The 72,089-nt window shown below is 44.5% G+C and overlaps 1 long non-coding RNA gene across 1 annotated transcript; it reads left to right on the plus strand.

Moving 5' to 3' along the window:
• Window positions 1-16,401: 16,401 nt before the first annotated feature.
• LOC147961033 (uncharacterized) lies at window positions 16,402-18,894 on the plus strand. Its single transcript, XR_015609919.1, has 3 exons — window positions 16,402-16,713; window positions 18,269-18,364; window positions 18,665-18,894. It is a non-coding gene; the product is annotated as an uncharacterized LOC147961033 (long non-coding RNA).
• The last annotated feature ends 53,195 nt before the right edge of the window (window positions 18,895-72,089 follow it).

Here is a 72,089-nt window from a genome sequence, read left to right on the forward strand (position 1 = left end):
TGATTGCAGACATTCTACAGGTGTGAGGAGGGATACGAGGAGGAGGCGGATCATGTTATCCACAAGGAGTGCAAGCGCCTACTTCAGAACTTACGGCATGAGGTTCGGGTGCAGGCTGTTCGAGACTACTACGCCGGGCGTGGTATCAAGAAGCCCAAGCAGGAGTGCCGCGATAAGTTCTTGAGTAAGGAGAAGTACATGAAGGTAATTCTTAAGGCCTTGTACTTACTTCCATCATTTAGTAATTCATAGCCTTAGCGCTCAAGTTTCTATTTGCTAACTTAGGCCCCTCCGAGATGGTGTGCGGATCGGATGGATTGTTGGGAGGTGTTGGTCAATGCGTGGTGCTCAGAAGAATGGCTGGCCACCCACAAAGAGGCCAAGGACAAACGTGCCCAAATGGAAGGTGTGCCACACCACCAAGGCAGCTCCAACTTATTTCAGTACGGGCGGAACTGGGTATGTGGTTTGCTTCATGATTCATGCAATTCATTCATCATACTAGCTTTAGCCCTTTAATTACTAATTTACTTTGTTTCTCTCTTTCAGGCACGCTACAATAAGGCGGATAAGGTGCCAGAGGTGTACGACCTGTATGCCATGGCCCACACTGGCCCTTACAAGAAAGTCAAGGCATTCTCTGCGTCTGACCTCGATGATCCAAAGAACTTCACCAACATCTCCGCCCACGACAAGCTCGTGCAATATAGAGATCAGGGGAAGGCGAGGAAAGGGGAGGACTTTAACCTGAGCCAGGGTCCCATTGATACAGAGCTGCTGATGATATCTGGTGGCGGGAGGTCCCATGGCTCCATAGCCATGGGAGATGGACTTATCCGTTGTCCTAGCACTCTCCCGGAGATCAAGGCGCGCCAGTCGAGCTCCGCTCCTGAGATAAGGCCTCGTGAACGGCCAGTCCAACTCGCCTTCAAGGTTAGTTGTACGTACTCAGCTATCTTTCTCCATTACATTGTGTGCGCTTCCATCAATGATTACAAATGGTCATGTGAGTGGTGTTGCAGGCTGCTATACAGAGTGAGAGAGATAGAACGGAGAAACTTCTGGCGGAGGCGGCGGAGAGGCAGCGAGAGTTGGAGGAGAGGACGACAAAGATGTTGGAGGAGGAGAGGGCACGGAATGACATGCAGGCAAGGGCCATGTACGAGCTCCTTGTGGTAAGTTTCTTCTACAGATTACTTGCTAGTCTTAACATTTGAGTCTCATTACAAACTAGTATGACTCTGTTGTGAAAACCAAATGTGCAGTCTGTGTGCGAGAAGTCCGGTCAGACAGCTCCGCCGATGCCAGTGATTGCTCCTGGGAGCACGGTGAGTTTAATTTGAATGGACATTACTTGCTAGTCTTAACATTTGAGTGTCATAATGCTAACGAGACATTGGAAATGATCTTTGGTGCAGCTTAACTCCAGAAACGCATCGCACGATCCTTCTCCAGCTACCGGCGAGAGCCAGCCCGCTCCTTCTCCAGCTACCGGCGCGAGCCAGCCCGGTCCTACACCTCCGTGATCACGGTAAGTTTCTCTAGTGTTTTGCTTAACAAATGCATAAAGACCTAGACTTAGCTTTATTTCCTCCAATATGCTTACCATAATGACCTAGAGTTAGCTTCTTTTCCTCCAAAATGACTTAATAAGCTTACTGACCTCATAAACCATCCATTCTACCTAAGTTAGCTCTAAAACGATATGTACTTAGCTTACTTATGTCAAAAATTGCATAATTAACTTAGTTAGCTCATAAATGATCCATTTTACCTAGGTTAGCTCCAAAATGACCCATCTTACCTAGGTTAGCTTATAAATGATCCAGTTTATCCAAGTTAGCTCTAAAATGACCCAATTTACCTACAGTAGATCCTAAACGATCCATTTCACCTAAGTTAGCTAAAAACGATCCATTTCACCTAAATTAGCTCTTAAATGATCCATTTCACCTAAGTTTGCTCAAAAAAGATCCATTTCACCTTAGTTAGCTCAAAAACACCTTAGTTAGCTCATAAATGATCCATTTCACCTAAGTTAGCTCATAAATGATCCATTTCACCTAAGTTAGCTAAAAAACGATCCATTTCACCTTAGTTAGCTCAAAAACGATCCATTTCACCTTAGTTAGCCCATAAATAATCCATTTCAACTAAGTTAGCTCATAAATGATCCATTTCACCTAAGTTAGCTCAAAAACAATCCATTTCACCTTAGTTAGCTCAAAAAGATCCATTTCACCTTAGTTAGCTCATAAACGACCCATTTCAAGTAAGTTAGCTCATAAATGATCCATTTCACCTAAGTTAGCTCATAAATGATCCATTTCACCTTAGTTAGCTCAAAAACTATTCATTTCACCTTAGTTAGCTAAAAACAATCCATTTCACCTTAGTTAGCTCATAAATGATCCATTTCGACTAAGTTAGCTCATAAATAATCCATTTCACCTAAGTTAGCTCAAAAACAATCCATTTCACCTTAGTTAGCTCAAAAAGATCCATTTCACCTTAGTTAGCTCATAAACGACCCATTTCAAGTAAGTTAGCTCATAAATGATCCATTTCACCTAAGTTAGCTCATAAATGATCCATTTCACCTTAGTTAGCTCAAAAACTATTCATTTCACCTTAGTTAGCTCAAAAACGATGCCCTTCACCTTAGTTAGCTCATGAATGACCCATTTCAACTAAGTTAGCTCATATATGATCCATTTCAACTAAGTTAGCTCATAAATGACATATACTTCTTGTTCTAGTCTTCTTCTTGTTCTAGTCACCTATTTCTAACTTTCTTATTTACCATTTTGCAGATTTCATTCACTTCATGGAACCTAGCTTGCTATGATGGAGTGCTTGCTTTTCCTTTCATGAAACTTTGCATTGTATCTAGCTTGCTATGATGGAACTTCCTATTGTAATATGTATATGGATGGAACTTGCTTAGGTATGAACAATGTGTATGGATGAAACTTATGCGGTATGTGATATGAAACTTATGTGCTGGATATCTGATATGGAAATATATCTATATATGTCATATATATTTGCTCTGAAAATTGTTGGATTCAAAAAAACAGAAAAAAGAGCCAATATGCAGGCTCTTTGCCGTCTGCCACCGACGGCAAAGAGCTCTTTGCCATCAGCAGCGGACGGCAAAGAGGCCACGTGGAAGGCAGCTGTGCTTCCTGGGAGGCTGACCAATTTGGTCAGTTTGCCTACAGTGGCTGACGGCAAAGGCTTTGCCGTCCGCGGCGGACGGCAAAGAGCAAAAACTTTGCCTACAGCGGCGGACGGCAAAGGCCTGCCGTGTAGTGACGTCGTCTGACATCACACGGCGGACGGCAAAGGCCTTCCGAAGTTTGCCGTCAGCGGCGGACAGCAAAGGCCTGCCGTTAGCCAACTAACGGAGTAACAGCGCACTTATTGTCGTCTGCACTCTTTGCCGTCCGCTGCTGATGGCAAAGGCTCCTTTGCCGTCAGCCGCCCGAAGCAGACGGCAAAGTACCTCTTTGCCGAACCTTACTTTGCCGTCACCTTTTGCCGTCCGCGGCGGACGGCAAAGACCTTTGCCGTCAGCCATCCATGCCTTTGCCGTCCGCCATGGCTGACGGCAAAGTAGCTGATTCCTATAGTGATTGCGCCACATCACTCCTTAGCCTTGGTACGATTTCTGGATCGATCACCTTCTGAGAGATTGCATTGAGGAATGCATATAGCTTCACAATGGCTAATCGGACGTTTTCCGGTAGAAGCCCCCTCAATGCAACTGGAAGCAGTTGCGTCATAATCACGTGGCAGTTATGAGACTTTAGGTTCTGAAACTTTTTCTCTGGCATATTTATTATTCCCTTTATATTCGACGAGAAGCCAGTCGTGACCTTCATACTGAGTAGGCATTCAAAGAAGATTTCTTTCTCTTCTTTCATAAGAGCGTAGCTGGCAGGACCTTTATACTGCTTCGGAGGCAATGCCGTCTTTTTCGTGCAAACGTTGCAGGTCCTCTCGTGCCTCAGCAGCTTCACCCGTGGCAGCATCATTGGGCACATCGTCTGGTTCCTCTTGATCTTCACCAGCTCCCCCCGTTGCAGCATCACCGTATTCAGGGGGCACATAGTTGTCATCGTACCCTTCTTCTTCGCCGTCTTCCATCATAACCCCTATTTCTCCGTGCCTCGTGCAAACATTATAGTGTGGCATGAAACCCTTGTAAAGCAGGTGGGAGTGAAGGATTTTCCGGTTAGAGTAAGACCTCGTATTCCCACATTCAGTGCATGGACAACACATAAAACCATTCTGCTTGTTTGCCTCAGCCGCATAGAGAAACTCATGCACGCCCTTAATGTACTCGCGGGTGTGTCTGTCACCGTACATCCATTGCCGGTTCATCTGCGTGCATTATATATAATTAAGTGTCCAAATTAATAGAAGTTCATCATCACATTAAAACCAAAGTGCATACATAGTTCTCATCTAACAATATATAGCTCTCCAGAGCATCTAATTAATTAAACCATACATTGAAACTATGTAAAACATTTCAATGCGAAAACAAATGCGGTCATAATCGCAATCAAGGTAACAATTGATCCAATGGCATAATGATACCAAGCCTCGGTATGAATGGCATATTTTCTAATCTTTCTAATCTTCAAGCGCATTGCATCCATCTTGATCTTGTGATCATCGACGACATCTGCAACATGCAACTCCAATATCATCTTCTCCTCCTTAATTTTTTTATTTTTTCCTTCAACAAATTGTTTTCTTCTTCAACTAAATTTAACCTCTCGACAATAGGGTCGGTTGGTATTTCCGATTCACATACATCCTAGATAAATAAAATCTATGTCACGTTGGTCGGCATAATTTTCATAAACAATAAATGAACCAATAGCTATAAAGATAATATACATACCAAATCCGAATCATAGACAGGACGAGGGCCGACGGGGGCGGATACCAAAACCATCGCACTATATAAGATGCAATAATAAATGTAAGAAAATGATACAAGTATCTATCTAAACATACAAGTAAGAATATTTTTCCTTTCAGAAAGAAGATAAGAACAAGAGGCTCACCATGGTGGTGTCGGTGATGAGATCGGCGCGGGTGATCGACGGCGGTGAAGACGGGGACGGGGCGTGACGGACCGTTAAATCTAGACAAATCTCGAGGAAAATGGAGCTTGGAGGTCGAGCTTCGAGAGGAGAAAGCTTAAGTAGTGTGGCTCGGGCATTCCATCGAACACCTCATGTGCATAGGAGGTGAGCTAGAGCACCACAAAGCCCTCTCCTCCTCGGCCCGAAAAAACAGAGCACTGTGCTCTGCTCTTGCGCGAGGGGGTATATATAGGCACCTCATTGGTCCCAGTTGATGACATGAATCGGGACTAAAGGGAAGCCTTTGGTCCCGGTTCAAGCCACCAACCGGGACCAATGGTGGTGGGCCAGGAGCGAGGCCCATTGGTGCCGGTTCGTCCCACCAACCGGGACCAAAAGGTCCAGACGAACCGGGACCAATGGCCCACGTGGCCCGGCCGGCCCCCTGGGCTCACGAACCGGGACCAATGCCCACATTGGTCCCGGTTCTAGACTGAACCGGGACTAATGGGTTGAGCCGGCCTGAACCATAGCCCTGTTTTCTACTAGTGGCGTGAAGAGCATAGATCATGTACGATGTTAGATGCGGATAGTTATTGCACATGTTTTGCCAATGGCTTGGCAAATATAGAGCTACCCATTCATGGTTCATTTTCACATAGGCCAAGAAAATTCTTTTTATAGAATAGACCATCATGTGAACATTGATTCTTTATCTAATGGCAGTTGATGGCCGCATGCATCTTTCGGATGCAGAGGCCGAGGGCAATCCTCCTTTTCAAAAAAAAAATTCTAATGACACTTGACAAGTTTTTTTTTGCGAATACACAAGTTTGCATATCATTCCACACACTTGACAAGTTGCATAGACTTGTGTGCAATTTGATTGGTTTAAGTTAACCTTGTCTTAATCCGATGTTTAAAATTTTGAATGTTGCACATAATAGCATGCAGTTTGCATGTGGTAGGCATGCAGAAAGTTTGGCAGGAATATTAGGCAAGGCACTCTAAATCATCTAAGAAAACATAACAGATGATTGCTATGGACAAGAAAACCAACACGATCATGCTGGGTACTATAATTATCAATACAAGGCCCAAAACGACGGGGAGAGGTTCCCCATGTGAATTTATATTTCCACACCGTCCCTTAGAGGAATTTACATGATGTGGCAGGTGTTCTCTGCACAAAAAGTATCTCTCACGAGTCTTTCGTCCCATCGTGACAGATGAACTCTTCCACACAAGTCAGCAGGCTTGCTCCCTTCGGGGCGATGATCCATCGTGACCAAGGCCTCGGTAGCCAAGGATCGTTCCAAATATCCACTCTAGAACCATCACTAATTCTTCCACTGCTAGGAAATTGATATCAAATAGACATCAGTATGAGAAGGAATGACTTATAACTACGTAGGCAGTAATCGAACTTGAAAATATCTGTAATAAAGGTGATGGATTTGATGCCATGAAGAGCATAGATCATGTACGATATTAGATGCAGATAGTTATCACTACTAGGGAAAACCCTAGTAGTAGCGCGGGTTTTGAGGCTATCAGCAGCACGTGCAGCCGCGCTACCAATAAGGTGCTACAGCTAACTGTTAGTAGTAGCGCTGTCTGTACCCGCGCTACTACTAGACTATATCAGCAACGCTTTTCCGGAAAACGCTACTATTAGTTACCTGTAGCGATTTCCTAGCCCCGCGCTACTGCTATATCTTTCATTATTTCCACCCCGTTTCAGCTTCAATAAACTGCAATTTCCAGATACTAGGTACTACTAGATATCAATTTCATAAAGCATTATATAGGTACTAGGTAGTATTCCCTCGGTTCCAAATTACTCGTCGTGGTTTTAGTTCAAATTTGAACTAAAACCACGACGAGTAATTTGGAACCGAGGGAGTACTAGATAACAATTTCATATATACTCAACATGCATCCTCAAGAAAGACTAGGTGATATCGACGACGATCATCATATGAAGTTCTACATGATATCGACGACAATCATCATATGTATTTCTAGATGATATAGCCACACACACACATATATAGTTCTAGATGATATCGACGACGATCATCATCCTCAAGCCTGGGCGGTGAGTGTTCCTGATAGTAATTAGGATGGCCTGTCCAACATAAAGATTCTTGCAAACGAGGAATCTCTTCCACCCAACTGAGTTTAAGAGTGTGCGACCGTCTGTGTCCATGCGGTAAGTACAGGTGGTGATGGAGCCCCTTGCGATAAGGCGTAGTCCAGCTGAGCCTTCTTCATCAGGCTCGATACCACAACTTACAGATAAGTTCTTTGGCAATTTCTGAATAAGAAAAACATATCAATTAATAAATAGCCTCGCACATACTCTTGCAAATATATTTCTATTAAGTCTAGATTTCTACACTATCAAAAGACACAGTAGTACACACTTGTACTAATTAATCATGAATTCTACTAATAAGTATATATGGATTATCTACACTATTAATAGTTCCTTGGATTCTACACTAATAAGCATGTGATCAGACTCTACACTAAATCATATCATCGATTAGATTCCACAAAGCATATCATTGGACTCTACACTAAGCATATCATCAGATTCACTAAGCACATCATCTGATAATTTGCATTTGTAAGTATAACAATAAAGCACATATATATCATCAAATTACTACAGTCAGTATAACATACCATTTCATGCCGATCGACCATGGTACTTGTCAGGCGGGTCACGAATGGCACCCCGACAAAGTCATCACGTGGCGGAATTATGTCCCATAGGTTGCACACCTCCTCCTCGCTCAGCCTCATTCTTTGAGCTACGATGTCTTCATGAAGTGGGTTCTCATCATCTTCATCGAGTGGGTCCTCATTATCTTCATCATCTTCATCATCTTCGTCATCTTCATCATCTTTCACCAGGTTGAGATAAATGATAGCCAGCTTGGGTATTTCTGCTCTGAAGGAGAAGCTGATCAACTCACCACTAGTAAGATGCATGTGGGCGAGGAAACGGGCCCATCCATCTCCTCCAATCTGCGACATATTGCGTCCTTTCTCGACCTCCATAATGTACGGCCCCCCAGGAGCCTCAAATGTCACAGTGTCTCTTGTCAGCTTGTTGAATTTCAACCTCACATTGCATGAGACGATCTGTGTAAAAAAAGCAAAATGACACAATGCAGTAATGCCAACACTAAAAATAAAATAGCTGTTACATTTCATCTAATTTCTTACCGCCGCATGACGAAAACTCGGCTGGAAGTAGATGCCAAACAGCTTGCCAGTTGCAAGGCTGTTGGCGCACCTTGACTTGCACAGTCGACATAGTGGTGGTGGTGGTGGCGCCATTTTCCTAAAGCAATATGAGCCAAGGATTAACGATCCACTTCGCAGGAAAGAAAAACAGTAGCATGTGATATTTTTGGTTCTTCCGCGAGAAGCAATTTTATGGACAATTATAATCCTAAGATCTAGTAACATATTAAATGACAAGGTACCACCTACCAAAGCATTTCGGTGACACCTATTGCCGAAAAAACTTTTCACAAATATCTACCAAATAAGGGTACCACCTACCAAGACATTTCATCTAATTTGGCACCTACATTTTTCCAAAAAATAACTTATTACAAAAAAACAAAAGCATCTACCTATCCATGTACAGAAAAAATAACAATAAAATGGTGCATACTAAATCAACTAGCCTACTAAATCCACTAGCATACTAAATCAACTAAATCAAAATGTTCTAAATCAACTAAATCAACTAGCCTACTAAATCAACTAGCCTACTAAATCAACTAAATCAAAATGTTCTAAATCAACTAGCCTACTAAATCAACTAAATCAAAATGTTCTAAATCAAGTAAATCAACTAGCCTACTAAATCAAAATGTTGCATATGAACTAGCCTACTAAATCAAAATGTAGCAGGGAGGAGGGAGAAGGAGGGGCGACTCGAGGAGGGAGAAGAGAGTAGGACGGAGGAGGAAGGCAGAGCGAGGAGGGGCCGACCGGCGGCGAGTCGAGGGAGGACGGAGGAGGAGGGCGGTACCGAGTCCAGCGAGGAGGAGGAGTTGACGGCAGCACAGAGGGAAGAGGGGTAGGCGACGGCGGCCGGCGGGGGAGGACCGGCGCAGGGGGGGGGGGGGGTTGAGGAGGAGTGAGTGTGAGTGTGAGTGTGGATCGGATAGAGGAGAGCGTGGGGGGTGGGAGATAGCTAGTTTTAATAGCAATGCTCTAAACGCAAAGGCGCTACTATCAAACTACCTAGCAGTAGCGCGGTCCGAATTAATGCGCTGTTCTTTGCGGCGGGGTCATGGGAATTATAGCAGTAGCGCAGCTTAGAGGAGGCGCGCTACTGCTACGTTTATTTCAGCAGCGAGTACTGCCGGAGCGCGGTACTGCTACATTGCAGCAGCGCCTTATTTTAAAACTCGCTGCTGATAAGACCCTGTGTATAAGCTTTTCCCTAGTAGTAACAAATAGATCCTTTTGTCTCCATATTGCTTTGTGTAATCAGTCTCTTCAGGAGCAACCAAGCAATCAGGTGAACTAATTACTTGGTTAATATCCATTTTCTTTCCAAGAAAACCCTGTTCGACCAAGTATTACAATGAGATAGATTTATTTATTCTGTTGCAAATTGAAGCGAGCTAGATACAGCTCGAGTTTGACTTCTTATCCTTTCATCTACAAGGTTTCATGCATGTACTCTATAGATAGGAAGCATACTTTCTTTTGTTCTTGATTACTAAAGTAGTACTTTCCGGATAGTATATGACACTCTCATATTTATCTAGCATACTATTAAGGCCCTGTTCGGTTCAAAGGGAGGAAAACCATAGGATTGGGATGAAATGATGGGAAAGGAAAGGAAACAAGGTGTCAAACACAGGAATACATAGACCATGTAGGAACAACGGCACATGTGTTCAGAATGCAGGAAAAATGAAGTACATGAATCTAGATAAGTTGGTCCCACGTGATGATTTTTTCTACGTAAAAAATGCTAACATGCCGGTTGAGTTTAGGTTAATGGGCCCCAGCATGCACAGATCCATCTTGATCTGAACTTCATGTGGATCCCAACGTGTGTAGTTGAGGGGCTCTGCCTCGGGCCAACGCACAAAAAATGAGCTGGGAGTGGATGCATGGTTTTCCTCAAAAGTACTGGCCCAGAAAAACTTTTCAAAGGATTGGAAAGCATACCTGTGTCTCGAACGCAACTACAATAAAAATTCCATGTGGGAAACGATTCCTTTGAAGTTTCCTTCGCTTTTATGGTGAAGCGAATAGCCCCTAAGTGCAGAGGACATACGGTAATTAGTGCAATCACCTGTGCTTTGCTGCTGAGTTTTCTCCTTGTCGGCTTATTTTGCCTGCTGTTATCTTATTATGTTGAACTTAGTTTGATCTCAGTGAAACTGAAACCGACTAAGCAAGCTTTTTGCGAAATATGTAATTTCGATTGAATACCTGCTCTCACAAAAATTGTAGCAGAAATATTGTGAGAAAAGGACACCAAATTTAACTATCGTCTTCCGTAGCAGTTTCAATCATCTTAGTCTCAGGGCCATGCTTCTTCACAATCTCAGCACTATAGTTTGCTACATTTTCTATCACAGCACCTGCGTTGCCGTTTGCAGCTCCGATGTTGGAGATTCCAGCTCCTCGCATACAAAGTTGATGACTTTGTCAGCATACACCCAGAGTTCGTGTTGCTACCTCTCTCCTGATACCTATCACTCCCATCCAATGGCTAGGCCATTGAGATAGGGAGCCAAAAATTGAAAGAGAACAACAACAGATCTATCATCACTAGTTCTTCCAATGCTAGGAAATCGATATCAAATGGACATCAGGTCAACAAGGAATGGCTTATAGATATGCAGGTGGTAGTCAAACTAATAAAGGTGATGGATTTGATGGCGTGAAGAGCATAGATCATGTACGATGTTAGATGCAGAGAGTTATTGCACATGTTTCGCCAATGGCTTGGCAAATATAGAGCTACCCATTCATGGTTCATTTTCACATAGGCCAAGAAAATTCTTTTTATAGAATAGACCATCATGTGAACATTGATTCTTTATCTAATGGCAGTTGATGGCCGCATGCATCTTTCGGATGCAGAGGCCGAGGGCAATCCTCCTTTTCAAAAAAAAAATCTAATGACACTTGACAAGTTTTTTTTTTTTGCGAATACACAAGTTTGCATATCATTCCACACACTTGACAAGTTGCATAGACTTGTGTGCAATTTGATTGGTTTAAGTTAACCTTGTCTTAATCCGATGTTTAAAATTCTGAATGTTGCACATAATAGCATGCAGTTTGCATGTGGTAGGCATGCAGAAAGTTTGGCAGGAATATTAGGCAAGGCACTCTAAATCATCTAAGAAAACATAACAGATGATTGCTATGGACAAGAAAACCAACACGATCATGCTGGGTACTATAATTATCAATACAAGGCCCAAAACGACGGGGAGAGGTTCCCCATGTGAATTTATATTTCCACACCGTCCCTTAGAGGAATTTGCATGATGTGGCAGGTGTTCTCTGCACAAAAAGTATCTCTCACGAGTCTTTCGTCCCATTCACCAGTAATCGAGAAGATGAACTCTTCCACACAAGTCAGCAGGCTTGCTCCCTTCGGGGCGATGATCCATCGTGACCAAGGCCTTGGTAGCCAAGGATCGTTCCAAATATCCACTCTGGAGCCATCACTAATTCTTCCACCGCTAGGAAATTGATATCAAATAGACATCAGTACGAGAAGGAATGACTTATAACTACGTAGGCAGTAGTCGAACTTGAAAATATCTGTAATAAAGGTGATGGATTTGATGCCATGAAGGGCATAGATCATGTACGATATTAGATGCAGATAGTAATTCCACACGTTTTGCCAATGGCTTGGCAAATATAGAGCCACCCATTCATGGTTCATTTCTACATAGGCCAAGAAACTTCTTTTTAGAGAATCGATCATAATGTGAGAATTGGTTCTTTATCTAGTTGCACTTGAGAAATTGCATAGACTTGTGTCCAACTTGATTGGTTTAAGACAACCATGTCTGAACCCCACGTAAAAAACGTGTCAATTCGATGTTATTATTTTGGCTAGCATTGTTGTGCAGTGAAGGAAATTCATAGCTGGAATCTAGATTTAGAGATTGAAGAACACTAGTACTTCCACGTCAACCTTTAATAGATCCGCGCCTCAGCGAAAGCAATGCCGGATGGTGACGTCAAAACCAATTGAAATCTCTCAAGGAATGTCATTAGCAACCGTTGCCTTTTTTTTGTTCGTGTGTACATTCAACGACGTCTGATGGACATATTAGAAACCGATAAACTTACACTCAGTGGATGCCTACCACAACATACTAATAGAGAACCATATCCATCATTACCGATAAAGGCTTTTGCCCCGTTTTATAAATAAAGCAACAACCAAGCACAAAGTATCAGGTAACAACAGAACACACCACACACCAACACGACGCCACCGCAGGCAAGGTCCAACACTCACACACACACACAAACACAAACAGACCCAAGTTCCGATGTGGGCACAACACAACAAGCCCAACACAGGCTCACGATGAAACACGCCTAGACGGTGGTGGCGGAGGCGAGAAGACGATGATCTAATCTGGTTTCGGTGGTGGCGGGGGAAGCGGTGGAGCCAACCGGAGAGCCATCGCGCGAAGCTGGGTGATGATGGAGGTGATGGCGTCTCTTAACCTGGGACGGCTAAGCGGCCGCCAAAGCTGCAAGTAACCAGACCATTTGAACAAAGCATCAGTAGCACGACGAAGAGGAATACGCGGAATCACAAGTTTATTCCTAACAGTCCACAGCGTCCAGGCAAGGACCCCAATGGTCAGTCACCTAATGTGGCGCAACGCGGTTGGGATCGCCAGGAGTTCGGCAAAGAGAGCGGGGAAGTTATTATGGTCCCAGCTTCCACCCACAATCTCGCGGAAACAACTTCATAGGAACTGCGCGGACACGCTGGTGAAGAAGATATGGTTCGAATCTTCTTCAGGCCCACAGAGCGGGCAACACCCATCACCAGGGCCATTGCGCTTCAGAACCTCTACGCCTGATGGGAGACGGCCGCGAATCCATTGCCACAAGAAGATCCTAATTTCAGGGGGAGGCGAATCTCCCAAATGGAGGAGAGCGCCTCATGGACAAGCAAGGGGGCGATGGCCAGGTAGAGGGATTTGGTGGAGAATGGACCAGAAGGCTCTAGGCGCCATCTGGTGCGGTCATCGTCCATCGTGAGATCAGGCTCGTGGAGTGCAATACAGTCGAGAAACTCCTGCCAATCCGCGTTCTCAGCCGGGCCAAAAGGTCTCCGAAACGCAAGTTTCCCTAAGTCAATAAGGGCGGTCGCCACGGAGATCTGCGGGGCAACCGCGATGGAGAACAGGTCCGAAAAGCGGGCCGCAAGGGGCATGTCACCAGTCCATCGATCAAACCAGAATAGCGTGGCGGTGCCGGAACCAATCTCGATCGAGGTCCCGATCCGGAGGACAGGGAGGAGCTGAATGATGGATTGCTAGAACTGGGAGCCCCCAGATCGCTGGCAGAAGGCGAGGGGCTGGCCGTGGAGGTATTTCTGCTGAATGATGCGAAGCCACAGGCCACCATCTCCGTTGGCAATCAGCCAGAGCCACCGAGTCAGAAGGGCAATGTTCATGCGTTTGGAGGACATGATCCAGAGTCCGCGCTGGTCGCGAGGTTTGCAGATCTCAGACCACGTGACCATGTGGTACTTCTGCTTATCACCCTCGTCGGCCCAGAAGAAATGCCCCTGAACGGTGGCAATCTCGTGATGTAGGGTCTCCGGAAGGCTGTAGAAACTCATGATGAATAATAGTAGGCTGGAGAGGGACGAGTTAATGAGCACCGTACGGCCGCTTTCGAGAGCCACCGACCCTGCCAGGGCTCGATACGGTGCTGAAGCTTCCCCACCATGGGGCGCAGCTTGGCAACCGTAAGCCTGGAGTCGCTAATGGGTATCCCCACATATGTCGTGGGGAAGCACCCGAGCTGGCAGTTAAGCCGATCCGCTATGCTCTGTCGCTCGTCTTGGGCGTAGCCCAAGACCATCACCTCACTCTTGTCGAAGTTGATCCTAAGGTCGGACATCTGCTGGAAGCACAGTAGGAGGAACTTGAGGTTCGAAATATCACTCTCCGAACCCTCCACCATGATAATGGTGTTGTCCGCATATTGGAGAAGGGAAATCCCGTTCCCTCCAACTAGATGCGGTACTATCCCCTTAATGTGACCTGCCGCCTTGGCCTTATCCAGGATGGCCGCCAGCGCATCGACAACCATGTTAAACAAGAACGGGGAGAAGGGGTCGCCCTGGCGCACCGCACAAAATGTGGGGAAGAATGGGTCGATCTCCCCATTAATGTTCACCATGGTGTGACCCGAGGATACCATCTGCATCACCTTGGTCACCCACCTATTGTCGAAGCCCTTAAGGAGTGGACATTCCCGAAGGAAGGCCCAACTGACCGTGTCATAAGCCTTGTAGAAATCCAGTTTCAAGAAGACTGCCTTGAGGTGTTTGGAGTGCACCTCATGGAGAGCTTCATGGAATACCAAGACTCCATCAAGGATATATCGGCCTTGAATGAAGGCCGACTGGTCAGGGTGAGTGATCCGGTCGGCAATAGGGGCCACCCTAATGGCGTACCCCTTCGCGAGGATGCGGAAGATGACATTAATCACCGTAATCGGTCGAAATTGTCGGATGTCCGAGGCTCCAGTCACTTTGGGGATGAGAGTGATTACCCCATAGTTCAGCCGGTCACCATATCCATCATTTGAATGGTACATTGCTATGGTAGAGGAAACGGTTCTCCTCGCCTCTCTTTTGCTGCAACTAGATACTACCGCAGTTGTGTTTACTAGAGCTTCAGTTGAGCCTCATGTTCTTGCTTTAAGTTTTGCAGTTGACAGACATCTATATTCAGTGGGTTCCTTCAATTCTACCTTCTCACCAGCCTCTCTTCTATTTGTGTTTGTTTCTTTTTTGCTTTGCAAATGTTTTTAGTCAACGAAATAAATTGCAGACATCTGACTGCTTTTATTGCAACTTCGATGTTGCCTCAAGCCCCTCAACTGGTATAGTTATCAGCTCTCAGCTAGTTTAATACCCATGTCACTACACACGTGAATATCTATAGACGGACATGATTTTTTTGTGTTGCAGGTCAGTGCTGAAACTTAACTTCTGTGTAAACAGACCATTCCGAACCGATGTTATGTAACTATGCATAGTTACCGAATCACATTTCAATAAAATAATAAAATCTAGTGACAAACATAGCAAACGATCTAGTAAGGTCACTATTGTAGTGCACCACATGGTTTGTTGTCGCTTCAAATAACAACCTATAGTCTTCAGACTTTAGTGATTCTCGAAAACTTCATGCTACAACTCTAATAACAAACTCATGTATCGAATAGGCAACTGACTATTTGTCCCTTGCATGATCTAACAATTTTTTTGGAAGCCAACCAATTCACTGAATAACTAGCAACAAATAGATCTCTTTGTCTCCATGTTGCTTTGCGTAATCAGCCTCTTCACAGTACAGCACGTCGGATGATCGGAGGCATTGTGGTGGAGGCGTTTTCTAAAACACCTTGTTATATGTTGTCCGGAGGCATTTTTAGGGATTTCCTCAATAGACCAGAGTATTTGAGGCGATTTAGACTAACGCCTCCAAAGCATGCAACAGCTGCAAAATTTCAGAACGTCGTATTTCCGGCGAACATACACAGGCGCATTGGAAGAATGCCGTGGTTGGACATCTTTTGGCGGCATTCTGCAGAAGGCCTGCCTGTAAGGCATTCCGAGGCAAGGTATGCAGGTTCGCTGCGGGGCTGTCGCAGCAACGGCGGCGTGTGAAGGGACTTGGACGGCGAATACTTGACAAGCACAGCTGCAAGCTGGCCCGTACTGCGGCCGATACGGTGACGGCAGGCTGGTGGCCGAGCTGCTGCGGTCATGCATGAGAAAGGCGCCGACTCGCTGACCCTTTCATCTAACAAGGTTTCACGATGTACTCTGTATATACAAAGCTTCTTTTGACCTTTCTTTTGTTCTTGACTATTGAAGAAGTCGTACTTTCTGGATAGTGGAGTATATGACACGCTGCTAAAAATCAGTCGACCGAAGTCTCAGTCGACTGCTCAGCCGTCCGATCTTGAGCAGCGTGTAGATTCGCGCTGGGGCTGGTTTGTCCTTGTTTCGGCCTGTGTAAGGCGTGGACCGGCCTGTTTTCATTTTTATCCTGTCGAACCGCGATCCCGCGCGAGTGTTTGCTTTTTTCGTGGGCTGGGCTGTGTTTCCATGCGGGCTTTTGTTTGTTGTTTTTTGCTGTTTTGTTTTTTGAGCCGCATTAAAGAGAGGAAAGGAAAGCGGCCACCCCCATGGTGATTAAGAAGAGGTGAACGGGCAGTCAGAGCTCATTCCACGTCGTCTCTCTTCATTCCCCAATCTCGAATCAGAAGACGAACCAGAGGACGAGAGAGGGGAATGGCCGGCGCTGTTGATGGAGTGAGTTCCCCCCTAATTTTTCTTCTCCATCCTTCTTTTTGTCTTGTTTTTGCTGATGCTACACCGTAGATCTGTAGGGGATTGGGGGATAGTTTTGTTTGTGGATCAAGTGTAGATTAGTAGATTCAAGTCTACAATGGACTCCAGGATTATAGGCATTTTTTTGTATCCTTACTTGTTCAAGCAATCAACAGATTGGAGGATTGATTTTGGAGGTGGTAGTTTGTACGAACAAGTTCAAGTTGTATTTTTGTAGTGTCTCAAAAGGGGCGGCCAGACTGAGCGGCTGCTAGGCCTTTTTGTTTGGTGGTGCAGACCTAACGCCAAGTTAACCTCACTTTTTAGACTTTTTAATTTCACTTTTTTTGTTAGCTTCGTAGTCTGAAAATAGATTTTAGTCCAGGGGCTTGTTGTGAGTCAGCAACATGAGGTCCTCGCCCAAACTAAGTGCATGTCTGCTGCACTGTAGGAATTTGTTATTGTGCCCATGTATCCAGTAGAGTAGATAGGATTTTTGTATGTCCATAATTCCCCTCAAGATGAGGTACTGTTCTTTTTTTTATTAAGTACCTGAGTACTAGTTTGAAGCAGAGAATTGCTTTCATAGTTTATACTTTTTTTATGGTTTGCAATGTCGGTGTGGCGGATGTGAGTACGAAACAGGTTTCTTTTTTGTTACAGCTAGATTCACTTATCTAATTCAGACTTTTTTGCTTTTTTTCCTTTATTTTTGACTATGCAGTAAAGTTTAGTTTTACAACTAGTAGTACAAATTTTGTCTTTTAGTAGCCCAAGAGACTGAGATGAAGTGTTCTATCCTTTTGGATTATACTGGAAGTAGGGTTGTCAACACCACTTTCTTCTTTATGCTTGTAGGTAGTAGGTTTTATCAACATCTTCTGTACAGAGAGTACATTTCATTTTTCTACACCATTTTTGTACATCCGTTGGTGACAATAGAGATGATGTGTTAGGCTCTCTTTGCTAATCAGTAGTATGTTTTTGAAATTTTTTCTATCGAAACAAGAGAAGATTTTAACACTGATTTACTAAATGTATCAGTAGGAGTAGGTATGTTCATTTGTTTTTGATAGCCCCTATATAATCAGTAGCATGTTTTTCTGAAACTTTTTCTATGCAAATAGTACATATTACTGCTGAAATCTATCACTAGGGAGTGGGCTTGTGTTTAATTTTTATTTTTGCTGATCCTTTTTTTAATTAAAAAGGAATGGTTAATGAAAGTAAGTTTCCAGCAACAGTATGTTTTTTTTAGGTTCTTTTTCTTTTTCCGCCGAAACCCCGTATGAATCAGTATGATGTTCATTCTTTTTGTATATGAAATCAAGATAATATGGTCTTTTTGATGGATCCCCACATTGCAAATGTAAATATTTTCTTTCTTGGTCATCAGTGGCGACGCCAATGATATCTCATAATTATCTCGAAATCTTTCTCTTCGGAAGGATACATGTTTTTTGCTATAAAAATAATTTTTAGCTAAATATGTATGCTCTCACTAGCACAAATTTATCGCTTTTTTTATGTGGCACAGGAGATGGTGTGCAGAGTTTGTTTGAGCCCTTGCTACCGCGAGAGCGGGACAAGCGGGATGAGCATGTATGTTTGGAAGGAGTTCAAAAACGCAGGGGTAACTCCGCAACCTATATATTTATATATATTTTTGTTGTTTCCATTGTTTTGATCTTTATTTTTTTAGGTTATACTTATCATCACAGAATATATTTTTGTTGAAGGTTGATATTTTTGTTTTTCTCCCAGAGTTTTGAACTAGATGGGCGTTTATGTCATGTGTATTAACATATGCTAGTTCTAGACTGATATTTTAGGTTGTTGCATCTTTTTACTTTTATATCAGTGCTCAATTCATCTTTTAGGCAATTTTGATGATCGTTTTTGTTGTTGTTCTTTTTTTGTTCAACACAAACAGGTTGTGCCATGCAACGAAAGAGTTCGTTTCAACAACCTAACAGGAGATACACTGAAGTTTAAGGCAAACAAAAGGACATACATCGTCAAGTGTCACAAGGGGCCAGAGAGAGCGCAATGTGTTGGGCAACAAGAAGGGGAAGGACTTCGTAGTATAACTGGCAGTGTTGATGTCTTGCTCGGGATCAAGATTGTTTGGCTAGGCACTCTTTGACCAGGGGGAACGAAAAACAGTACATCTATGATATGTCAAGACTCGACATACGCTTTTTTTACGCTATGTTGAACTCTTTGTTAGTTAACTTGTATGTCAAGATCCAATGTTATGTGTTTATGTTTTAATTCCCAATCTATGTTTTGTTATGCTTTTCGTGGGAAAACTATGTGTATTTTTCTATCCATGTTTGAAATCTTTTATTTCTTTCTTTCCCCAATGATGAAGCACCTATATTTTAGTATGTATTTATATCTTCTTTTTTTATATATCGTTTTATGTGAATTTATTGTGTTTTGTAGTTTCATTAGTTTTTCTAAACGCCCCCACGAACAAGAGAAACAAATCACAGATGATGTTTAGAAACAAAAATAACAATGCATATATGTGATGTTCATTTTTTAGAGGTTTTGTAGTTTTGTTAGTTTTTTTTTCTTATTTTTTTAAAAAATTATATACATTTTTTTCCTTTTTCTTCTTGCATTTTTTGTTTTCCCAAGGATTAAAAAATCAATTTGTTTTTTTGTATCTAATTCTAACAGCGGAGCTCATTTTCTGAAAAAAGGGAGCATATTAAAGGAGAGAAGAGCAACTGAGGGACCTTTGTTTTGTCGGAGGTGGCGGCGTCGAGAGAGAGAGAGGGGCCCAGTTCCATGTCCCACAACAAGCACACAACTGCATGTCTTCTAACTTGGTCACAGCTAGGGGGTGGGACCTTTGTTTTGTCAGAGGGAGTGGTGTCGAGAAAGAGCGGCCCAGGTGCATGGTCAATTGTATGCAGACAAATGCAGGTCTTTTTCTAGCATGGTCGCAATTGCATGTCTTACAACTTGGTCGCAACTTGACTTTCATTTTTTGTTGCACGGGGAGAGGGGCCAGTTGCAATCGCACGTCTCTCTAACTTAGTCACAATGAGTGACCTTTGTTTTTGTCGGAGAGGGCGGCGTCGAGAGAGATGGGGCTAGTTGCATGCCCCACACTAGGCACGCAACTGCATCTCTTCTAACTTTGGTCGCAACTGGGGGGCATTTGTTTTATCAGAGGGGGTGACATCGAGAGAGAGGGGGGCCAGTTGAATGTTCCACACTAGGCACACAACTGCATCTCGATGTCGGATGGGGCGACATCAGTAGAAGAAGGGACAGTTGCATGCCGCCTCACACTAGGCACGCAACTGCATTTCTTCTAGCTTGGTTGCAACTGCATGTTTTATAACTTCCTGCAACTCGACTCCTAATTTTTTGTATGGATATAGATGCTAGTTGCATGTCCCACACTAGGCACGCAACTGCATGTCTTCTAACTTGGTCACAACTGGGGGCCTTTGTTTTGTCGGAGGGGTGACACTGAGAGATATGGGGCCCAGTTGCATGTCCCACGCTAGGCGTGCAACTACATGTCTTCTAGATTCACAACTGCATGTCTTATAACTTGGTTGCAACTCAATTTCTAATTTCGTTGTACGGGGAGAGGCGCCAGTTGCATGTCCTACACTAGACATGCAACGACATGTCTTCTAACTTTGTCGCAACTAAGGACCTTCGTTTTGTCGGACGGGACGGTGGCGAGAGAGGGGGAGATGGGGCCAGTTGCATGCCCCACACTAGGCATGCAACTGCATGTCTTCTAGCTTGGTCGCAACTGCATGTCTTATAACTTCCTTGCAACTCGACTTACATTGTTTTTGTATGGATATAGACGCTAGTTGCATGTCCCACACTAGGCATGCAACTGCATGTCTTCTAACTTGGCCGCAAGTGGAGGGGGGCTTTGTTTTATCGGAGGGGCGACGTCGAGAGATATGGGGCCCAGTTGCATGTCCCACGCCGGGCATGGAACTGCATGTCTTCTACCTTGGTTGCAACTGCATGTCTTGTACCTTGGTTGCAACTGCATGTCTTATAACTTGGTTGCAACTCGACTTCCATTTTTGTTGTACGGGGAGAGGCGTTAGTTGCATGTCCCACAGTAGGCATGCAACTGCATGTCTTCTAACTTGGTCGCAACTGGGAAACTTTGTTTTCTCATAGAGGGCGACATCAACAGAGAGAGAGAGGGAGGGAGAGAGAGAGAGAGGCCCAGTTGCATGGCCCACACCAGGCATGCAACTGCATGTCGTTAAGCATGGTCGCAACTGCATGTCTTATAAGTTGGCTGCAACTCGACCTTTTTTGTCTTTTGTCGTATGAGGTGAGGGGCCAGTTGCATGTCGTAGAATAGGCACGCAACTGCATGTCTTTTTCTAACCTGGTTGCATTTTTGTAAGCGCCTTTGTTTTGTCAGAGGTGGCGGCAACAAGAGAGTGGGGGCCCCAATTGTAGTCATGCAATTGCATGTCTTCCAACATGGTCGCAACTGCATGTCTTCAAACTTGGTTGCATCCCATCTTTTTTTTTTCAGATGACGAGAGGGACCAGTTTGCATGTCCCACGGTTAGGCACACAACTGCATACCTTCTAACTTGGTTGCAATTGGGAACTTCGTTTGTCAGAGGGGCGACATCAATTGAGGGCGGCGGGGGGGGGGGGGGGCACTTGCATGCTCAAATGTAGTCATGCAACCGCATGTCTTCTAACTTTGGTCGCAACTCGTCTTTTTCTTCTGTCGGGCAAGGAGAGGGGCCAGTTGCATGTCTTCCAATATGGTTGCAACTTGACTTTTGTTTTTTGTCGGATGAGGAGAGGAGCCAGTTGCATGTCCTGCGCTAGGCACGCAACTGCATGTCTTCTAACTTGGTTGCAACTGTAAGTGGCTTCCATTGTTTTGTCGGAGGGGGTGATAGCAAGAGACAGGGGGGAGGAGCACTTGCATGCTTAAATGTAGTCATGTAATTGCATATATTCCAACCTGGTCGCAATTACGTGTCTTCTAACTTGGTTGCAACACGACCTTTTTGTTTTTTTGTCAGATGATGTGAGGGCCCAGTTGCATGTCGCAGAATAGGCACGCAATTGCATGTCTTCTAACCTGGTTGCATTTTGTAAGCGCCTTTGTTTTGCCCGAGGGGGCGGCGGCAAGAGAGAAGCATGTCCCACTATAGCTATGCAACTGATCTCACAACTAGCTTTGTTATTTTCTCACAGCGGGGAGTGGACAGTTTTAATATATTTTGGTCTTTTTATTATTTTTTAAATGTCATATACAAAAATTTGCATTGAAAAGATTTTGTTTTCCCAAGAAACAATTTGTTTTGTGAAAAAAGCAGAAACAGACACTTCTGCCTAGACCCAGGGACACATAGAATGTTTGTTGTGGTGGAATGGAGAGTATCTATAGACGGTGTGCTGCTCTCTTTTTTCTGTTTGAAGTCTCTGGAATGTGGACCCAGGCTCAACATCTTTCTAGAGGCCACCCTAACGGTACTGTTTGAACGGAGGGACGAGCAGAGACAGAGAACGAGCGAGGAAGGAAGCCGCATCACGGGGGCAGGCACATCGAAGCTTTCCGCGGCGGAAGTCGTTGGTGACGAGATGCTCAGCAACGCGGGTGCCCCTCGAGACTCTAGTATGTGAATTTATTTTCAATTTTCAATTTTTCATTTTCAATTTTGTACTTTTTTCTTTCTATTTACTTTTGTATTTTGGATTTGTGTTATTTGTTTCTTTTCTAAATTAGTGATGTTTTGGATATTTATCTAAAAAATAATGCCACTCAATTTTGCGCACACGTCAACCACACATTTTTTCTTAATCTATTTTTCTTCTTTTTTTGTCAAAAATATGTGCTCAAAGAAATACAAACACACTACAGTTTTTTAGAACAACTACACTTTTTGTATGCATTATGTTCGTTTGAGACACACTACAGTGCAAATCGGCTGCGAGAGGTGACACAAGCACCCATATATTTGACAACCCAAATACAAACAAAGAAAAAAAACCAATCTATAAGAAAAACAACAGAAAACAATAGAAGGCTGCCCACGTACAAGCAAGAAAAAAACTAACAAGAGATAAGCAAATGGGAAGAATAAAACAAAGGACAAAAGCAGCCCACCTAGAAGCAGCCCCGTACAGGTTAAACAAGCCCAAAGAAAAACAAACGAACTACAAGGAAATCGATCGGGGCATCTGCAGGACGCTGACATCAGCCGACTTAGACTTTGCGAAGTCTAAGTCAACTGATTTCTAGACAGACCCTACTATTTATCTAAGGACCTACAGTAACTAGTGCAATCACACATTCTTTGCTGTGGTTTATTTTTTTTCTAATCTTGCCCGTTGTGCTCTGATTATGTTGAACTTGGTTTGACCTTAGTGAAAGTGAAACTGACTAAGAAAGCTTATTGCAAGATATGCAATTTCTACTGAGTAGCTCTCACAAAAATTGTAGTAGAAATACGGTGAGAAAAGGATACTACATTTAACTAAGGCCTTCTGTCACACTTACAATCATGTTATTCTCAGGGCGATGGTTCTTCACCATCTCAGCACGCTGATTCGCTACATTTGCTGTCGCAGCACCGTCGTCGCTGATGGCAGCTCCTGTGTTGTCAATTCTTGCTCCAGGCATACGCGATAGTTCCAATAGCTAGGAAACACCCATCATTTGTGTTGCTACAGCTCTCCCGATACCTATCACTCCCATCCAATGGCTAGGTTGTTGTGATAGCGAGCAAAAAATTAAAAGAGAACAACAACAAATCTATCATCGCTAGTTCTTCCAATGCTAGGAAATTTATATCAAATAGACTGGCTTATGAATAAGTAGGTGGTAGTTGAACTTGATTTTTTTTGTAATGAAGGTGATGGATTTGATGCTGTGAAGAGCATATAGATCATGTAAGATATTAGATGCGGAGAGTTATTGCACATGTTTTGCCAATGGCTTTGCAAATATAGAGCTGCGTATTCATGGTTCATTTCTACATAGGCCAAGAAACTTCTTTTTATAGAACGATCATCATGTGAGCATTGATTCTTTATCTAATGGCACTTGAGCAGTTGCATAGACTTGCGTGCAACTTGATTGGTTTAAAATGAACATGTCTCAACCCCACGTAAGAAACATATCAATCCGATGATATTATTTTGGTGCATTGCTATGCGGTGAAGTGAATTCATAGCTGGAATCTAGATTCAGAGACCGGAATAAAATCTTGACTCTCAATACTCTAAAAAACCAGAATAGATGATTCATATGGATTGAAAAACCAACCGAATCCTGCTGAGGACTAGTACTTAACACCACAGCCTTGAGTGTCCAACCTATCTGAAAACCAGTTCTAAACTTACTCTTCACTTTCACTTTACCAGGTAAAGATAGTACAGTACAGGAATAGTCAGTCAAAGGAACATAGATCCTCATGACTACCAACAAGAGTCCATATAGAAGCACTAGTAGAAAACAAGGCTTTGGTCACAACTCAATGTACATATTAGTCCCGGTTCGAGCGGCTAGGGCGTCGGGAAGGCATTACTCCCAGTTTAAATGAGACCTTTAGTCCCAGTTTGAGACATTATCCGGGACTAAAGGGTGCGATCCCCTTTAGTCCCGGTTTGTATCTCAAACCGGGACTAAAGATTAGACCTTTAGTCCCGGTTTGAGTCATGAACCGGGACTAAAGGGTGCGATGCCCTTTAGTCTTGGTTTGTGTCTCAAACCGGGACTAAAGGGGTTCGTCTCTCAAACTCTACCCCCCTCCGTGTATCGCCATTTTAGTTTCGAAAAAAACAAAAGAAAATGATAAAAACTAAAAAAAATCCTTTGGGATGTAGTTATATTACTACATCTACTAGTTAGGAAAATTAAAAAACTTAAATTTAGACATGTTTTGCAAAAAAGTGTTATGAAAAAGTAAAACGGCTATAACTTTTGCATACGATGTCGGAAAAAAACTTATATCAAAATGTTCAGCACGAAAATCCGCATCCGATGTCAGAGATTCCATCTCCTGGCGTACATAGTTGATGACTTCATCAGCATACACCCAGAGACCAGAGGCGCTTTAGCTGTTTCACAGGAATGCAGCAGCAGATACTCACGTGTTGTGATAGAGCTAGCAGACTGAGGGCAATTCCTGTCCAAATAAAAGCGCCAGCTCACGCATTGGTATAAACGCCACACAGAAATGCGCATTACAAAGTGGAACAAAGGGAGTATGTGGTAGTAGAACTAATAAAGGTGATGAATTTGATGGAGTGAAGAGCATAGATCATGTACGATGTTAGATGCGGAGAGTTATTGCACATGTTTTGCCAATGGCTTGGCAAATATAGAGCTACCCATTCATGGTTCATTTTTACATAGTTCAAGAAAAATTCAATGGCTTGGCACATGTTTTTACAAAAATGAGCAGGATTGAACAAAAAAAGAACAAAAACACCAATGAATGAACGCACCACGCTGCCGAACTGGGCCAGCCCATTTGTGCTCGATAGCATGTAGCCTCACCTAGGGATGTCTTGGAAATCCCAACTCCTATTTGGCACATTACAATGTTATTTTGCAACTTGGCGCACACCCCCGTCTGTCCTGGCTTTGGCCCATTTATGTTTTCTGTTTTCCTAACCTTCGAAAAATACAAGTGCGTTGAGGGAGATTAAACTCCAATACCCCACCTCCACGTTTAGTCCCAGATGCGATAACAAAGCACAACTTATTGTTTTTTGTGAATAAAATCTTGCATTACTCAAAATTTAGGATTACAATCACGTCCAACAATTTCCAAGACCTCATTCGGACCAGAGCGTAACCAAACCGCAGTTCGGCATTGCAACCTACCAAAATTAGTCATGAAATGACTAGCACTATTACCGCTCTGACGAATGTGAGTAATGCAAGATTCTCTCTCTCTCTCCCATACTATGATGATCTCTCTGATCAAGAAAGCATACTTAGACATGTTGTGTTCATTTCCCTTGATCATTGTGTCTGCCTCCATACAATCAGATTCTATATCAACTAGCGGGGTAACCGACGCATTTGCGCGGCTAGATTTATTTTTATTTGTACATTTATGTTGTTTGTTTAGTTATTAGATTAGTCCTGAAATTTGAATATGCTTTTGGTACATACTTATGAAAATATGAAACATATAGCCAAAATTTAGCATGGTGAAACTTATTTGTCATTGTAGAATAGTCAACCCTTAAGCTCGTTCTCTGCCTCCTTGATGGTATGCATATATCTGTCAAGATCCTCGCTGCAAGACCATCACCTTGTTGGATGTTGAGTTGTCTGACACCATAGATAACATCAAGGTGAAGATCTAGGACAAGGAGGGCATCCACCAAACCAGCAAACCCCGATCCTTACTGGTAAGAAGCTTGAGCAGGGCCGCACCTCGGCGGGGGACAACATCCAGAAGGAGTCCGCACTTTACTTGGTGCCCTGCCTGTGCGGTGCACATTGTTGTGTAGCAGCTTTGGATGAACAATTATGAATGAATAAGTGAGTCCTTATACAGTGTGAATTTCGTTGTTCGTGCCCGCTCTTATGCTCTTCTTTCGTCAGGAAGAACTGTGCCATGAATAGCAGACAACATTTGTTAATACTTGTATTGGTTTCTCTTGAAAATGTGTAATCTGCATTTCTTCCTGGTACTGCTAGCTTCAAATTCATTTATTTCCAACACTTTATTTTTTAAACCATAATTTATCAAATGGTTGAGCAGATTTTTTGGCAACCGGGTTGAGTGCTAATTCTTGTATTATGCTGCTTAAAGTTTGGAAGTTTCACCATTTCCCCTCAATTTGGAGTTCCAATTGATCATGCTATTGGATTCATCTTGACATGGACCACTTATCCATGAGACGAAGCAAGACCAACACCAACAAAATGTAGGCCATAGTTGCAAAAGTCACACCCCTAGTCAATTATTAGTTGTCGCCGGTGACGCCGCAATATCTCAATGATGTTGCCGCTCTTGACCTCATGCCACTCCTATGTGTTGTCCTCGCCCGTGATGCTCTCTTGTGTATTTTGTGGTCCAGCAGATGCAGATGCAGATGCAGGTGCAGTGCCATCCTCGGATGCAGGATCCATGGAGGATGCAATGATCGGTGTCGAGTTCATCACCGTCAAGCTCCTAGCACGTGAAGAAATACAGTAACGACTCTACCAAGATGTGTACAATACGAATAAATAAAACCACAAGACAATTCGCGCCACACTTGTTGGTAACACTTTTCCGAGACCTATCACTCCATCGAATGTCTAGGCTGCCGACATAACAATCGAAAAAGTGGAAGAGAACAACAATTAATCTAACATCCGTGGTTCTCCCGGCGTTGCAAATTTAACATATCAAATAGACCTAGGGAAGGGAAGGGAGGTTGTGCAAATAAGTAGGCGGTAGTCGAGGTTGAAAATTCTATAATAAAGGTGAGATATTTGATGGCATAAAGAGCAGGGATCACATACATTATTAGGCACAAAGAGTTATTCTGTTGCATGTTAAATATATGAATAATTTGAAACCACAACGAAAGTTCTCTTAGGTTGGCAGCTAGCTTCTCCCTTTACGAAGCGTACATGCATGCTGTGAGGAGAAGAGGACCCATAATAGGGTTCGAGTTTTTGATTTTGCTCTCTCATATGCCTCTTGTGACATGCATACAATAAAGCTGTGGATACAAACTAAGTTGACTACAATGTCAAATGAAGGAAATGAAAGAAGAGTATTTGTGGATAAAGATGCCAACATGACAACAATAAAGAGACGTCAATTATGTGGAACTTCCCATACACCAGTCAAGCGACAATAAAGAAACATAACAATCCGAGTATAACAGAGTACTAGACTCACATATCTTCTGAATTGCAACATAAAAAAATGTACTTATGCTATTTGAGTTGAATTTGCAGCTAAAAACAACTCAAGTTGCGGCAGTTCAAAATATTGTTTATATTAATGATCTGGTAGAAATCAACTCAACACTTTTATTCAGTTATTCCTCTTTTTTAAGCAAGCAACTAAGAAAATCATTGTTCTAACTGATCTGCTTATGTCTAATGCTTTTTTATAATATATTGTAAAGAAGTTCAGCAACTGCATCTTCATGAGCAATTTTCAAGTAGCTGGGTAGTACACCATTATATATATATATATAAACACTATTCTGATCACGGGATCAGAATATTATTCTGATCACAACATGAACTTCCTGAGTTACACGCCTGAACTTCCCTCTGTAGGAACCCGACCTTCGGTCTATCTTCGCAACCGTGTCTTCCCACGCGAATTATTCTGGTTAGTCGTATTCTATATGATGTAAGTGTAATCTACAAACGGTTTTTAGCAACTAAATGCCCGTTTTAAATAGAAATCTCGCTCGTGACGGATTTTGCTCTCGGGTCATAATGAAATTGCTTTTTTTTGCAAATTTATTGTCTGAATTGTTCGACCTGAACTTCCTCCTGTGCTAGGTTGAACTTCTGCCAACATTGCCCAAATGGGGTTTGGGATATACTGTTGGAAAGCTATGGACACCAGTATCATGACCCAAATTAAATTTATGGCAAAATGTAATGAGAGCAGTTTTGAAAACCGTTTTTTTGTCATAAAAAAAACGTGAATTGTATTTTCGACCGCATTTCTAAACCATTTATCAGAATGAGGCAAATAATATGGCGTTGGAAAGCTGCTGCAAAACCGCTTCTTCCATATATTGAAAGTTTTCTCTAATTCCCAATGGTTAAAGAGTAATTTGGAAAAAAGTAAAATTTTACAAACCGAACAGCCGAGTTCATATTTTCGATGCCATTTCTAAACGGCTAATCCAATTGAGGAAAACGATATGGCGTTGAAAAACTTATGAAAATGCGCTACTTTTTCATGTTGAAAGTTTTTTTTCTAATTTTGAATGGTTTAAGAGTAATTTAGAACATAGTACAAGTATCACCGAGTTCGTATTTTCGAGCTCATTTTTTAACCGTACGTCCGAATGCAGCAAATGATATGGCGTTGGAAATCTAGAGCAAGTGTGAAAATTGTTCGTATATATTGTTTCTCCTAGTTCTTTACGGTTTTAAGTCAATTTCGAAAGTGGCTAAAACATATTTTCGCTGTATTTTCTACAAACTTTATCAGAATGGGGCAAATAATATACTGTTGAAAATGGTTCTCTCTGATTCCTAGCCGTTTTCAAGTAATTGCGAATATGGCGACACCATTCATTCTGCCTTTACCGCGAAATAGATTCTTTGAAAATGCACTGCGTGAAGAACATGAACTTCTCGACACGTGTACTTGAACTTCACTATGTTTTTACGTTCTTTTTTGGCTCGTAGCTCTCCATCCACTCACCGGAATTGAGAAAGTGATATACCGATGAAAAGCTGCTGTAAACACACAACTTTCCCGTGTTGATCATTTTTTTCATACTCGACACAGTTTTAAAAGTTTTTCATCTGAAATTCATTCAGTGTAGTAGTTGAACTTCCGCGGCAGTTCTGTTTTGAACTTCACTCTGTTTTTGACGTGTTGTTTTTTCCCGTAACTCCCAAACTACTTACCGGAATTGAGCAAATGATATACAGATGGAAAGCTGTTGAAAACACACAACTTTTTCGTGTTGATTAGTTTTTCATACTCGCGGCGGTTCAAAATAATTTTTTGAATGCATAAAAATGTGTTTTAACGGTATACGTAAAGCTTTTAAACCATTCATCCAAATATAGCATAGCATATGCCGTTGGAAAGCTTATGAATAGGAGCATCTTTTTCATGTAGACACACATTACAATTGTTTGTCGTTTGAGAGTGGTTTTAAAAATGGCAAAAACAACGTCGTTTTTTTTGCCTATTTTTAACATGTAATTGAAGGTCGGACGTCTCACACTGGAGATATCGAACTGCACCGGGAGGAGCACGTGAACTTCTTGCAACAAACACTCAGGCTTTTAGTTTTTTATTCGTTTTATTCTCATCTGAAACGCCTTCCGTGTAGTAGTTGAACTTCTTGTTGTTTTCACTTTGAACTTCTACCACGTATTTTTGTTCGTAATTTCTCACCGGTTCATTGGAGTTGCACAAATGATATACCTTTTTAGAAACCTAATGAAAGATACAACTTCATCTATTACAATTAAAATTTGTTTTGGACAATATACACGGATTTTTTTACCGTTTATTTTGAAGTTGAGTATACGATATACCCTTGGAAAGTCGTTGAATAGGAGAAACATTTTTCACATACAATATTTTTATTTGAAATTTGTAATGGATTAATATAATTATTTGAAAACATCAAAAAGCGATATTTTTTGTGTGTTTTGAACATGTAAATACACGGCGAACCCCCCTCACAATATTTTTTTGAACTTTCTTCGGCCGAGGACTTGAACTTCTAGCAACAAAAATATTCTGAACCTCTTTCTATATTTATAGAAATGGGAAAGTTTGGAGTTTTTTAGTAAATGTCGAACTTCTTCGTTATTTCCAACCGAACTTCTGGGTTTATTCGTTAGTAACGGGAAAAAATCGACTTTTTTGTAATAAATATCGAACTGCTTTTTTTTGAAATTGAACTTCTTGGTTTATTATTTAGTCACGAAAAAAATTGGGTTCTTCATATACATTGAACTATTCTCTTTTTTTTAAGTTGAACTTTGTGGTTTTTTCAATTTGGACTTCTTGGTGTTATTCATTTGTAATGGGAAAAAAATCCTAGTTTTGTAACAAATATCATACAACTTCTTGGTTATTACGAACTGAACTTCTTGGTTTATTCATTAGTACCGAGAAAATTCAAGTTTTTCTAATAAATATTGCACTTCTCTATTTTTGGAAATTGAACTTCTTGGTTTATGTATCGAGGAAAATCTGAGTTTTTTTTAAAATTGAACTTCTTGGTTTTTTCAATTTGGACTTGTTGATGTTATTCATTAGTAACGAAAAAAATCCTAGTTTTGTGATAAATGTCGTACAATTTCTTTGTTATTTCAAACTGAACTTCTTGGTTATTTAAATTTGAACTTCTAGAGTCTTTTATTTAGAAATGGTGAAAATCCTTCTTTATTTAATTTTGAACCCGTCCATTATTTATATTTGAACTTGTGGAATTTTTTATTTAGAAAAAAGTGAAAATCCTTTTTTATGAATTTTAAAGTGCTCTATTTTTGTTTGAACTTCTCACTTTTCACTATTTTAGTAAAAGAAAAACTCTTGAGTTTTTTAAACATCAAACTACTCTGTTATTTTAATTTGAACTTCTCAACCTTTTTATTTTGAACTTATGTGTATTTTATTTTTAGAAATGAGAGAAATAAAACCGATATATTTTTTCCTATAAGGAATTTCACGAGTTTATTTTTAAGTTGAACATGTACACTTTTTTTCTTTTTCTTACATATCTAGGTTTTCCATACAACTTTTGTTCATGAAATTCCTTTTTCTTTTCAAGAGAGGGGTTCTATTAAGAAAAGAGGTGAGAGGCAAGTAGTAGAAAATTTTGGATTTATTTTAACATTTTTTAGCTTCCATATATGAACAATTTGAACTTGTCACAATTTTTCCTACGAACATTATTGGGTATATGTTTTTTTGTTTTTATGAACACAATTTGATTTTTCAGCCACACATGACAAAATAACTAACTGGATAATGGGGAGAGATAGCAATGTGAAGCATCGTATGCGCCGAACTGTTGTTTCCCTTGAAGGAAATATTCCCTAGAGGCAATAATAAAGTTGTTATTTATATTTCCTTATATCATGATAAATGTTTATTATTCATGCAAGAATTGTATTAACCGAAAACTTAATATATGTGTGAATACATAGACAAACAGAGTGTCACTAGTTTGCCTCTACTTGACTAGCTCGTTGAATCAATGATGGTTATGTTTCCTAACCATAGACATGAGTTGTCAGTTGATTAACGGGATCACATCATTAGACAATGATGTGATTGACTTGACCCATCCGTTAGCTTAGCATGATGATCGTTTCGTTTGTTGCTTTCGCTTTCTCCATAACTATACATGTTCCTATGACTATGAGATCATGCAACTCCCGAATACCGGAGGAACACTTTGTGTGCTACCAAACGTCACAACGTAAATGGGTGATTATAAAGGTGCTCTACAGGTGTCTCCGATGGTGTTTGTTGAGTTGACATGGATCAAGATTAGGATTTGTCACTCCGATTGTCGGAGAGGTATCTCTGGGCCCCTTTTGGTAATGCACATCACTATAAGCCTTGCAAGTAATGTGATTAATGAGTTACTTACAGGATGTTGCATTACAGAACGAGTAAAAAGACTTGCTGGTAACTAGATTGAACTAGGTATTGAGATACTGATGATCAAACCTCGGGCAAGTAACATACCGATGATAAGGGGAACAATGCATACCATTATGTGGTTTGACCGATAAAGATCTTCATAGAATAAGTATGAACCAATATGAGCATCCAGGTTCCACTATTGGTTATTGACCGGAGATGAGTCTCGGTCATGTCTACATAGTTCTCGAACCCGTAGGGTCCGCATGCTTAATGTTCGGTGACGATCGGTATTACGAGTTTATGTGTTTTGATGTACCGAAGGTACTTCGGAGTCCCGGATTTGATCACGGACATGACGAGGAGTCTCGAAATGGTCGAGACATAAAGATCGATATATTGGAAGCCTATATTTGGACATCGGGATGGTTCTGAGTGGTTCAGGCATTTTTCCGGAGTACCGGGAGGTTACCGGAACCCCCTGGGGAGTATATGGGCCTTATTGGGCCTTAGTGGAATAGAGGAGAGGGAAGGGAAAAGTGGGAGGCGCACCCCCCAAGCCCAGTACGAATTGGGAGGGGGTCGGCCCCCCTTTCCTTCCTCCCTCCCTCCTCCTTCCTTCCTCTCTTACTCCTACTTGGAAGGGCTTCTACTTCCACTAGGAAAGGGGGGAATCCTACTCTTGGAGGGAGTAGGACTCCCCCAGGGCGCGCCATAGAGAGGGCCGGCCCTCCCCCTCCTCCACTCCTTTATATACGGGGGAGGGGGCACCCCATGGACGCACAAGTTGATTAGTTGATCAGTTGATCTTTTAGCCGTGTGCGGTGCCCCCCTCCACCATAATCCACCTTGGTTATATCATAGTGGTGCTTAGGCGAAGCCCTGTTCTGGTAGCATCATCATCACCATCGTGCTGACGAAACTCTCCCTCGAAGCTCTACTGGATCGTGAGTTCGCGGGACGTCACCGAGCTGAACGTGTGCAGATTGCCGAGGTGACGTATGTTTGGTACTAGGGATCAGTTGATCGTGAAGACGTACGACTACATCAACCGCGTTGTCATAACGCTTCCGCTTATGGTCTACGAGGGTACATGGACGACACTCTTCCCTCTCGTTGCTATGCATCACCATGATCTTGTGTGTGCATACGATTTTTTTGAAATTACCGCGTTCCGCAACGGTGGCATCCGAGCCAGGTTTATGTGTAGATGTTATATGCACGAGTAGAACACAAAGGATTTGTGGGCGTGGGTATATACATATTACTTGCCGTCACTAGTTGATTCTTGATTCAGCGGCATTGTTGGATGAAGCGGCCCAGACCGACATTACACGTACGCTTACGCGAGACTGGTTCTACCGACGTGCTTCGCACACAGGTGGCTAGTGGGTGTCTGTTTCTCTAGCTTTAGTTGAATCGGATTCAATGAACAGGATTCTTTCTGACGATCAAAAAGCAATCACTATACCGCATTGTGTTTTTTGATGCGTAGGTAAGAACGGTTCTTGCTCAGCCCGTAGCAGGCACGTAAAACTTGAAACAACAAAGTAGAGGACGTCTAACTTGTTTTTGCAGGGCATGTTGTGATGTGATATGGTCAATACATGATGCTAAATTTTATTGTATGAGATGATCATGTTTTGTAACACAGTTATCGGCAACTGGCAGGAGCCATATGGTTGTCGCTTTATTGTATGAAATGCAATCGCCATGTAATTGCTTTACTTTATCACTAAGCGGTAGCGATAATCATAGAGGCAATAGTTGGCGAGACAACAATAATGCTTTGATGGAGATCAAGGTGTCAAGCCGGTGACGATGGTGATCATGACGGTGCTTTGGAGATGGAGATCAAAGGCACAAGATGATGATGGCCATATCATATCACTTATATTGATTGCATGTGATGTTTATCCTTTATGCATCTTATTTTGCTTAGTTCGGCGGTAGCATAATAAGATGATCTCTCACTAATTTCAAGGTATAAGTGTTCTCCCTGAGTATGCACCGTTGCTACAGTTCGTCGTGTCGAGACACCACATGATGATCGGGTGTGATAAGCTCTACGTTCACATACAACGGGTGCAAGCCAGTTTTGCACACGCAGAATACTCGGGTTAAACTTGACGAGCCTAGCATATGCAGATATTGCCTTAGAACACTGAGACCGAAAGGTCGAGCATGAATCATATAGTAGATATGATCAACATAGTGATGTTCACCATTGAAAACTACTCCATCTCACGTGATGATCGGACATGGTTTAGTTGATATGGATCACGTGGTGACTTAGATGATTAGAGAGATGTCTATCTAAGTGGGAGTTCTTAAGTAATTTGATTAATTGAACTTTAATTTATCATGAACTTAGTACCTGATAGTATTTTTCCTGTCTATGTTATTGTAGATAGATGGCCCGTGTTGTTGTTCTGTTGAATTTTAATGCGTTCCTAAAGAAAGCTAAGTTGAAAGATGATGGTAGCAACAACACGGACTGGGTCCATAACTTGAGGATTATCCTCATTGCTGCACAGAAGAATTACGTCCTGGAAGCACCGCTAGCTGACAAACCCACTGCAGGAACAACGCCAGATGTTATGAACACCTGGGAGAGCAAAGCTGATGACTACTCGATAGTTCAGTGTGCCATGCTTTACGGCTTAGAACTGGGACTTCAACGATGTTTTGAATGTCATGGAGCATATGAAATGTTCCAGGAGTTGAAGTTAATATTTCAAGCAAATGCCCGGATTGAGAGATATGAAGTCTCCAATAAGTTCTACAGCTGCAAGATGGAGGAGAATAGTTATGTGAGTGAACATATACTTAGAATGTCTGGGTACCACAACCACTTGACTCAACTAGGAGTTAATCTTCCTGATGATAGTGTCATTGATAGAGTTCTTCAATCACCGCCACCAAGCTACAAGAGCTTCGTGATGAACTATAATATGCAAGGGATGGATAAGACGATTCCCAAGCTCTTCGCAGTGCTAAAGGCTGCGGAGGTAGAAATCAAGAAGGAGCATCAAGTGTTGATGGTCGACAAGACCACCAGTTTCAAGAAAAAGGGTAAAAGGAAGAAGGGGAACTTCAAGAAGAACAGCAAGCCAGTTGCTGCTCATGTGAAGAAACCCAAGTCTAGACCTAAGCCTGAGACTGAGTGCTTCTACTGCAAAAGGAACTGGTCACTAGAAGCGGAACTGCCCCAAGTGTTTGGCGGAGAAGAAGGATGGCAAAGTGAAAGGTATATTTGATAGACATGTTATTGATGTGTACCTTACTAATGCTCGCAATAGTGCCTGGGTATTTGATACCGGTTCAGTTGCTAACATTTGCAACTCGAAACAGGGGCTACGGATTAAGAGAATATTGGCTAAGGACGAGGTGACGATGCGCATGGGAAATGGTTCCAAATTCTTCGCCGTCGGCACCTCTACATCTACCGTCGGGATTAGTTTTAGACCTGAATAATTGTTATTTGGTGCCAGCGTTGAGCATGAACATTATATCTCGATCTTGTTTGATGCGAAACGGTTATTCATTTAAATCAGAAAATAATGGTTGTTCTATTTATATGAATAATATCTTTTATGGTCATGCACCCTTGATGAGTGGTCTATTTTTACTAAATCTTGATAGTAGTGATACACATGTTCATAGTATTGAAGCCAAAAGATGCAGAGTTGATAATGATAGTGCAACTTATTTGTGGCACTGCCGTTTAGGTCATATTGGTCTAAAGCGCATGAAGAAACTCCATTCTGATGGACTTTTGGAATAACTTGATTATGAATCACTTGGTACTTGCGAACCATGCCTCATGGGCAAGATGACTAAAACTCCGTTGTCCGGAACAATGGAGCGAGCAACAGAGTTATTGGAAATCATACATACTGATGTGTGTGGTCCAATGAACATTGAAGCTCGCGGCGGATTGACACGTGTTCAATGTATCTATAATTTTTGATTATTCCATGCTATTATATTATCAACTTTGGATGTTTACGGGCTTTATTATACACTTTTATATTATTTTTGGGACTAACCTATTAACCCAGAGCCCAGTGCCAGTTTCTGTTTTTTCCTTGTTTTAGAGTATCGCAGAAAAGGAAAATCAAATGGAGTTCAATTGACCTGAAACTTCATGGAACTTATTTTTGGACCAGAAGAAGCCCACGGAGAATCGGAGTTGGACCAGGAGAGTCCCGGGCTGCCCACGAGGGTGGGGGCATGCCCACCCCCCTGGGCGCGCCCCCTGCCTCGTGGATAGCCCGGAGGTCCACTGATGACCCACAAGTATAGGGGATCTATCGTAGTCCTTTCGATAAGTAAGAGTGTCGAACCCAATGAGGAGCAGAAGGAAATGATAAGCGGTTTCCAGCAAGGTATTCTCTGCAAGTACTGAAATAAGTGGTAACAGATAGTTTTGTGATAGGATAATTTGTAACGAGCAACAAGTAACGAAAGTAAATAAAGTGCAGCAAAGTGGCCCAATCCTTTTGTTGCAAAAGACAAGCCTGGACAAACTCTTATATAGAGAAAAGCGCTCCCGAGGACACATGGGAATATCGTCAAGCTAGTTTTCATCACGCTCATATGATTCGCATTCGGTACTTTGATAATTTGGTATGTGGGTGGACCGGTGCTTGGGTACTGTCCTTACTTGGACAAGCATCCCACTTATGATTAATCTCTATTTCAAGCATCCACAACTACAACAAAAGTATTAAGGTAAACCTAACCATAGCATGAAACATATGGATCCAAATCAGCCCCTTACGAAGCAACACATAAACTAGGGTTTAAGCTTCTATCACTCTAGGAACCCATCATCTACTTATTACTTCCCAATGCCTTCCTCTAGGCCCAAATAATGGTGAAGTGTCATTGTAGTCGACGTTCACATAACACCACTAGAGGAGAGACAACATACATCTCATCAAAATATCGAACGAATACCAAATTCACATAACTACCAATAGCAATATTTCTCCCATGTCCTCAGGAACAAACGTAACTACTCACAAAGCATAAAAATGTTCATAATTAGAGGGGTATTAATATGCATATAGGATCTGAACATATGATCTTCCACCAATTAAACCAACTAGCATGAACTACAAGGAGTAATTAACACTACTAGCAACCTACTAGCACCAACCCCGGACTTGGAGACAAGAATTGGATATAAGAGATGAACTAGGGTTTTGAGAGGAGATGGTAATGATGAAGATGTTGATGGAGATTGCCCTCTCCCGATGAGAGGAGCGTTGGTGATGACGATGGCGATGATTTCCCCTTCTGGGAGGGAAGTTTCTCCAGCAGAACAGCTCCGTCAGAGCCCTAGATTTGTTCCGCCAAGTTTCCACCTCGTGGCAGCGGAGTTTCGTCCAAGAAGATGGATTCTTATTTTTTCCCATCGAAAAACTTCATATAGCAGAAGATGGCCACCAGAGGGCCACCAGGGGGCCCATGAGTTAGGGGGGCGCGCCCAGGGGGTAGGGCACGCCCCCACCCTCGTGGGCAGGGTGTGGCCCCCCTGGTGAACTTCTTGCTCTCAATATTTTTTATATATTCGAAAAATGTCTTCCATGAAGTTTCAGGACTTTTGGAGCTGTGCAAAATAGGTCTCTAATATTTGCTCCTTTTCCAGCCCAGAATCTCAGCTGCCGGCATTCTCCCTCTTTATGGAAACCGTGTAAAATAAGAGAGAATAGGCATAAGTATTGTGACATAATGTGTAATAACAGCCCATAATGCAATAAATATCGATATAAAAACATGATGCAAAATGGACGTATCATCCACCGACGTACTTCTTCCTCCCATATATACCCATATACCCTAAAAACTTCGGGGAGCAGAATAGATCGGGAGTTCCGCCGTCAAAAGCCTCTGTAGCCACCGAAAACCAATCTAGACCTGTTTTGGCACCCTGCCGGAGGGGGGGGAATCCCTCTACGGTGGCCATCTTCATCATCCCGGTGCTCTCCATGACGAGGAGGGAGTAGTTCTCCCTCGGGGCCGAGGGTATGCAGCAGTAGCTATGTGTTTGATCTCTCTCTCTCTCTTGTGTTCTTGAGGTGATACGATCTTGATGTATCACTAGCTTTGCTATTATATTTGGATCCTATGATGTTTCTCCCCCTCTACTCTCTTGTAATGGATTGACCTTTCCCTTTGAAGTTATCTTATCGGATTGAGTCTTTAAGGATTTGAGAACACTTGATGTATGTCTTGCGTGGGATACCCGTGGTGACAATGGGGTATTCTATTGATCCACTTGATGTATGTTTTGGTGATCAACTTGCGGGTTCCGCCCATGAACCTATGCATAGGGGTTGGCACACGTTTTCGTCTTGATTCTCCGGTAGAAACTTTGGGGCACTCTTTGAGGTCCTATGTGTTGGCTGAATAGATGAATCTTAGATTGTGTGATGCATATCGTATGATCATACCCACGGATACTTGAGGTGACATTGGAGTATCTAGGTGACATTAGGGTTTTGGTTGATTTGTATCTTAAGGTGTTATTCTAGTACGAACTCTAGGGCTGTTTGTGACACTTATAGGAATAGCCCAATGGATTGATTAGAAAGAATAACTTTGAGGTTGTTTCGTACCCTACCATAGTCTCTTCGTTTGTTCTCCGCTATTAGTGGCTCTGGAGTGACTCTTTGTTGCATGTTGAGGGATAGTTATGTGATCCAATTATGTTATTATTGTTGAGAGAACTTGCACTAGTGAAAGTATGAACCCTAGGCCTTGTTTCAATGCATTGCAATACCGTTTACGCTCACTTTTATCATTAGTTACCTTGCTGTTTTTATATTTTTCAGATTACAAAAACCTATATTTATCATCCATATTGCACTTGTATGACCATCTCTTCGCCGAACTAGTGCACCTATACAATTTACCATTGTATTGCGTGTGTTGGGGAAACAAGAGACTCTTTGTTATTTGGTTGCAGGGTTGCTTGAGAGAGACCATCTTAATCCTACGCCTCCTACGGATTGATAAACCTTAGGTCATCCACTTGAGGGAAATTTGCTACTGCCTACAAACCTCTGCACTTGGAGGCCCAACGATGTCTACAAGAAGAAGGTTGTGTAGTAGACATCACGGATATCGTTATTTTCTCACCTTCACAGATGATTTGAGCAGATATGGGTATATCAACTTAATGAAACATAAGTCTGAAACATTTGAAAAGTTCAAAGAATTTCAGAGTGAAGTGGAAAATCATCGTAACAAGAAAATCAAGTTTCTATGATCTGATCGTGGAGGCGAATATTTGAGTTATGAGTTTGGACTTCATTTGAAACAATGCGGAATAGTTTCGCAACTCACGCCACCTGGAACACCACAACGTAATGGTGTGTCCGAATGTCATAATCGTACTTTACTAGATATGGTACGATCTATGATGTCTCTCACTGATTTACCGCTATCGTTTTGGGGTTACGCTTTAGAGACAGCTGCATTCACGTTAAATAGGGCACCATCTAAATCCGTTGAGATGACACCTTATGAACTGTGGTTTGGCAAGAAACCCAAGTTGTCATTTCTTAAAGTTTGGGGCTGCGATGCTTATGTGAAAAAACATCAACCTGATAAGCTCGAACCCAAATCGGAGAAATGTGTCTTCATAGGATACCCAAAGGAGATTGTTGGGTACACCTTCTATCACAGATCCGAAGGCAAGATATTCGTTGCTAAGAATGGATCCTTTCTAGAGAAGGAGTTTCTCTCGAAAGAAGTGATTGGGAGGAAAGTAGAACTTGACGAGGTAATTGTACCTTCTCCCTTATTGGAAAGTAGTTCATCACTGAAATCAGTTCCAGTGATTCCTACACCAGTAAGTGAGGAAGCTAATGATGATCATGAAGCTTCTGATCAAGTTACTACCGAACCTCGTAGGTCAACCAGAGTAAGACCCGCACCAGAGTGGTACGGTAATCCTATTCTGAAGTCATGTTAGTTGACCATGACGAGCCTACGAACTATGAGGAAGCGATGATGAGCCCAGATTCCGCAAAATGGCTTGAAGCCATGAAATCTGAGATGGGATCCATGTATGAGAACAAAGTGTGGACTTTGGTTGACTTGCCCGATGATCGGCAGGCCATAGAGAATAAATGGATCTTCAAGAAGAAGACTAACGCTGACGGTAATATTACTGTCTACAAAGCTCGACTTGTTGCAAAAGGTTTTCGACAAGTTCAAGGAGTTGACTACGATGAGACTTTCTCACCCGTAGTGATGCTTAAGTCCGTCCGAATCATGTTAGCAATTGCCGCATTTTATGATTATGAAATTTGGCAAATGGATGTCAAAACTGCATTCCTTAATGGATATCTTAAAGAAGAGTTGTATATGATGCAACCAGAAGGTTTTGTCGATCCAAAAGGTGCTAACAAAGTGTGCAAGCTCCAGCGATCCATTTATGGACTGGTGCAAGCATCTCGGAGTTGGAATATACGCTTTGATAGTGTGATCAAAGCATATGGTTTTATACAGACTTTTGGAGAAGCCTGTATTTACAAGAAAGTGAGTGGGAGCTCCGTAGCATTTCTGATATTATATGTAAATGATGTATTGTTGATCAGAAATGATACTGAATTTCTGAATAGCATAAAAGGATACTTGATTAAGAATTTTTCACTGAAAGACCTCGGTGAAGCTGCTTATATATTGGGCATCAAGATCTATAGAGATAGATCAAGACACTTGATTGGACTTCCACAAAGCACATACCTTGATAAAGTTTTGAAGAAGTTCAAAATGGATCAGGCAAAGAAAGGGTTCTTGCCTGTGTTACATGGTGTGAAGTTGAGTTAGCCTCAATGCCCGACCACTGCAGAAGATAGAGAGAAAATTAGAGGTGTTCCCTATGCTGCAGCCATAGGCTCTATCATGTGTGCACTGCTGTGTACCAGACCTGATGTGTGCCTTGCTATAAGTTTAGTAGGGAGGTACCAAAGTAATCCAGGAGTAGATCACTGGACAACGGTCAAGAACATCCTGAAATACCTGAAAAGGACTAAGGATATGTTTCTCGTATATGGAGGTGACAAAGAGCTCGTCGTAAACGGTTACACCGATGCAAGCTTTGACACTGATCCGGATGACTCTAAGTCACAAACCGGATACGTGTTTTTATTAAATGGTGGAGCTGTCAGTTGGTGCAGTTCCAAGTAGAGCGTCGTGGCTGGATCTACGTGTGAAGCGGAATACATAGCTACTTCGGAAGCAGCAAATGAAGGAGTCTGGATGAAGGAGTTCCTATCCGATCTAGGTGTCATACCTAGTGCATCGGGTCTAATGAAAATCTTTTGTGACAACACTGGAGCAATTGCCTTGGCAAAGTAATCCAGATTTCACAAGAGAACCAAGCACATCAAGAGATGCTTCAATTCCATCCGTGATCAAGTTAAGGAAGGAGACATAGAGATTTGTAAGGTACATACGGACCTGAATGTTGCAGATCCGTTGACTAAGCCTCTCTCACGAGCAAAACATAATCATCACCAAGACTCCATGGGTGTTAGAATCATTACAATATAATCTAGATTATTGACTCTAGTGCAAGTGGGAGACTGAAGGAAATATGCCCTAGAGGCAATAATAAAGTTTTTATTTATATTTCCTTATATCATGATAAATATTTATTAGTCATGCTAGAATTGTATTAACCGAAAACTTAATACATGTGTGAATACATAGACAAACAGAGTGTCACTAGTTTGCCTCCACTTGACTAGCTCGTTGAATCAATGATGGTTATGTATCCTAACCATAGACATGAATTGGCAGTTGATTAACGGGATCGCATCATTAGAAAATGATGTGATTGACTTGACCCATCCGTTAGCTTAGCACAATGATCGTTTAGTTTGTTGCTTTTGCTTTCTCCATAACTATACATGTTCCTATGACTATGAGATCATGCAACTCCCAAATACCGGAGGAACACTTTGTGTGCTACCAAACGTCACAACGTAACTGGGTGATAATAAAGGTGCTCTACAGGTGTCTCCGGTGGTGTTTTTTGAGTTGGCATGGATCGAGATTAGGATTTGTCACTCTGATTGTCGGCGACGTATCTCTGGGCCCTCTCGGTAATGCACACCACTATAAGCCTGGAAAGCAATGTGACTAATGAGTTTGTTACGGGATATTGCATTACGGAATGAGTAAAGAGACTTGCTGGTAACGAGATTGAACTAGGTATTGAGATACCCACGATCAAATCTTGGGCAAGTAACATACCGATGATAAAGGGAACAACGTATACTGTTATGCGGTTTGACCGATAAAGATCTTCGTAGAACATGTAGGAACCAATATGAGAATCTAGGTTACACTATTGGTTATTGACCGGAGATGAGTCTCGGTCATGTCTACATAGTTCTCGAACCCGTAGGGTCCGCAAACTTAACGTTCGGTGACGATCGATATTACGAGTTTATGTGTTTTGATGTACCAAAGGTAGTTCGGAGTCCCGGATTTGATCACGGACATGACGAGGAGTTTTCAAATGGCCGAGACATAAAGATCGATATATTGGAAGCCTATATTTGGACATCGGAATGGTTCCGAGTGGTTCGGGCATTTTTCTGGAGTATCAGGAGGTTACCGGAACCCCCCGAGGAGTATATGGGCCTTATTAGGCCTTAGTGGAATAGAGGAGAGGGAAGGGAAAAGAGGGAGGCACGCCCCCCAAGCCCAATCCGACCCCTTCCCTTCCTCCCTCTCTCCGCCTTCCTTCCTCTCCTACTCCTACTTGGAAGGGCTCCTACTTTTGCTAGGAAAGGGGGGAATCCTACTGAGGGCGCGCCATAGAGAGGGCCAGCCCTCCCCCTCCTCCACTCCTTTATATACGCGGGGGGCACCCCATGGACACACAAGTTGATCAGTTGATCTTTTAGCCGTGTGTGGTGCCCCCATCCACCATAATCCACCTCGGTTATATCATAGCGGTGCTTAGGCGAAGCCCTGTTCCGGTAGCATCATCATCACCGTCATGACGGCGTCGTGCTGCGAAACTCTCCCTCGAAGCTCTACTGGACCGTGAGTTCGCGGGATGTCACCGAGCTGAACGTGTGCAGATCGCGAAGGTGTCGTACGTTCGGTACTAGGGATCGGTTGATCGTGAAGATGTACGACTACATCAACCGCGTTGTCATAACGCTTCCGCTTACGGTCTATGAGGGTACGTGGACGACACTCTTCCCTCTCATTGATATGCATCACCATGATCTTGCGTGTGCGTAGGATTTTTTTTGAAATTACTGTGTTCCACAACATCCCTTGCTGGTGAAACCTTGGTCAATGCTAAAGTTGATCTGGGAGAACACACACAACATACATACACACATATGTGGAGAGAGAAATTATATGTGCGCACACTTAGTAATACATGAACCTTCCTGGAACTAATACATGAACTTCTTTGTACAGACTTTCTTCTCACGTTCAGATGCACATCTGTTCCAAAACAAAAGCTTAGGAGAATTCAATTCGGCAAATACTTGGAAACATGAATGCACATATAAGAGGGTGGGCAAAACAATAAACTACATGTATATGTCAATGGAAAGCTGCAGCTAACTAGCGTAAGAAATAGAGGAGGTCCTCATTTGTGCCACATATGGCCAATTGATGGCCACGTAGTTAAAGATGGTTGTAGGTTGAGGTACTAGTAAGGATGAAAGAACGAACCTAGGCAAACGAGTGTACATGTAGCCTGTTGTTTTTCTTAGACAGACCAAACAAAATCAAGTTACACTCACAATCAGCAACTGACTGCACCTCTCGCACCAGTTGTACCATCACATGTGACCTTTCAACATCCATGGAGAAGAAGACTGTCATTTGTACTGCTCCTAGGGTCGTTTACACTAGCATCCACTTTGCTTGCACGATGCGCCTCTCTGATCTCAGTGTGTGGTTAGCAACAACACCCCAGAGACAAGGACTATCTGAACCTTAACCCCAATACTCTCTGAAATTCAGTGCCCCTCAAACTGATGTGTCCGCCACTATTATGCACACTATTTTGCCCAATAGTAGTTGAAGTTCCTGTCAAGTAAAGAATAGGGAAAGAGGTCAATAGGTGGTCCACGGTCAGATCAAAATCAAGCAAAAAAAATTATCAAACACAGTCTATTTGTTCGATAGGGATAAAAATGAATTTAGTTCTCATAGGCATAAACACAAACGAATTGAGAGCACAATGATCTGAACAAAAGTCACACTCCTTTTTGGATTCCTAAAACTGGTTTCTTTGCATCAAAATCAGCCGATGTGGAGAGAGATCCATTGAATCAAACACACAACAAGCTTTCTCGGAACACAAACCAGCACGCCACGAAACTAAATCACAACATCATAGAACATAGACCACATCATCATGTACGCACCCCGAGATTCACCAGCGCGCACGCACACAAGCGCATGCACCAGCGCAGTGAAGGAAATATGCCCTAGAGGCAATAATAAAGTTGTTATTTATATTTCCTTATATCATGATAAATGTTTATTATTCATTCTAGAATTGTATTAACCGGAAACTTAGTACATGTGTGAATACATAGACAAACATAGTGTCTCTAGTATGCCTCTACTTGACTATCTCGTTAATCAAAGATGGTTAAGTTTCCTAGCCATGGACATGTGTTGTCATTTGATGAACGGGATCACATCATTAGAGAATGATGTGATGGACAAGACCCATCCGTTAGCTTAGCATAAATGATCATTTAGTTTTATTGTTGTTGCTTCCATCATGACTTATACATGTTCCTCTGACTATGATATTATGCAACTCCTGAATATCGGAGGAACACCTTGTGTGCTATCAAACGTCATAACATATCTGGGTGATTATAAAGATGCTCTATAGGTGTCTCCGATGGTGTTTGTTGAGTTGGCATAGGTCGAGATTAGGATTTGTCACTTTGATTGTCGGAGAGGTATCTCTCGGTCCTCTCGGTAATGCACATCACTATAAGCCTGGCAAGCATTGTGACTAATGAGTTAGTTGCGGGATGATGCATTACGGAACAAGTAAAGAGACTTGCCGGTAACAAGATTGAACTAGGTATTGAGATACCGACGATCGAATCTCGGGCAAGTAACATACCGATGACAAAGGGAACAACGTATGTTGTTATGCGGTTTGACCGATAACGATCTTCGTAGAATATGTAGGAACCAATATGAGCATCCAGGTTCCGCTATTGGTTATTGACTGGAGATGAGTCTCAGTCATGTCTACATAGTTCTCGAACCCGTAGGGTCCACACGCTTAACGTTCTTTGTTTGGAGTCCTGGATGAGATCGGGGACATGACGAGGAGTCTCGAAATTGTCGAGATGTAAAGATCGATATATTGGAAGGCTATATTTGGACATCAGAAAGGTTCCGAGTGATTCGGGTATTTTTTGGAGTACCGGAGAGTTACGAGAATTCGTATTGGGCCTTAATGCTGGATCCTGAGTTTGTGGGACGTCACTGAGCCAAACTTGTGTAGATCGCGAAGGTGTCGTACTTTCGTTACTAGGATCGGTCGATCGTGAAGACATACAACTACATCAACCGCGTTATCATAACGCTTCCGCGTACGGTCTACGAGGGTACATGGACAACACTCTTCCCCTCTCGTTGCTATGCATCACCATGATCTTGCGTGTGCGTAGGAATTTTTTTGGAATTACCGCGTTCCCCAACAGTGGTATCAGAGCCAAGTTTATGCGTAGATGTTATATGCATGAGTAGAACACAAAGGATTTGTGGGCGTGGGTATATACATATTGCTTGCCGTCACTAGTTGTTTCTTGATTCGGCGGTATTGTTGGATGAAGCGGCCCAGACCGACATTACGCGTACGCTTACGCGAGACTGGTTCTACCGACGTGCTTCGCACACAGGTGGCTGGTGGGTGTCAGTTTCTCCAAGTTTAGTTGAATCAGATTCAATAAATAGGGTTCTTTCTGAAGATCAAAAAGCAATCACTATACCGCGTTGTGGTTTTTGATGCGTAGGTAAGAACAGTTCTTGCTCAGCCGTAGCAGCCACGTAAAACTTGCAACAACAAAGTAGAGGACATCTAACTTGTTTTTGCAGGGCATGTTGTGATGTGATATGGCAAGACATGATGATATATAAATTGTTGTATGAGATGATCATGTTTTATTAAAGTTATCGACAACTGGCAGGAGCCTTATGGTTATCTCTTTATTGCATAAGATGCAAGCGCCATATAATTGCTTTACTTTATCCCTATGTGATAGCAATAGTTGCAAAAGGAATAGTTGGCGAGACGACCATGTGACGACACATTGATAAAGATCAAGATGGTGGAGATCATGGTGTCATGCCGGTGACGATGGAGATCATGACAGTACTTTGGAGATGGAGATCAAAGGCACAAGATGATAGTGGCCATATCATGTCACATATTTTGATTGCATATGATGTTTATCTTTTATGCATCTTATTTTGCTTAGTCCGGCGGTAGCATTATAAGATGATCTCTCACTAAATTTCAAGGTATAAGTGTTCTCCCTGAGTATGCACCGTTGCTATAGTTCGTCGTGCCGAGACACCACGTGATGATCAGGTGTGATAAGCTCTACGTTCACATACAACGGGTGCCAGCCAGTTTTGCACATGCAGAATACTCGGGTTAAATTTGACGAGCCTAGCATATGTAGATATGGCATCGGAACACTAAGACCGAAAGGTCGAGCGTGAATCATATAGTAGATATGATCAACATAGTGATGTCCACCATTGAAAACTACTCCATCCCACGTGATGATCGGACATGGTTTAGTTGATATGGATCACGTGATCACTTAGATGGTTAGAGGGATGTCTATCTAAGTGGCAGTTCTTAAGTAATATGACTAGTTGAACTTAATTTATCATGAACTTAGTCCTGATATAGCTTGCGATATAGCTCAACATTTATTTTTGATATGTTCGTAGAGAAAAATAAGTTGAAAGATAATTGTAGCAATGATGCGGACTGGGTCCGTGATCTGAGGATTATCCTCATTGCTGCACAAAAGAATTATCTTCTTGATGCAACGCTAGGTGACAGGCCTATTGCAGGAGCAGATGAGGACGTTATGAACGTTTGGCAAAGCTCGGTATGATGACTACTTGATAGTTTAGTGCACCATGCTTTACGGCTTAGAACCGGGACTTAAAAAATGTTTTGAAATGTCAAGGAACATATAAGATGTTCTAAGAGTTGAAATTGTATTTCATACTCATGCCCGTGTCGAGAGGTATGAGACCTCTGACAAATACTTTGCCTACAAGATGGAGGAGAATAGCTCAAACAGTGAGCATGTGGTCAGAATGTCTGAGCACTACAATCGCTTGAATCAAGTGGGAGTTAATATTCCAATAAGATTGTGATTGACAGAGTTCTCTAGTCACTATCACCAAGTTATTGGAACTTCATGATGAACTATAATATGCAAGGGATGACGAAAATGATTCCCCGAGCTCTTCGCGATGCTGAAATCGGCGAAGGTAGAAATCAAGAAAAGCATCAAGTGCTGATGGTTGACAAGACCACTAGTTTCAAGTAAAAGGGCAAGGAAAAGAAAGGGAACTTCAAGAAGAATGGCAAGCAAGTTGCCACTCCCATGAAGAAGACCAAAGCTAGACCCAAGCCTGAAACTGAGTGCTTCTACTGCAAAGGAAATGGTCACTGGAAGTGGAACTACCCTAGATACTTGGCGGATAAGAAGGATGGCAAAGTGAACAAAGTATATTTGATATACATTATATTGATGTGTACTTTACTAGTGTTGATAGCAAACCCCTCGGTATTTGATACTAGATCAGTTGCTAAGAGTAGTAACTCGAAACGGGAGTTGCAAAATAAACAAAGACTAGTTGAGGACGAGGTGACGATGTGTGTTGGAAATGATTCCAACGTTGATAAGATCGCCATCACACACTCCATTTACCTTCGGGATTAGTGTTGAACCTAAAATAAATGTTATTTGGTGTTTGTGTTGAGCATAATATGATTGGATCATGTTTATTGCAATACGGTTATTCATTTGAGTCAAAGAATAATTGTTATTCTGTTTACATGAATAAAACCTTCTGTAGTCATACACCCAAGGTGAATGGTTTATTGAATCTCGATCGTAGTGATACACATATTAATAATATTGAAGCCAAAAGATGCAAAGTTAATAATGATAGTGCAACCTATTTGTGGCACTGCCGTTTAGGTCATATTGGTGTAAAGCGCATGAAGATACTCCATGTTGATGGACTTTTGGAATCACTTGATGCTTGTGAACCATGCCTCATGGGCAAGATGACTAAGACTCCGTTCTCCGGAACAATGGAGCGAGCAACTAACTTATTGGAAATAATACATACTGATGTATGCGATTTGATAAGTGTTGAGGCTCGCGGCGGGTATCGTTATTTTCTGACCTTCACAGATGATTTGAGCAGATATGGGTATATCTACTTGATGAAACATAAGTGTGAAGCCCCCGATTTGACCGTACACTAATCATACACGCAAACGTGTACGATCAAGATCAGGGACTCACGAGAAGATATCACAACACAAGTCTACAAATAAAATAAGTCATACAAGCATCATATTACAAGCCAGGGGCCTCGAGGGCTCGAATACAAGCGCTCGATCATAGACGAGCCAGCGGAGGCAACAAAATCTGAGTACAGACATAAGTTAAACAAGTTTTCCTTAAGAAGGCTAGCACAAGCTGGGATACAGGTCGAAAGAGGCGCATGCCTCCTGCCTGGGATCCACCTAAACTACTCCTGGTCGTCGTCAGCGGGCTGCACGTAGTAGTAGGCACCTCCCGAGTAGTAGTAGTCATCATCAACGGTGGCGTCTGGCTCCTGGACTCCAACGTCTGGTCGCAGCAATCGAATATAGGAAAGGGGAAACGGGGAGAAAAGCAACCGTGAGTACTCATCCAAAGTACTCGCAAGCAAGGAGCTACACTACATATGTATGCATTGGTATCCAATGGATTAAGGGTATCATATGTGGACTGAACTGCAGAATGTCGGAATAAGAGGGTGATAGCTAGTCCTATCGAAGACTACGCTTCCGGTAACCTCCATCTTGCAGCAGGAGAAAAGAGTAGATGATAAGTTCACCAAGTAGCATCGTGTAGCATAACCCTAACCGATGATCCTCCCCTCGTCGCCCTGTGAGAGAGCGACCACCGGTTGTATCTGGCACTTGGAAGGGTGTGTTTTATTAAGTATCCGGTTCTAGTTGTCATAAGGTCAAGGTACAACTCCAAGTCGTCCTATTACCGAAGATCACGGCTATTCGAATAGATTAACTTCCCTGCAGGGGTGCACCACATAACCCAACACGCTCGATCCCATTTGGCCGGACACACTTTCCTGGGTCATGCCCGGCCTCGGAAGATCAACACGTCGCAGCCCTACCTAGGCACAACAGAGAGGTCAGCACGCCAGTCTAAATCCTTTGACGCTGGGGTCTGGGCCCATCGCCCATTGCACACCTGCACGTTGAGAGGGCGACTGGAAGCAGAACTAGCCCCCTTAATACAAGAACAGGCTTATGTTCTAATCCGACGCGCGCCGCTCAGTCGCTGACGTCACGAAGGCTTCGGCTGATACCACGATGTCGAGTGCCCGTAACTGTCCCCGCGTAGATGGTTAGTGCGTATAGGCCAGTGGCCAGACTCAGATCAAATACAAAGATCTCATTAAACGTGTTAAGTATCCGCGAACGCCGACCAGGGCCAGGCCCACCTCTCTCCTAGGTGGTCTCAACCTGCCCTGTCGCTCCGCCACAAAGTAACAGTCGGGGGTCGTCGGGAACCCAGGCCCACCTCTACCGGGATGGAGCCACCTGCCCCTTCAGCCGCCAACTCTGAACAGTACCACAGGTAATGTAATAGTGTAAAGTATATAGTATATGCCCGTGATCACCTCCCGAAGTGATCACGGCCCAGTAGTATAGCATGGCAGACGGACAAGAGTGTAGGGCCACTGATGGAACACTAGCATCCTATACTAAGCAATAGGGTAGCAGGTAAAGGCAACAACAATAGTAGCAAGGATAGAATATGCAGTAGTATAGGATTAACTGAAAGCAGTAACATGCTACACTACTCTAATGCAAGCACTATAGAGAAGAATAGGCGATATCTGGTGATCAAGGGGGGGGGGGGGGGCTTGCCTGGTTGCTCTGGCAACAGAGAGGGGTCGTCAACACCGTAGTCGAACTGGGGTTGCCGGCAGTCTCAGGGTCTACCGGATAGAAGTAACAGAGGGGGAACACAATAAATAACAAAGTAATCAATGTAACAAAAAGCAAGATGTGGCATTACATTGTGCTAGGGGTGACCTGACGCGGTACGAGGTGATACCGGTGAAGGGGGGAAACATCCGGAAAAATATCCCGGTGTTTCGCATTTTCGGGCAGAGGAGCCGGAGGGAAAAGTTGTGAGTTCGATAGGTTAGGTATGTGTGGCGGACGAACGGGCTGCGTATCCGGGTTCGTTTCGTCGTTCTGAGCAACTTTCATGTAGAAAGTATTTTCATCTGAGCTACGGTTTATTTTCTATTAATTTTAAAAGATTTAAATCATTCTCAGGATTTATTTAATTATTTTAATGCAACATTATCCAGAATAGTGTTTGCTGACGTCAGCATGACATCAGCATGACGTCAGCATGACATCAGCATGACATCAGCAGTCAACTGAGGTTGACTGGGTCAAACTGACGCGTGGGCCCAGTGGGACCCACCTGTCATACACTGTTAAGTTAATTAAGGTTAGATTAAACTAATTATTGCTTAGTTAGACTAACATGTTAATTAGATTAATTAAGTAGGATTGATTAACTTAATTAATTAATTCATTCCTTAATTAATTAATTATCTTTTTTTAATCTTAAAAAAACGTTCTCTGGGCAGGGGCCATGTGTCATAGGCCCAAGGCGCGAAGCGGGTTACGTGCGTTAGCGGGCGCCAGGTCTCGGTCGTCGCTCGAGCGGGCAGGGGGGGGGAGGCGAGGCCAATGGCAAACGCCGGCGACGAGCGTGGCGTAGGCGGAGCAAGGCGGCGGGGGGGCCACGAGCAGCGAGCGGTGGCTGGCGACGAGCGCGAGCATGCGCGCTGCGCGGCAGGCGGGGTTAGGCGCGGTGGCAGGGCGAGCCCGTGGGCGGAGCGAAGCGGGGGGACGGGCGGTGCGGTGGAGCGCGGCCAGGGGAGACACCGACCGCCACGTGGGCGCACGGGGCGCGCGCAACACGCGGGCTGGCACGGGGGTCCGGCGCGGTGAGCAGGGACGGGCGCGCGCGGGGTGTGGCCAGGCACGGGCAAGCAGAGGAAGGGCGTGCACGGAAGGAGGCTGGCATGAGCCGTTGCGGCTGTGGGAGGCGAGGTCGTCGGCAGCAGCAGCGGTGAGTTGGGCGGGCAGTAGCACGCGGCAGCAGCAAGAACGGCAGCTAACAACGGAGCGAGCAGAAGGAAAACGCGGGGGACGGAGTTCGGGGTCCTCACCCCATGTTGCCGGGGTTCAACGGCGAGGCTCGGTGGAGCCGTCGAGGGGGGAGGCGGGGAGGCAGCAACGAGGCCGGGCGACGGCGTGGCGGCGACGCAGGTACTCCCCGGATCCGATCCAGCGGCGTGGGAGTCGAAGGTGAGGCGAGCGGAGGTCCAGGGCACGGTGGTGCGGCGAGTCGTGGCCAGGGGCGATGGGCGTCGAGGGCGACAGTGTCTAGCGGCGGCGTCGATGGTTCGTCTCCATCTCGATCCAGATCGGGATCGAGAGGGGGGGGACAAGGGAGTGAGAGGGGAGACGAGTGGGGGACGTGGGGGGTCCTGGGATGGGGTTAGGGTTAGCGGGGCGTGGCCTATAGGCCAGGCGGGCGTGCAGGGAGTGGGCCGGCCCGTTCGGGCGGCGGAGGCCAGCTGGGCCACTTGGCCCAGCGGGGGGGGGGGGCTTTCTCTTTGTTTTTTTGTTAGTTTAGTTTTTCTCTTTTGTATTTTCTTTTCTTTCATTTATTTACTTTTATGTTTTAAATCATTTTAAATTATTTAGGCCTTTTATAAAAATGTGTTTACTACACCATATTTATCTATGTAATATTTAGTACAACCCGAACATTTTTATTTTAATATTTGAAAACTTTTATTATTTTTTTGACAGAAAGACAGTAAGGGAACCCCATACAATATAATTGTTGCAACAAACCCAAATTGCAAGTATCATGCCTTGAACCTGGGTGGGTGGGAAGGCATCAACCCCTTCCCACCACTAGGCTATGCCTTAGTCTGCACCAATTATTTACCAAACTTTGAGTTTGAATTTTGGACCGGTTTTGATCTAACAATAGATTAGCAGCAGTAACCGTGGTGACGTGGCACCATTAGCGTGGGATCACTATAGCTTAATTATCCGGGCGTCACAACTCTCCTCCACTACAAGAAATCTCGTTCCGAGATTTAGGAGCGGGAGTAAGGGGGAAGGGAATTGGTTACGAAATTCTAACAGGTCTTCTCGGTGTTGGTTGCTCTTCTCGAAGAAGTTAATCCCTTTACATTGACGTCTTCATTCCTCTGCTTCAGGCCATCATGACGAAGCCGTCATCTTTTCTTCGGGAACTCCGTCGTACTTACGAAAGAATAACGGGTGAGTATTCCGAGAGAACGAGCCTCCACAAGGTTGACTATCTGGTCGATAACATCAGGGAAGGTGGCAGAAAGTAACTCTCGAGTTGAAACGTAAGAATATATCGAGAGCAAAATAGGGAGGTATCATGGGAAGTTTTGAGTGGGCAGGCAATCGTTTGATGCCTGCAACAGGGCGTGAAAGGGGTTGAGATCAACAGGAATAAGTAATGTGTCTGATACCAGAATTGACGATCTCTCGGGAGGTGGCTCGTGAATTTCTTACGAGGTCACGCGCGAGGAATAACCTTGGGAACAGGGGGTGTACAGGAGAGTCAAGTTTCGATCCTGTGGAATTGTGGGTTATGGACCCACCATGTGGGTTAAAAGTAGGCAAGGCGGGGACGTCGTTGCGTGATCATGCAAGTAAGGCATGTTAGAGGATAGACTATCAATTATGTCGGCAACAACGTCGGTACCAAGGGCGAGGGGCGAAGAGAACCATTTTCCTGCTCGTTGAACAAGGCGGACCAATAGGCAAAGTTCTCGTCCATCGATGGTTACCGGAATGCTATCAACAAAAGCAACAGGGTCTTACTGACACAGTTGTACACCAAGGTGTTTACATAAGCAGAAGAAAATTATTGCTTAGATCATATAGGTCACCCGAAAGGTTAAACAAAACAATGGAATGGAAAGGTGATCTTCATATTAAACGGAACAATGGAAAGGAAAATGTGTTTTAAACACAAATTTCAGGGGGTATATCCTTCCCAAGGATAAACAGAGCATGATAGCCATGACAGGATATAACGTAGAAAACCATTTAGGAAAGGGGAGAGAAATTTCATGAAATTACCCATACAATGGTGTTTGGATAATTGATAAAGAAATATAGCATTGTGCTTCAAATGTTCTTATCGATGATTAGAGTACCAAAGACATGCTTCGAGATAGCATTGACATGGTCAACAAGTAAGGTTCAGAATTTGGATGCACGAAGGATCCATCAGGAACAACTTGTAGAATAAGTTTTACAATTTCCTCATGGAAGAATGGTTATCCTTACTAAAAAGGAAGCTATAGCAATAGGTCCTCCGGCCAGGTGTGCTAGGCATGACACCACCTTACCGGTTCATATAAAGACCAATGTTATAACTCTTGGAAATATGTCCCAACCATCACATCTGACCGAGATTCAGATCTGATTGGTGTCAAACTACCTCAGACTCAGGATGCCTTAGAGGAAAAGGTGCAATACAAATTGACGAGATGACATTGTAAGATTCTCGGGAAATTTACTACGGAAGCGTGTTCCGAAACAAAAGCTCATCATTAAACCAATGAAGGGATAAGGAGGTAGCTGATGAACTCATCGACAATTCATCGAGACTTCCAAAAGATGGGTTTCCATAATTAAGTGAACAAGGAGATAACATTAGTTAGATCAAATGGTATAATGATGTATGCTCGAGGAAAACATACACAATTATACATTGGTTGAAAGGTGCACCCGAAATATGGGCTGGGTTGCACGACCAACGTCAGAATGGTGATTCAATAATCAATAGTCTAATAATGAGCGGCCGACCATTAACTTCAAAGCAATAGGGTTGCTAGAAGTTTTGGAATTACACATCACAGTTCATTTGTCAGTATTCCGGTTAGGAACCACACGAGGACCAAGAAGGAATGGTGATGGTGATAAGTATTACTTGTATAAAGAAATCTCAGGAGGTGGTGAAATTCTCATGACATTCTTGACATCAAAGATGGTAATACTCCAAGGTAAAGAAGAATAATTACTGGATAGCACGGATCTCCAGGTATAACACAAAACACGAACAAGTTTGTGTTGGAGGGAAAGCAATAATGTTGTCGATGATAACACAAATCATCGAGGGGCAAGGATGGTACTTCTCACCATGAATTCGACCGATATCTTGGACGAGCTCAAAACGTTGATGATGATCACGACACAATTGTCGAGAGATTACATGAAGGTGTAATTGATCGGTGATGACATCAAGTCAAAGGAATGATGAAGCGAAAGGTTATTGGAACCACGGGTACGTCACAAACTCGAAATCAAGCTTGCTGTTCAGGGCAAAATGATATGACGAGGAAAATCGACGTAAGCTTAGCTCATCGTCGAAAGTGGTGCTCCGGGAATAAGGACCAGGTAGCACAGTTAAAATCATCAAGACAATGATATAGCCAAACAGGCTAGGAATGGCGTGATCGGGTACAAACTCGTACTTAAAGAAGATTACTAAGAGTTATCGAACCACAGCGCGGACTCGATTCACTATTCGATGTTCTCAGTTGACGACAACCTAGAACTCGTGGAGTGACTATGATAGGGAAGGTACTACTTCAACAGAAATTCATAAGACGTAGTACAATAGCATGATATCCTCGAGATAGTAGGGGGCAATACTCAAGGTAGTTCGGTATAGAGAGTGGACAAGCATATTGATTTGCAGAAGATAAGTGCTTTAACTTGTCCACGTAATGGGATCAAAGAAGAACAATCATGGTCGGAACCACAGTTGCAAAGTACCAACATAGATACAAGATGAACTTATAACAAGGGGACCATTATTAATACAAGAAGCTTTCATGATAGATTCCACATCGGGTCCATGGGCATGAACACAAAGTTCAAGGTCGACTCCCACTTCTCCAAAGCACAGCCTTACATTCACTTATCGTTTTGATAATGGCACTAGTGTTGAAAGTTTTACCTGGTGAAATACCAGATGAGTATGGCCCGTGAAATCTTTCGGGCCCACACGGTTTAGACAAGGCATATGTTCAACCCATAAGGGCTTCTTAGAAACATATACCACAAGTTTCAAGATTAAATATCACAAGCTCGAAAGTAGAGCATGGTTAGCAAAACAGAGGATACAATTTACCAAAGGTATCATATACCCATGGAAAGTCTCACAAGGTTATTGAATAGGAAGTACACTGCCGGATAATAATCCAACATGGGGTCCTATGGTCTACAATGGAGCAGATGTGAGTATCGGTACTCTATCAGAGGAAGATGGAATGAAAGGGCATCAAATTACATAAACAACTGACTATTTCAAATCTCAAATGCAAAGGAATTATCATTTCCAAATCAAGGGATCAAAAGCCAACGCTCTCATTAAGAATGGATTAGTCGAATAGACTTAGGGGTACAATCGACGACAATTTGATTGGTCGATAACCATCTCATGTTTAAAATGACGTGTGAGCCGGAAGGATGAATTCTTGGATCTGATTGAGGATGGCGAGCATTCATAACATTTTGAATCAACGGACTCAAAATGATAATGAAAAGGGATGCCAATAAAATTATAGACTTATGGGATTAACCATTATGCAAGCAAGTAAGAACTTCAAGAGTAATAGGCTACTCAGGATTTCCAGAAGTTCAAATAGTATTTTGAAGACTTTTGTGAAATACATGAACCAACTGGGGATGAGCAAATATCCGGTGAGTGCTAGAAATTACCCATAGTGGTATTCATGTGGCAAAGAAATGCAAGGCAGTAGGCACAAAGTACTCTCGGAACAATACAGAGAATTTTGGGGCATCTTATAATAACAAGATCAATGAGGAATGATTATATGAATGGCACGTGTACGTGGTTATCCATAGAGGTTTATCGATGGAAGGGAATTGCAAAAGCAACAGGCACAAGGTCTCGACAGAATATCGGAGAGTATCTTTGAAATCTTCTGGTGCAGCCGGCGATCATCTGGACTAAAGGGGCTCTACGGGAGAAAGTATTTTCAAGAACCTAAGTTAGATTTTTAGTAAATCCATTAAACCCGAATAAAAGAGTTGAGAGTCCCAGAGCATAGACGAGGAATAAAAGATCCTAATAACACCCGATGGCGACGTGGGCCCAGGGGCCGCACAACCAAGTTAGTAAAACAATTTTCATCGACTAGACTCAACTTCGGCCAAGGAGTTGGGAAGGGGGAATCCTACAGGCAGTCGGCTCTGATACCAACTTGTGACGCCCCCAATTTGACCGTACACTAATCATACATGCAAACGTGTACGATCAAGATCAGGGACTCACGGGAAGATATCACAACACAACTCTACAAATAAAATAAGTCATACAAGCGTCATATTACAAGCCAGGGGCCTCGAGGGCTCGAATACAAGAGCTCGATCATAGACGAGTTAGCGGAAGCAACAAAATCTGAGTACAAACATAAGTTAAACAAGTTTGCCTTAAGAAGGCTAGCACAAACTGGGATACAGATCGAAAGAGGCGCAGGCCTCCTGCCTGGGATCCTCCTAAACTACTCCTGGTTGTCGTCAGCGGGCTTCATGTAGTAGTAGGCACCTCCTGAGTAGTAGTAGTCATCATCAACGGTGGCGTCTGGCTCCTGGACTCCAACGACTTGTCGCAGCAATTGGATATAGGAAAGGGGAAAGGGGGAGAAAAGCAACCGTGTGTACTCATCCGAAGTACTCGCAAGCAAGGAGCTACACTACATATGTATGCATTGGTATCAAATGGATTAAGGGTATCATATGTGGACTGAACTTCAGAATGCCGGAATAAGAGGGGGATAGCTAGTCCTATCGAAAACTACGCTTCTGGTAACCTCCATCATGCAGCAGGAGAAAAGAGTAGATGGTAAGTTCACCAAGTAGCATCGTGTAGCATAACCCTAACCGATGATCCTCCCCTCGTCGCCCTGTGAGAGAGCGACCACCGGTTGTATCTGGCACTTGGAAGGGTGTGTTTTATTAAGTATCCAGTTCTAGTTGTCATAAGGTCAAGGTACAACTCCAAGTCGTCCTATTACCGAAGATCACGGCTATTCGAATAGATTAACTTCCCTGCAGGGGTGCACCACATAAGCCAACACGCTCAATCCCATTTGGCCGGACACACTTTCCTGGGTCATGCCCGGCCTCGGAAGATCAACACGTCGCAGCCCTACCTAGGCACAACAGAGAGGTCAGCACGCCGGTCTAAATCCTATGACGCTGGGGTCTGGGCCCATCGCCCATTGCACACCTGCACGTTGCGAGGGCGGCCGGAAGCAGAACTAGCCCCCTTAATACAAGAGGAGGCTTACGTTCCAATCCGGCGTGCGCCGCTCAGTCGCTGACGTCACGAAGGCTTCGGCTGATACCACGACGTCGAGTGCCCATAACTATCCCCGCATAGATGGTTAGTGCGTATAGGCCAGTGGCCAGACTCAGATCAAGTACCAAGATCTCGTTAAACGTGTTAAGTATCCGCGAACACCGACCAGGGCCAGGCCCACCTCTCTCCCAGGTGGCCTCAACCTGCCCTGTCGCTCCACCACAAAGTAATAGTCGGGGGCCGTCGGGAACCCAGGCCCACCTCTACCGGGATGGATCCACCTGCCCCTTCAGCCCCCAACTCCGAACAGTACCACAGGTAATGTAACAGTGTAAAGTATATAGTATATGCCCGTGATCACCTCCCAAAGTGATCACGGCCCGGTAGTATAGCATGGCAGACGGACAAGAGTGTATGGCCACTGATGGAACACTAGCATCCTATACTAAGTAGTAGGGTAGCAGGTAAAGGTAACAACAGTAGTAGCAAGGACAGGCTGTGCAACAATATAGTATTAACTGAAAGCAGTAACATGCTACACTACTCTAATGCAAGCAGTATAGAGAAGAATAGGCGATATCTGGTGATCAAGGGGGGGCTTGCTTGGTTGCTCTGGCAAGAGAGAGGGGTCGTCAACACCGTAGTCGAACTAGGGTTGCCGGCAGTCTCGGGGTCTATCGGAAAGAAGTAACGGAGGGGGAACACAATAAATAACAAAGCAATCAATGTAACAAAAAGCAAGATGCGGCATTATGTTGTGCTAGGGGTGACCTGACGCGGTACGAGGTGATACTGGTGAAGGGGGGAAACATCCGGGAAAATATCCCCGGTGTTTCCCGTTTTCGGGCAGAGGAGCCGGAGGGGGAAATTTGCGAGTTCGATAGGTTAAGGATGTGTGAAGGACGAACGGGCTGCGTATCCGGGTTCGTCTTGTCGTTCTGAGCAACTTTCATGTAGAAAGTATTTTCATCTGAGCTACGGTTTATTTTCTATTAATTTTAAAAGATTTAAATCATTCTCATGATTTATTTAATTATTTTAATAGAACATTATCCAGAACAGTGTTTGCTGACGTCAGCATGACGTCAGCAGTCAACAGAGGTTGCTCGGTCAAACTGACGTGTGGGCCACCTGTCATACACTGTTAAGTTAATTAAGGTTAGGTTAAACTAATTATTGCTTAGTTAGACTAACAGGTTAATTAGATTAATGAAGTAGGATTAATTAACTTAATTAATTCCTTAATTAATTAATTTTAATTAATTATTTATTTATTTATCTTTTTTTAATCTTAAAAAAACGTTCTCTGGGCAGGGCCCATGTGTCATAGGCCAAGGGGGCGAAGCGGGTTATGGGCGTTAGCGGGCGCCGGGTCTCGGTCGTCGCCCGAGCGGGTGGGGGAGGCGAGGCTAGTGGCAAACGCCGGCGACGAGCGCGGTGCAGGCGGGGGGGGGGGGGCAGCGCAAGCAGCGAGAGGTGGCTGGTGACGAGCGCGAGCACGCGAGCTGCGCGGCAGGCGGGGTCGGGCGCGGCGGAAGGGCGAGCCGTGGGCGGAGCGAAGCAGGGGGATGGGCGGCGCGGTGGAGCGCGGCCAAGGGAGACGCCGATCGCGACGTGGGCGAACGGGGCGCGTGCAGCATGCGGGCGGGCACGGGGTCCGGCGCGGTGAGCAGGGACGATCGCGCGTAGGATGTGGCCAGACGCGGGCAAGCTTAGGAAGGGCGTGCACGGAAGGAGGCTGGCATGAGCCGGTGCGGCTGTGCGAGGCGAGGTCGTCGGCAGCAGCAGCGGTGAGTTGGGCGGGTAGTAGCACGCAGCAGCAGCAGCAAGAACGGCAGCTAACGGCGGAGCAAGCAGAAGGAAAACGCGGGGGAGGGAGTTCGGGGTCCTCACCCCATGTTGCAGGGGTTCAACGGCGAGGCTCGGTGGAGCCGTCGAGGGGGGAGGCGGGGAGGCAATGACGAGGTCGGGCGACGGCATGGCGGCGATGCAGATACTCCCCGGCTCCGATCCAGCGGCATGGGAGTCGAAGGCGAGGCGAGCGGAGGTCCAGGGCACGGTGGTGCGGCGAGTCGTGGCTAGTGGCGATGGGCGTCGAGGGCGACAGGGTCTAGCGGCGGCGTCGGTGGTTCGTCCCCATATCGATCTAGATCGAGATCGAGAGGGGGGGGGGGGGACGAGGGAGTGAGAGGGGAGACAAGTGGGGGAAGTGGGGGTCGTGGGATGGGGTTAGGGTTAGCGGGGCGTGGCCTAGAGGCCAGGCGGGCGTGCGGGGAGGCCAGCTGGGCCACTTGGCCCAGGGGGGGCATTCTCTTTGATTTTTTGTTAGTTCAGTTTTTCTCTGTTGTATTTTATTTTATTTTATTTTATTACTTTTCTATTTTAAATCATTTTAAATTATTTAGGCCTTTTGTAAAAATGTGTTTACTACACCATATTTATCTATGTAATATTTAGTACGACCCGAACATTTTTATTTTAATGTTTGAAAACTTCTATTATTTAGCAAACTTTGAATTTGAATTTTGGACCGGTTTTGATCTAACAATAGAATAGCAGCAGTAACCGTGGTGACGTGGCACCATTAGCGTGGGGTCACTGTACCTTAATTATCTGGGCGTCACAATAAGTCTGAAACATTTGAAAAGTTCAAATAATTTCAGAGTGAAGTGGAAAATCATCATAATAAGAAAATAAAGTTTCTACGATCTGATCGTGGAAGCGAATATTTGAGTTATGAGTTTGTTCTTCATTTGAAACAATGTGGAATAGTTTTGCAACTCACGCCACCTGGCACACCACAGCATAATGGTCTGTCCAAATGTTGTAATTGTACTTTATTAGATATGGTGCGATCTATGATGTCTCTTACCGATTTACCACTATCGTTTTGGGGTTATGCATTAGAGACAACTGCATTCACGTTAAATAGGGCACCATCTAAATCCGTTGAGATGACACCGTATGAACTATGGTTTGGCAAGAAACCAAAGCTGTCGTTTCTTAAAGTTTGGGGTTGTGATGCTTATGTGAAAAAGTATCAAACTGATAAGCTCAAACCCAAATCAGAGTAGTGCGTTGTCTGTGTCAAAACCGGCGGATCTCGGGTTGGGGGTCCCGAACTGTGCGTCTAAGGCGGATGGTAACAGGAGGCAGGGGACACGATGTTTTACCATGGTTCGGGCCCTCTTGATGGAGGTAAAACCCTACGTCCTGCTTGATTATTCTTGATAATATGAGTAGTACAAGAGTTGATCTACCATGAGATCGGAGAGGCTAAACCCTAGAAGCTAGCCTATGGTATGATTGTATGTTGTCCTACGGACTAAAACCCTCCGGTTTATATAGACACCGGAGGGGGCTAGGGTTACACAAGGTCGGTTACAAAGGAGGAGATATACATATCCGTATTGCCTAGCTTGCCTTCCACGCCAAGTAGAGTCCCATCCGGACACGGGACGAAGTCTTCAATCTTGTATCTTCATAGTCCAATAGTCCGGCCAAAGGATATAGTCCGGCTGTCCGGAGACCCCCTAATCCAGGACTCCCTCAGTAGCCCCTGAACCAGGTTTCAATGACGATGAGTCCGGCCGCAGTGTTGTCTTCGGCATTGCAAGGCGGGTTCCTCCTCCGAATACACCACAGAAGAGTTTGAATACAAGGATAGTGTCCGACCCTGCAAAATAAGTTCCACATACCGCCGTAGGGAGAATAATATTTCCACAAATCTAGTCTGCTGACACGTTTTGGCAGCATGACATCATGCCATGGCCCGATAATTATTTGAACCGTTTTTCTTTAACCATCCCCGCACATAACGCGAGGCGGTTTCTTGACACGTCTTGTCAAAGCAGAGATCGTGTTCCCCTTATTACGGGATTCTCATCAATACGGACGTGGGTAACCCAACCACGCCATCAATTACGGCGCTTGGGGGATAAGTGAGTTTTACCAGGATAGTGGGGGCGCATAGTTTAGTCCGCCCTTATAAAGGGATAAGATCTCACCTTTTTCTACCCACGCCTTCTTCCTCCTTGCTCATCCATTCTCGCGCACTCGAGCTCCAGCGCCCAAGTCCGCATCCTCCTTCTCAACTCTCTCCAAACATGTCCGGAGCGGGAGGCAAGTGGACGGCCTCCTCCGTCACGGAGAGGCACATCAAAAAGTCACATGGAGCCGGGTACTTAGCCGCGGATATCGCGCACCGGCTGCCAGCCGTGGGGCAGGTCGTCCCTACCCCAGAATCTCACGAAAGGGTGGTTTTCCTCCCCCACTTCGTCCGCGGACTGGGGTTTCCCCTCCATCCATTTGTTCGCGGCCTCATGTTCTATTATGGGCTGGACTTTCATGATCTGGCCCCGAATTTCATCCTCAACATCTTGGCGTTCATCGTCGTGTGCGAGGCTTTCCTCCGCATCTGGCCCCACTTCGGCCTGTGGCTAAAGACCTTCAATATCAAGCCGAAGGTGGTGGGCGGCCAACAAGCGGAATGCGGCGGAGCCATGGTGGGCAAAATTCCCAACGTTATATGGCTCGAGGGCTCCTTCATGGACACCATAAAGGGGTGGCAATCGGGGTGGTTCTACATCACCGAGCCGCGCGACACCAACTGGGTGGCGGCCCCTGAGTTTCGATCCAGAATCCCCACGCGGCTCACTTCCTGGAAGGAGAAGGGCCTGTTCTGGGGTTCATCGGTAGAGCTGGACGGACTCCAGAAGTGTATCCGGAACATGACAAGAAAGAAACTTAAGCTTGTCAACATAGTCCAGGTCATGCTCTTCCGCCGGATCCTCCCGTGTCAACAACAGGACTTCAACTTATGGGAGTTCGACCCGGCCCAACACCAGACTCTCAGCGGGCTCTTTGACATGACGCATAAAGACGTCTGGAGGGTGCTGTTCAGGGGCGCCGGGGTCCCTCCTTCTCTTACCGAGGACCACGGGCTATGTGCGAAGCGCCATGCAAAGCCGGTAAGTTCTGTACATCTGGCAGGGTATTTGTTTCCCATAGCTTAACCATGTGCGGGGTCTGAGCTCCCATGCCTTTAACAGGACTGGGTGAAGACATCGGAGCAGATTAATTGTCCGGCCCCTCTGCCCGAAGACCCTGCGGACGCTCTCCTGACCGAGATGCAGACTCCGGCTCCTTATGAGGTGCCGGATAAGACCAAGAAGATGGCCAAGGGAACCCGAAAGAGTTCCCGGCGCCAGGTGGTATCGGACTCATCGTCCGATAACTCCGAGACGCACTTCTCCCACGAAAACAAGGAGAAGGAAGACGAAGACTCTCCCCCTCCAGCCGGGGGAGACAAGAAGAGGAAGGCCGCCCCAACCGGGGGGCCGAAGGGTCCAAGAAGGGAAGGACTCTCATTCCGGACTGTTCCACCACCGCCGTCGACAGCGAAGACGAGTGGCTGCTCAGGGCCAACCCCCTGGCGAAGTCGTAAGTATTCGGATACCAGAGTAACTCATAGCATACCTTTGCCGCACTGCTTCTCCTAACGTCGAATATGATTATGAAGTCCGCCCCAAGCCTGTATTGATGTATCATCGTCGGACGGTTCCTTGGACTCGTCGGACATGAACAGTCATACACTTACAACCACCACCTCTCCTTACCCTATGGACAATGCCGAGGTACTGTCTCAGGGGGCACCGAGTCGGGGGGGAGATAGTCCTGGAGGCGCCTCAAGGCGACCTTCCGGACGCCAGGAGCAAAGGGAGCAAGACTCCCAGGGGCTCCAAGTTCGGCTCTCAGCCGAACACCGCACCGGAACCTCTAATGGTTCCGGACTCGGGCAGGCGGCCCCCTTCCAAAAGGGGCAAGACGCCCATGCCGGTGACCTCTGTCCATCCAGAGGCACCGGACGACCTGCTGGGAGCGCTTCGCGGAGCTTCCATCGATGAAGAGCACCGCACTATTATGAGTGCGGTGATCAAGAAGGTTCAGTCCTCTAAGAGCGGACTGACTGAAGCTTGTGCCAGCCTTCTAACAGGCTTTGAGGTAAGTATTTAAAATATAGGAAAAATATTACCGCATAGACAGTAGCCCCTGATGCTTTGTTTGGTGTTCACAAATAAAAAGCCGAATAGAGGATCAAATAATATATGCAGGAGTCTAATATAAGTATGTCTGTATGCAGGCTTCGCTGCTGACCTCTGCCGTACTGACTGCGGAGGTCGCCACACTGAAGCAGGACCTCGAGGGGTCCGAGAAAGAGCTCGACCTTGCCAAGAGGCTGCTCGAGGAGAACAAAGGTAAGTAATACCTTGTCTATATATATAAAGAAAATGTGGTTGCGAAATGACAGGATCATCATGAATGTGCCAGGGGCCACGACCGAAGTGGCGACCCTAAAGCAAGCGCTGTCCGAGGCCGAAGACAAAGCGGCCAAGGAGCACACCGAGCGGGAAAAGCAAGAGGCACGGGTGGGCGAGGTGCAGCAAGAGCTCAAAGCTCTCGTGACGAAGCACGAGGCGTTGGAGCTTGACTCGAAGACGTGAGAGTCTGAGCTTGTCACGGCCCTCGAGAGCGCAAAGAATGCCAAGGCTGAAGCCCAAAAGGCCCTCCAGGAGATTGAGGCGATGAGGAAGATAGCGGCGGGTAAGGCATTCAATATGCAAAGCAAGCATGTGAAAGTAAATTACTTGTTACTTACCCGAGTCCGGAGCTCTCCAGGAGCATTCGCAGATTTGCCCCGCAGTGTGTCGGATGCCGTGATATATTACCAGGCCGAGGAGGGAAGCTCGACGGAGAAGTTGTTCTGGTCTCAGTATACTGGGACCGAACACCCGATGCCCATGAGCGACCAGCTGAAGTAACTGTCCGAGCTGCACAAGGCGGCCGAACAGGCCATGAAGGGCTTTATAGTCCGGATGTGGCCTAGCGACTCCATTCCCAACAGCTATTTCGGCCTGGTGAGGCAGCTTGTGGATGCCTGCCCACGGCTGGAAGTCATCAAGCGGTCCGTCTGTATCGAAGGTGCCCGCCGGGCTTTTGCTCGTGCAAAGGTGCACTAGGCCAAGATGGATGCTGAGAAGCTGGTGAAGGACGGGCCGCCGCAAGGCAAGGAGCATCGCCACCCCGAGATGTATTATGAGGGTGTCCTGAAGGGTGCCCGTTTTGTAGCGGACAAGTGTGCGAAAGATGTAATATTTGAATGAACTTGCTCGTGTGATCCTGTATTATGAAAACTTGTTCATATGCGCTATGCAACGCTTGTTTGAATTTAAAATATTACCTTCTGTTTGACTGTTTATCAAATCTAAGAGATGGCTAGTTGTCGGCTTCTGCCCCCATGCCACGAGTTGGGGTGTTCGGGATAATCCTGAGCACTCTTTTTCCCATTTTTGGGTCCTTCGAGGGAGGTGCTGAGCACAACGAACAAGGCAATCGGACTATAATGCTTTATTGCTCTCACTTAGCCATATAATTCTATAATTTTAAATTTTGGCGAAGCCCCTAGTATCCGGAAGGCCGAATTCGGGGCGCTATACACGCCTTTAAGCCGGAAAAAGCCGACTCCTCGCTCTAAGCGGCATAAGTCTTTAGGGACTCGAAACCTCTCGAACAGCGACCAGCTCTCGCCTTATCATGACAGTCAGTTTTAGCTTTCTCTACCGAGGTGCTTAGCCCAGCTGAACCGGGGCACAATCGCAGTAGTTCTCCCAGTGCTACCTTATCCGATATAGCGGAACGTAAGGTACCAAAACATGGGAGCCGGGCAAACCCAACTATTGACCCAAGACATGATTCAGAGCTGATGCATATAATGCTATAAGTTCGGGGTGCCGCACTGTCGAAAGTGTTCGGACTTCTCACGTCGTATTATGGGGTATGCTTAAGCCCCTAGCGTATTGGCCGTACCAGAGTGTACGGGTGCTGGATGTCATGAATGAACATACATATATATATATATATATATAAGAAGAATAGAGAATGCGATAATAGACTAGCGCTATGAATTGTTTATTCAAAAAGGTGCGTTAAAGCAGAATGATACAAGTAGTGCGATAAGCAGAAAGTATGACTATTTGACATGTCCCTTCCAAGGGCAAGCTGAGGAATGGTATTTAAAGCAGGTATTTCACTCGTTGTCAGAGACCACGTGGGAGTTCCGTGGTACGACGTAGCTATCTGCCTCCTTGGTTGTTGCATCGTGTGTCCGGCAACCGTACTGCCGGACGGGGTTTCCAAAGATTAAAGTCCTGAAAAAGAGAAAAATAACAAAGCGGGAAGCCCCTAGTGCGGTTGAGCCGCGTCTTGGGGCGTGCCGTAGTCGTGCCCCCCTCCCCACCTGGGCCCATGGCATTTTTAATGCGTAATTGTATACGCGTGGCACGGATTTCGCCGTTTGGCTGGGACTGGGGCGGGGGCCGCATTGCTATGCGAGCTCGGAATGTGCCAGGCGGTCTTGTTGCCGATTACTCCGGGCGCGCTTGAAGCTGTCTGGGTATTTAATCGCCGAACTGGTGGATTGCCTTAAGAGGGTGCTTTGCGCTTCTGCTGCGAGGGCTGCAGTGTGCTCCTCCGTACGGAGAGAGCGCTCTGTGTTTCCATTGACTGTGATGACCCCCTGAGCTCCTGGCATCTTGAGCTTGCGGTATGCATAATGCGATACCACATTGAATCTCGCAAATGCGGTTCGCCCGAGCAGTGCATGATAGCCGCTGCAGAACGTGACTATATCGAAGATTAACTCATCGCTTCGGAAGTTATCCAGGGATCTGAAGACCACTTCCAGTGTGACTGAGCCTGTGCAATGGGCCTCTACACCTGGTATGACGCCTTTGAAGGTCGTTTTTGTGGGTTTGATCCTTGATTGGTCTATACCCATTTCACGCACTGTGTCCTGATAAAGCAGGTTCAGGCTGTTGCCGCCATCCATAAGGGCTCGAGTGAGGCGAAATCCGTCAATGATTGGGTCTAGGACCAGTGCGGCGAATCCGCCATGACGGATACTAGTGGGGTGGTCCCGGCGATCGAAGGTGATCGGACAGGAGGACCATGGGTTGAACTTTGGGGCAACTGGCTCCAACGCATATACGTCCCTTAACGCACGCTTCCACTCCCTATTGGGGATGTGGGTTGCGTATATCATGTTCACCGTCCGCCCTTGTGGGGGGAACCTCTTCTGTCCTCCGGTGTTCGGCTGTCGGGGCTCCTCCTCGTCATCGCTATGCAAACCCTTATCTTTGTTTTTGGCATTTAACTTGGCGGCCTGCTTAAACACCCAACAATCCCTGTTGGTGTGGTTGGCTGGCTTGTCGGGGGTGCCGTGTATTTGACACGAGCGATCAAGTATATGGTCCAAACTGGATGGGCCCGGAGTGCTTCTTTTGAATTGCTTTTTCCGCTGACCGGGTTTAGAGCCTTTGAATCCGGCATTGACTGCCGTATCCTCGGTATTGTCGTTGTTAATGTGGCACTTATGTTTGTTGCGACGTGACCTGCCATTGCCATCCTTGGTATCCGAAGTACCATGGTTCTTTGATATATTATTGCTGCGAGCCAGGCAACTGTCTTCTCCCGCGCAAAAGCGGGTCATAAGTGTCGTGTGGGCTGCCATAGATTTCAGCTTTTCCTGGCCAAGGTGCCGGGCGAGCCACTCATCGCGGATGTTGTGCTTAAAAGCTTCTAGGGCCTCTGCATCCGGACAGTCGACGATTTGATTTTTCTTTGTTAGGAACCATGTCCAGAATTGCCTGGCCGATTCCTCTGGCTGCTGAATTATGTGGCTCAAGTCATCAGCATCTGGTGGTGGCACATAAGTGCCCTGGAAGTTGTCAAGGAATGCGGCTTCCAGATCTTCCCAACAGCCAATGGATTCTGCTGGCAGGCTGTTGAGCCAATGCCGAGCTGGTCCTTTGAGTTTAAGTGGGAGGTATTTGATGGCGTGTAGATCGTCACCGCGGGCCATGTGGATGTGCAGGAAGAAGTCCTCGATCCATACTGCAGGATCTGTTGTGCCCTCGTATGATTCTATATATACGGGTTTGAAACCCTCTGGGATTTGATGATCCATTACTTCGTCTGTGAAGCATAGGGGGTGTGCGGCGCCTTTGTACTGGGCTATATTGCAACGCAGCTCAAATGAGTCTTGTCCGCTATGTTCGGCCCGACCAGACTTACTTTTACTGTATCCGGCGTGACGGTTATCGTCTCGCATAGTGGCACGCCCTCGCGATCCGTAGATCGATCTTGCATGTTTTGCTATGTCCTCCAATACGTCTCGCAGGTCTGGCGTATTTCCCCATGTCTTGACATATTTATTTGAGTGGCGTCAGGGTGCGGGCTGAGCTTTTGGCTGAAATGCCTCTCTGTCGCGGCCACGAGGTGGCCGATCAGCCACGTCATACGCTGGAGATGTAGGTTTTGGTGCTTCCTCCTCCAGTCGGGGTAGCAACCTGCGCTTTGGGTAACTCTTTGAGGGGCATTGGAGTTTATATTCCTCGGTCGCAAGGACTTCAGTCCATCTGTCAGCTAGCAAATCTTGATCAACTTGAAGCTGCTGTTGCTTTTTCTTAAGGCTATTTGCCGTGGCTATAAGCTGGTGCTTGAAGTGCTCTTGTTTGACGGGATCCTCAGGCATGACGAATTCATCATCGTCGAGGCATGCTTCGTCTTCAGACGAAGGCATGTAATTATCATCCTCCGCCTCTCCATCTGTCGCTCTCTCGGGAGGGCTGGCTTCTCCATCCTCCTGCCCTAAATCTTGCTGGAGGGGATTGTTGTTGTCTTCGTCACTGTCCGGAGTGCTATTATCTCCTGTGCCGGTGTCACCACTTTTGCTTTGGCGAGACTTAGAGTGGCGCCGCTGACGTCGGCGCTTGGGTTGCTTCTTGGAGGGGTCATCCTCCGCTGTCCAATCGCCATTGCCTTCTTTGGGTGTGTCCACCATATATATGTCATATGATGAGGTGGCTCTCCACTGCCATATGGGCAGTGGTTCTTCTTCGCCTCTTGCATCGTCGTCCATGCCGTCGATGTCTTCGGAGTCGAAGTCGAGCATGTCGGTTAAATCATTGACAGTGGTGGGTGGGCGGTGAATTTCTTCGTCATCCGCATCCCAATCCTGCTGGACATAGTTAGGCCAGGACTCTCCTTACAAGGAGAGAGACCTTAATGAGTTCAATATGTCGCCAAAGGGCGAGTGCTGAAAGATATCCGTGGAGGTAAGCTCCATGATCGGCGCCCAGTCCGATTCGATAGGCACGGGTGCAGGCGGTTCGGAGTACGTGGCCAGGGAAGAATCCGGTAGTTCGGCATCATGGCTCCCGTGAAGGGTAAGGTCGATACTCGGCTCGATCGCCGATGAGAGTGCGGCCTCCGTGGCGGGGTCTATCCACCCATCCATGGATGGCGCAACAGGCTCCAAATTGAAGGTCGGAGCATTTGCCGGCGCGATCTCCTGAACACTGTCCGATGGCAGAGCTAAATCATGCTCATTGTGACCGTATGGCGCACTAGGCAGGGGCTCGAATCTGTCGAAGATCAAGTCTCCGTGGATATCGGCCGTGTAGTTTAGGCTTTCAAATCTGACCTGGTGGCCAGGGGCGTAACTCTCGATCTGCTCCAGATGGCCAAGCGAGTTGGCCCGTAGTGCGAAGCCACCGAACATAAAGATCTGTCCGGGGAGAAAAGTCCCACCCTGAACTACATCGCTATCGATGATTGAGGGAGCCATCAAGCCTAATGATGACGACACAGAGGAACTCTCAAAGAAAGCACCAATCTCGGTGTCAAAACCGGCGGATCTCGGGTAGGGGGTCCCGAACTGTGCGTCTAAGGCGGATGGTAACAGGAGGCAGGGGACACGATGTTTTACCCAGGTTCGGGCCCTCTTGATGGAGGTAAAACCCTACGTCCTGCTTGATTATTCTTGATAATATGAGTAGTACAAGAGTTGATCTACCACGAGATCAGAGAGGCTAAACCCTATAAGCTAGCCTATGGTATGATTGTATGTTGTCCTACGGACTAAAACCCTCCGGTGTATATAGACACCGGAGGGGGCTAGGGTTACACAAGGTCGGTTACAAAGGAGATATACATATCCGTATTGCCTAGCTTGCCTTCCACGCCAAGTAGAGTCCCACCCGGACACGGGATGAAGTCTTCAATCTTGTATCTTCATAGTCCAACAGTCCAGCCAAAGGATATAGTCCGGCTGTCCGGAGACCCCCTAATCCAGGACTCCCTCATGCGTCTTCATAGGATACCCAAAAGAAACTGTTTGGTACACCTTCCATCACAGATCCGAAGGCAAGATATTTTGTTGCTAAGAATAGATCCTTTCTAGAGAAGGAGTTTCTCTCGAAAGAAGTGAGTGGGAGGAAAGTAGAACTTGATGAGGTAATTGTACCTTCTCCCGAATTGGAATGTAGTTCATCACAGAAATCAGTTCTAGTGATTCCTACACCAATTAGTGAGGAAGCTAATGATGATGATCATGAAACTTTAGATCAAGTTACTACCAAACCTCGTTGGTCAACCAGAGTACGGTCTGCACCAGAGTGGTACGGTAATCCTGTTCTGGAAGTCATGTTACTAGACCATGCCAAACCTACAAACTATGAGGTAGCGATGATGAGCGTAGATTCCACAAAATGGCTTGAGGACATGAAATCTGAGATGAGATCCATATATGAGAACAAAGTATGGACTTTGATTGACTTGGCCGATGATCGGTGAGTCATTGAGAATAAATGGATCTTCAAGAGGAACACGGACATTGATAATTGTGTTACTATCTACATAGCTCGGATTGTCACAAAATGTTTTCGACAAGTTCATGGTGTTGACTACAATGAGATTTTCTCACTCGTATCGATGCTTAAAAGTCTGTCTGAATCATGTTAGCAGTTGCCGCATTTTATGAAATCTGGCAAATGGATGTCAAAACTGCATTCCTTAATGGATTTCTTAAAGAAGAGTTGTATATGATGCAACCAGAAGGTTTTGTCGATCGTAAAGGTGCTAACAAAGTGAGCAAGCTCCATCAATCCATCTATGGACTAGTGCAAGCATCTCGGAGTTGGAATATATACTTTGATAATGTGATCAAAGCATATGGTTTTATACAGAATTGCGGTGAAGCCTGTATTTACAAGAAAGTGAGTGGGAGCACTACATCATTTCTGATAAGTATATGTGAATGAGATATTGTTGATCAAAAATAATGTAGAATTTTCTGGAAAGCATAAAGGAGTGTTTGAAAGGAGTTTTTCAAAGAAAGACCTCGGTGAAGCTACTTGCATATTGAGCATCAAGATCTATAGAGATAGATCAAGACGCATGATATATTTTCAATGAGTACATACCTTGAGAAGATTTTGAAGTAGTTCAAAATGGAATAGTCAAAGAAGGAGTTCTTGCCTGTGTTGCAAGGTGTGAAGTTGAGTAAAGACTCAAAACCCGACCACGACAGAAAATAGAAAGAGAATGAAAAGTCATTCCCTATGCCTCAGTCATAGGTTCTATAAAGTATGCTATGCTATGTACTAGACCTATTGTTTACCTCACCATAAGTTTGGCAAGAGGGTACAATAGTGATCTAGGAGTGGATCACTAGACATCGATCAAAAATGTCCTTAGTGGAATAAAGAAATGTTTCTCTGTTATGGAGGTGACAAAGAGTTCATCGTAAAGAGTTACGTCAATGCAAGCTTTAACACCGATCTGGATGACTTTAAGTCTCGATATAGATACATATTGAAAGTGGGAGCAATTAGCTAGAGTAGCTCCATGCAAAGCGTTGTAGACATAGAAAATTTGCAAAATACATACGGCTCTGAATGTGGCGGACCCGTTGACTAAATTTCTCTCACAAGCAAAACATGATCACTCATTGGGTGTTAATCACATCGTGATGTGAACTAGATTATTTACTCTAATAAATCCTTTGGGTGTTGTTCACATGGAGATTTGAACTAATCAAATAAAGATGTGAACTATTGGTGTTAACAAGATTATTGACTCTAGTGCAAGTGGGAGACTGAAGGAAATATGCCCTAGAGGCAATAACAAAGTTTTTATTTTTATTTCCTTATATCATAATAAATTTTTATTATTCATGCTAGAATTGTATTAACTGGAAACTTAGTACATGTGTGAATACATAGACAAACAGAGTGTCCCTAGTATGCCTCTACTTGACTAGCTCATTAATCAAAGATGGTTAAATTTCCTAGCCATGGACATGTGTTGTAATTTGATGAACGGGATCACATCATTAGAG

Source organism: Triticum urartu, chromosome 7A, assembly GCF_056163025.1.
Source record: "Triticum urartu cultivar PI428250 chromosome 7A, HENAU_Tu73, whole genome shotgun sequence".
NCBI lineage: Eukaryota > Viridiplantae > Streptophyta > Magnoliopsida > Poales > Poaceae > Triticum > Triticum urartu.